This window comes from Chenopodium quinoa, unplaced genomic scaffold, assembly GCF_001683475.1.
Source record: "Chenopodium quinoa cultivar QQ74 unplaced genomic scaffold, ASM168347v1, whole genome shotgun sequence".
Classification (NCBI taxonomy): Eukaryota; Viridiplantae; Streptophyta; class Magnoliopsida; order Caryophyllales; family Amaranthaceae; genus Chenopodium; species Chenopodium quinoa.
The window spans coordinates 107,427-179,515 of NW_018745684.1; the positions used below are offsets into that span (position 1 = coordinate 107,427).

The 72,089-nt window shown below is 36.8% G+C and overlaps 5 protein-coding genes across 7 annotated transcripts; 1 reads left to right on the forward strand and 4 right to left on the reverse strand.

The window, feature by feature from the left end:
* Nucleotides 1-1,345: 1,345 nt before the first annotated feature.
* On the reverse strand, nt 1,346-8,591 carry LOC110717806 (OTU domain-containing protein 3-like). 3 transcript variants are annotated; one of them, XM_021896583.1, is made up of 12 exons: nt 8,377-8,590; nt 6,662-6,768; nt 6,380-6,455; nt 5,860-6,009; nt 5,432-5,493; nt 4,395-4,479; nt 4,101-4,250; nt 3,615-3,729; nt 3,050-3,171; nt 2,747-2,844; nt 2,033-2,165; nt 1,346-1,802 (listed from the first exon to the last, which is right to left on the reverse strand). In XM_021896583.1, exons 1-11 carry the CDS (start codon nt 8,422-8,424, stop codon nt 2,039-2,041), a joined length of 1,140 nt encoding a protein of 379 aa, XP_021752275.1. In that variant the 5' UTR covers nt 8,425-8,590; the 3' UTR covers nt 1,346-1,802; nt 2,033-2,038. The 3 variants fall into 3 exon arrangements, with proteins under 3 accessions (XP_021752275.1, XP_021752276.1, XP_021752277.1); XM_021896584.1 differs by lacking the exon at nt 8,377-8,590 and having other exon boundaries at nt 6,380-6,462; XM_021896585.1 differs by lacking the exon at nt 1,346-1,802 and having other exon boundaries at nt 2,078-2,165; nt 2,755-2,844; nt 8,377-8,591.
* A 16,502-nt stretch (nt 8,592-25,093) lies between these two features.
* Nucleotides 25,094-31,291, forward strand: LOC110718217 (filament-like plant protein 7). The gene is made up of 6 exons (XM_021897026.1): nt 25,094-25,250; nt 27,485-27,607; nt 27,977-28,121; nt 28,250-30,191; nt 30,322-30,379; nt 30,560-31,291. Exons 2-6 carry the CDS (start codon nt 27,509-27,511, stop codon nt 31,028-31,030), a joined length of 2,715 nt encoding a protein of 904 aa, XP_021752718.1. The 5' UTR covers nt 25,094-25,250; nt 27,485-27,508; the 3' UTR covers nt 31,031-31,291.
* An 8,396-nt stretch (nt 31,292-39,687) lies between these two features.
* On the reverse strand, nt 39,688-40,364 carry LOC110718292 (zinc finger protein 6-like). Its single transcript, XM_021897130.1, has one exon. It carries the CDS (start codon nt 40,310-40,312, stop codon nt 39,791-39,793), a length of 522 nt encoding a protein of 173 aa, XP_021752822.1. The 5' UTR covers nt 40,313-40,364; the 3' UTR covers nt 39,688-39,790.
* A 3,759-nt stretch (nt 40,365-44,123) lies between these two features.
* LOC110718085 lies at nt 44,124-47,475 on the reverse strand. Its single transcript, XM_021896886.1, has 11 exons — nt 47,193-47,475; nt 46,341-46,424; nt 46,135-46,209; nt 46,005-46,047; nt 45,857-45,914; nt 45,570-45,734; nt 45,435-45,497; nt 45,236-45,330; nt 45,056-45,137; nt 44,866-44,976; nt 44,124-44,770 (listed from the first exon to the last, which is right to left on the reverse strand). Exons 1-11 carry the CDS (start codon nt 47,293-47,295, stop codon nt 44,630-44,632), a joined length of 1,020 nt encoding a protein of 339 aa, XP_021752578.1. The 5' UTR covers nt 47,296-47,475; the 3' UTR covers nt 44,124-44,629.
* Nucleotides 47,476-65,079: 17,604 nt separating this feature from the next.
* On the reverse strand, nt 65,080-65,616 carry LOC110717409 (zinc finger protein 7-like). Its single transcript, XM_021896094.1, has one exon. The coding sequence runs from the start codon at nt 65,596-65,598 to the stop codon at nt 65,104-65,106; it is 495 nt and encodes a 164-aa protein (XP_021751786.1). The 5' UTR covers nt 65,599-65,616; the 3' UTR covers nt 65,080-65,103.
* Between the last annotated feature and the right edge of the window lie 6,473 nt (nt 65,617-72,089).

Below are 72,089 nucleotides of genomic sequence, written 5' to 3' on the forward strand. Positions count from 1 at the left end.
TTCAAACGGTTTTTTTTCGGTTTAAACGGTTTCGGTTTATAAACGGTTCGGGTCATTAACGGGTTTATAAACCATTCGGTTCGGTTTCGTTTCGGTTCGGATTTGCACAGTTTGGTTTGTTATCGGTTTACGGTCCGTAACGGGTTGACATTGAGCGGTTCAATTCGGTTTCGGTTTGATATTGAACGGTTCAGTTCGGTTTTCGGTTTATATTTATCGGTTTATAAACGGATCGATCCGTGATGGTTCGGTTCGGTAACGGGCGGTTTCACGGTTCGGTTTGAAACGTCCCACCCCTAGTTATTGATGTCTAACAATTCACCATTTATATGACAAATAAAGTCTATAAAAGCATAACTGTGATGGGTCATGACTCATGATACTGTTTTCATTGGTATGTAAGTACAAATTATGGTATCATATAGCCGTTATAGGGCCTATAGTTTTGGAAGTGGCCCTAAACAATTTTAGCCAGATTAAGTAATTGACCTTTTATTTAAAGGTCATAGACCTTAAACCAATAGAAATTGAAAAAATAAATTATAGACTGGCACCAACTACTGAAAAATAAGTCCACTGTGCTACTGTCCCACCACAGTTGTTAGTCACTGTTAATCACTTTAGCATCTTTTCAGTGCCCTCTAAAAATGGGAAGGTAAAATTAAGGTTTTTCTCACCTGGATAAAAAGGAAATACTACGTAGATTTTGATTTTCTTTTTCCTACCGTATGTTCTTTCTTGGAAACTGTACCTTTAAATATTACAGTACTCGTAGACTACATAAACGCACTTCTTCCATTTTTTTAGATACATCATTTGCAAAAACATGAACTCTTAAATATTTTTTTGGAGATGAGAAAGATAGAGAGAAAAGCATAGGTTAAAAAATTAGTCCACGGCGGGATATAAATTTCATCCCTATATTACTCTGTTTGAGTTACTTTCAACATTTAATGCAAAAAATGAAGATGATACCTTCAGTAATTTTTTTTGATATTTGAGAGAGTTTCTATTTTACTCATTGATCTTTAACAAAGGAAAAAAAAATCCAAATAACTTGTCAAATTGCATCAACCACACTAATACCAGAAATTCATGAAGTTGTTTAAGTCAAAAATCTTCAACACTTTCCACGGAGTTTATTTCAACCAATTAAACTTTCAAGGGTATTCCACACTCCTTGAGTGTGAGGATTAAGCACAAGCACTGCAAATCAGTAATTACGTACCTATTGATCTCTACACACGACGATTCATTATAATTTTAACACCGAAGAATACTCGTGTTTAATTTACTTCAAGAAGTGCCAATGCATGAATCAAAGTTCAAAGATTTACACCAAGCATATCCATAATACTCGTGTGTCTAATTTAATCAAACAACTCATTGGCAAAAATCCTGAATTCAGAGGCTAATGTACAACTTTAGTTATTCACAAGCAAGCAACAATCTTCACGAGGAGGTAAAAAGGATGTAACGAAACAAGTAGAAGAGGAAGTATTGAAATCCAAATCCTTTTGAGTTAATGCTATCAGCCAGAAGCCAAACATCATAACCTCGTATCACAAGTCACCGACTCACTGCAATCTTAGTGTCATTTCGTTCTACTCGTTTTAAATACAAAGATAATCACGAACATCCCAGAGATGCCAATATCTTGTCAAAACCGTCAAGCGCTGTTGTAATAATGTAATAGGGAAACATTCTATGCTACGACAATCACAAGTCACAACATTGCCTTTTTCACAGATTTCATGGGTAATCGGCGTGTTTATAATACGGAGTGAGTATGGTTTACCACACTGCATATAATTAGGCACACATGAGATATGAGAACTGAAATTTCATATTCTAAGCAGGTATTACTTAGATATGATAAGCGTTGTCAAAAAGGATTTCTGATTGAAGAGAAGAATAATTTTCAAGCAGATGATAACACCATATTCGGGAAACGCAAATGATCTTTTCTCAAATAGAAGATACACGAGAATGATGTTGAAGCTATATACAAAGATAAAATATGTAATAATACCTTTAATCAGATACACAATGCACCCATATCAGGCAAATTACTGTTTGACCCACAGGAACCTGCTTTGGTAATTGGTATGACCTTCTTCCTTTGCTTCATCCTTTTACCCCTTCTAGCATGAACTTCGTTGTCACTGATGACACCATTGAAATAATTAGGATTAAAAATAAGAGGCATCAGCTGGATAAATTTCTTCATTAAAATAGATGCTACAGCGGCTGCACCTCAAAAGCATGCAGCAAAAATTTAAGAAGAAAGTGTTCTCATTTGAAACAAGAACCTCAAGGTCATCATAAAGTTCTGCAACCAACCATCCCACTACCCTAGGTAAGATTACCTACATAAATTCCTGATGCGCGAATAGCTTTGAAGTTTATAAAATAAAGTTTTGAATTAAATTGTACTTCCCCAGCTCTTAGCAACGTCTATAGAATATACTTAACTTCCCTGGGTCTTAGCAACTTGAAACATGCTAACTCCCCTTACCCTAACTAAGAGCTGGGGAAGATTATTCTATGTCTATAGAATAAAAAGAAAAAACTCCATCAGCTCTTAGCAACTCAAAAATGCTACCTTCCTGTTAAGAATAGGACACTAGACTAAGGCAATATACTTGAATTTCTGACAGCTAGGAAAGATTAACACATGGCAAAACCAGCATAAAGCAGATTGAATTAAATAGCACAATGCACAGGATTTTTGAAAAGAGCATACACTACAACTTTAGAACAGGTTTTTCCAGAAGCTGCTCCACAACACGCCTTATGTTTTTTCTTTGATCCACAAGGGCAAACCTTATTATTAGGAATTTTCTGCAATTGTCAAAGAAAACTGTCAACAAACTGAAAACACATCCTAAGAGAATCATATAGTATAAGAAACAGAACGTGTTCTAACTGCAATTTGAGATAGGGAAGTAAGCATGATTTGACCAACCCACCCCACTTTTCGGAAAAAGGAGGGACTAGGGAAGGGGAAGGGGAAATAGAGTAGAATAGAAGAGAATAGATAGAGCACCTTGTCAACCTTGCTAGATGTTTTGGAACTATCAACAGCTTCAATGTCAGTTGAATGTTCTTGTATCTCTAAAGGAACTATGTTTTCCACATGGTTATTAGATTTTGTCTTTGCATCTTCGTCTGGATGTATAGGGAAGATGGAAACAAAATTAGAAAAGTAGAATATGGAAGCAAAAAGATACTTAGAATAAATTGAATCCACAATGACAAAAATCTTTGTGGCAGCAAAATATACACTAATATACTATGGCTAAGTCGTTCCTAGTATCCCCTGGACAGGATGTTTTGGTGCCCTTCACAAGGTTCAGATATATTTGCTGCAATTCTGTTCGTAAATCTAACAGACTCCTACAGAAGGCCGAGTCCTAGATTATTAGTAGTGGAAATTCTTGCCTAGGAATCCCCAGTGATAACACTCTGAGAGCTTTGTGGTCTATGTAACTGTCATATGCTCAGCTACCCAACACTCTACCAGAACATAAGACCAAGTGTTTAAAGACACAAATTATCAGGTTGTGGCATTGCTTTGATATCTGTTATATCCTACAAGTATCAACCATTACCAATTTTATCTTTTTCATGACAAACACCATTTTCCTTTAATGTTTCTCCAGCTTCTTGTTCTGCTATCAAGAACTCAGTTGCAGCATCAACATCACCATCCACTTGCAATAAAACCTGCAGGATTTTGAATTAAAAAAGTGCATGTTACTTGAAGTCCCATTACAATATAATCCCCAAGTAATGTGACATTCAAGATTTGCAGGCTCAATGATTGCAACATAGGTAATCATCACTAAGCCAGAAAATTGGTTTATGAAAGTTCCACTACAGAAATGAATAGAGGAATCTAATCCCCATACCACTTAATCATGTTCAAATTCAAAACATCAGACCCAATTTCAACCTTGTCATTAATGCTCCTAGGTTTTTAGAATTTTAAATGCACTACCATATATTCTTACAAAAATGTTAGCTAAAATGATGAGAAGAAAATCATAATGTCAGCTGAACAAAAAAAATAAAATGCATTTTAAAATGTGTATTACCTGCTCAACCTTTTCAGCATCATCACAACCACTGCCTGCCATGACCATTTTAAGGGCCCCTTCGTAAACAACATATTTTAAATGTTTTGCTTTTGATTGACTGCCTGCAGATTTTGGTTGTTGTGCACTTGCTGTAAGATTATCATCAGCCTATTTAAGTAACAAAAAAAAAAAGAAAACACATTTTGTCCTCAGCAGAGCGCTAAATTATAAAATTTCAAAACATTTAAAGGGCCAACAGACTTTGAAATTTTTTTTTTTTTTTTTTTGGGGGGGGGGGGGGGCGGGGGGGACCTTAATCACGATAGGTTTAGCAGGTCCGCAGCTCTGATCTTCCTTTAATCTTAAGCTGTTGTAGTGCTCTCCGTCGTGATAAGACCTACATAATTAATGTAGGCCATGTTGGTGAATATCATCAAAAGGTCATCAAGTCTGTTTACAATTATACTGCAAGTGAAACAAGACGACACCACTATTTCAAAATACTTTACTAACAAAGTGAATTGTAAGGAAATGAAAGTGGCTGGTACATAAAATCAACAAGTACCCCATGTTTTCTTCTCTAATAATTCATTTTAGGAGGAGAGTGTGTCAAGGGAAGACTGTACAAAGTAGATTGGACAGAATAAAACCCACATGTCCTCTATTGAACCTGGCTTTTGAGAAACAAGTTGAAATATTAGTTTGTGTGCGTGTGTGTGTGCTATAAGGGAAAATAGGGCTTCTCTCCCATCCTGTAAATCTGCACATGAGTTGGGATTGGTCTGACGAGATCATCCCAGTTCGTAATAATAAGAATCTAATGGAGTTTGGTCGATTCCGAAGCTTTCACAGATATTGGTATTTCTCTGCAAAATAGATGAAATTCGATTGAAGGGTTAAGTCCTCTTACTCATCTATGCATCTTGGAACCCTTGGAGGTAGGTTGGATGGTGGAGTAACTACTTTTATGTTTTCTAATGGTGGAACAGGACAGGTATTAGTTTTCTCCAAAGACAGCCATGTACTGCTTATGTGCCTAAGTCACAGATGCAGTGTTAAAGATTTCACTTCAATCCAATTATTTTCTAAAAACAGGAGCCTTCATGTCTATGATTTATCCAGAGGGTGTAAATGTTAGAGTGGTGTGGTGTACTATCCAATGCATAAATTTGTGTCCCAAATTTGGAGCAGCGCAAGGAACATATTGAAGGTTTTAATAATATTCCAATTATAGCAGTAGATAATCAACTACACAAAGTACCAGACCACAAGATGACAATTCCCAGGGGGAAAAAAAATTGGGTCCATACCTATAAACATGGAGTGTAAAATTAGATAAAATCACTTACAGATGAATCATGCGTGCCCCCTGGTCATCAAAATTTCGTATGTACCATCGAGGTGACATATGCTGAAATATGATCGCAGTGGAAATGTAATATTCAGTATGGTTGCAGAAATGCAGAGGTAATCTAGAAATGCCATGCAAAACTCCTGCTAATGTACGTATTAAAAATAAACCACAATGTATGTGTGTTAAAAGATTCACCATCACTTTTTGAAGTAAGAGAATGAGAATAAAAGGTTTTCATGGATCAGGAGTTGACAAACAAATATTGTATAATACAGATGAGCATTACCATCGAAGCAGAAAATCAGTCAAAGAAAGCCCACAAATATTTCAATAAGCTAGGAAAAGAATATTCCTGGATACATAGGAAGGCATAGGAAAAAATTCATCTGATTTTAGGGGACTGGGGAAGAAGGAAGGCCTTACACGATGAATACAGATGTTAGTATGAGTCACAAGGGTAGCTGCTTGCAATTCCATATGTCCAGCCCATGTGCCATCCTTTCCCATGGACTGGCAGTATTCATCAAAAGGGACATCATCCTCGATAAATGGCTCAAATAGTTCACGATTTTTCTGTATAAAATTGAACAAAAAGTAAGTACGTCTGATTTGCTCCCAAATGATTATAATGACCATAAACACTCGTCCAGAAAATTTGCTGATTTGGAACTTTTCCAGTCTACAACAAAGTTTCATTGTAGATGATAACAATGGGCTGTATTGGGGAAAGATAACTCTGATTACGCACATGTAACTATATATGCTAGACAACAGCAACACAAAGGAACAATTACAAGCTTTCATCTTTAAGGTCTTCTATAATGCGTCTCAGCAGCATGGCACTGGTGGCTGGTATATGTGATAAAAACAAAATTTGAATTCTCAAATTAATGATGTTATGAATGGAGGGAAAACTACCTACTACAGTTATGTACTTGCATACCTCGATATACTGCACAACCATACGACGATACTTTTCATGTTCCTCTTCATTGCCCTCCAACTGATCAGCCAAAGCCCTGCAAGCTAGATAGGATCATCAACTAGCTTGTTTAGCGAGTGAATTGAAGGGGCTATACATACCAAACAATTATCCCATGCAAATGCCACCCATGAAAATTCAAGAAACTAAGTGACAAATCAACACCAAGAAGCACACCCCCACACAATTACACAAACAATGCATGTTGCAGTTAGAAACAGGGAACCTCCGGTAAACACTGACCTGAAGAAACAATTGCCATCAGCTGTCACTTGGATAATCTTCAAATCCAACAAATCAAGCTGAGCACGGAAGTTAGAGATGTCACCCTGCTTTCCATGCTTTTTGGCCTGGCCACATTACAGATATGAGAATGAGATTTACAAAAATCATGACAATCATAAACAAGTCATTAAATCACCATCAAGGAACACTAACACCCAAATGAACATAAAAACCACTATTTTTTGTAAGCATGACACACAAGTGAAAATGATACTCGTAAAGTATAAATCATGGCCCGTTTGGTTAGCGGTCATAAATCATGGAAATGGTAATGAATTTGTAGGTAAAACAAAAAACAAAAAAAACACGTTCACTACCTTCGTAATAGAACCCATCCCTATACAAGTGAATTTCTTCATGAATTTCCATTACCACTCAATACCACCTTGTGAATGGTAATGGATGGTAATGAAATTTTATGAAGAAAATGAGGTTTTATAAATGACCTCACATTGTAATGACATACAAGTTTTTTTTTTTCACAAACCTAAACACAAATTAATTACCATTCTCAGGATGTATAATTGTCTACCAAATGTTCCGTTAGTTCTTAGGTAAATCACTACAATTCTCCATTTAACTCTAAAAATTTATAAATTAAAGCTCATAGGTAAACAATTTTTTATCATCAATTCAACAAACAAATCCAAAAATACCAATATCCAAGGAGATTTCAGGTGAGAAAAACACAATGCACATCAATATATGTTATCCTCACTCTTCATTACTCCAAAAGTCCAAAACCTAAGGAAATGACACATATATTAGCAACGCCCGACTTTTAGACATACAAACATGTCAAACATAAATATTAGTCTACAATATGGCTAATTAATGGGCTTGTTTGGTTGACATTAAAAAAATACATGGAAAATGAGTTCGTGGGTGTAATTTTTGGTTGACAAAAACACGGGTAAGTGGAAGGTCTCATTTACTTCCCATTATCAAACCAAACACGTTTTTACACTTCCTAGTTCTTGAGAGATCCGATATTTTCTATGTTCAACAAAACGATCACTATGTGTTTCAAAGTACAGTATAAGCTTCCAAGATTGGGGCAACTATACCATAGATCATTACCCCCGATGGATCAATCCTATTCTTCTATATAACACCAGACTAATAGCATAACAAAATTACACAAAATCAAATTAGTTGCAAGCCTTGCAACTATAAATCAGAATATTGGTTCACTAAAATAATAATAATAATAATAATAATAATAATAATAATAATAATAATAATAATAATAATAATAATAATAATAATAATAATAATAATAATAATAATAATAATAATAATAATAATAATAATAATAATAATAATAATAATAATAATAATAATAATAATAATAATAATAATAATAATAATAATAATAAAATAAAAAAATAAAAATAAAAATAAAAACACCCTCAATTTCAGCGGGAAGTGACGGATGATAATTAATTCGAGTACTTGTAAATTTACTAGATTCACTAAAATTGTAAGTACTCGTAATAATAAAGCGAAAAAAGAAACTACGAAGTACTTAACAAACATGAATTTCATTAAATTTGAAAAAAAAAAAATGTTCCATAATAATAAGGGCAAAAAAAATAAAAAAAATAAAATTGCAGCAAAATAAAAAAGGCACGAAATCAGAGCAAGAATTAAAGAAGTAAGCAAGAAATTACTTGTGATAGTTTCTTAGGTTTGGATTTTTTATGCTTGGCTTGAACCATCCTCTCACCGTACGATTTAGCTTAAACTCAATTAGTTTGATTAATTTCCGACGCTTTTTGCAAAGCAACTGAATATCCGACGCTTTTTGCAAAGCAAATTAGCAACTGAGCTCTCTGCTTTCTGCTCTGTTGAATTGAACTAAATTACCAGGGAAGAAGAAAGAGGTAGACGAAGGAGCTATTCAACCTGTTTCAACTAAATTGTTTGGGCTGCTAAGTTAGGGTATAGTGATCTGGGCCTTTTTACTAGTCAGCCCAATACGTTTCTGATTAGGGCTTTGAGAATTATCTTATACGAAGTAATTAATTTGGTTTATGTGAATACTTGGCCCAACATCTCTTGTTATGCTAAGTTTATGGCCTTGTTTGGTTTGGAGAGCTTTTACTTTATTGACCTATTTGTTAGAGGTTTGACCAATATGCCCATGTGGTGTTGGATAACCTTTTAAAATATTTCTTAATATAGTATTAATTTGAAAATGCATCTCAAAATTACGCGTCGATCGGTGTAATTAATGTTTATTTTATATTTCTACTTTTAATTATCTTATCCAACGTCCCCGGGGAGTTCATTAGCTTTTGCCATATAAAAATGTTAATTTGGATATTTGGTAAATAGCTTATTGAAAAAGATTTTATTACAAAAAACAAAAAAAATTTAATTTTTTTTTAATCAAACCTTTTTGTGAAAAAAATAAACTCAAAATAAGAGTTTTTTTTTTATTATTTTGATTAGCTTATTGAATTTTTAAAAGGCAAAAGTTAACGAACGCCCCGGGGGTTGGATAAGATAATTAAAAGTAGAAATATTAACTTAAAATGTACATTAATTACACTGATTTACGCGTGATTTTAGCATGCATTCCCAAATTAATACCTGATTAGGGGATTTTGCTCCCACCAATTGGAATGCGCCACGTGGGTCAATCAGGTCCTACCAAGTGTCCCCCAGTTGGAACTGTCAGGGTTTGCCACGTGGCACACGCCTATTTGTCCACCCTGGACCTATTATGTCATGACACGTGGCTTCCTCCATGCCTAATGGAGAAACCGGCCACCTAGGCCCAACTTCCAAGGGAAGCCCAATCAGCCCTAGGTTAACCTAAACCTAGGATTGACACGTTTCCCAAGGTTATAAATACCTCCCTTAATCCTCATTAAGGGGGATTACGCACATTTAGCACTCTCACCTAGAGAGACCCAATCACTTTTATTTCCGCGTTAATTACTCCTTAATCAAGTACTAACTTGACCGTCGGAGGCGGATCTCCAATCATCCGGAGCATCCGTTTGTTTTGCAGGTACAGGCGTCCGGTTCCAGTCTCGGAATTGTAACTCTCCCGCAGGACATCAGAAAACCCCGAAACATTTTGGCGCCGTCTGTGGGGAGAGTACTTTTGAGATGACATCCACGTCTGTACCGACTCCTGAAGAGAGGCGTCCCCTAGAAGACCCTCAAGTTCAGTCGGACCATGATATTGAGGAAGAATTCGAAGTTGAAGCTCACACTGCTTCAGACGGGACCCTAAGGGCCCGACGCACCCGTCATACCGAAATGAGGGAACGGGAACATCTTCAAACTGGACTCAGTGATCCAGCCGGCGCACCGCCTGTTCAGCAGCAGCCGGCTGATGGGTCTAAACAGCCAGCCCAGAAGAAGAAAAAAGAATTCAAACCATACTCCCTAAAGTATGCGTTTAACAAGGATAGCCAAGCTATCCTAAAGGAAATCAAGGGACGGATCTCAATTGAGAAGTCAGTCCCCATGAAGGGTTCTGCAAGCAACCGGAACCAAGAAAAATTCTGTGATTATCATGAAGATGTTGGTCATCACACCAACGAATGCATCAGTCTCATGCGGTATCTAGACCGCCTGGCTGAGCAAGGCGATCTTGACTCTTATGTCAAGAAATCTACTGGGAACACTTCCTCGAAAAAGCATTCAGCCAAAAAGAGTCAACCGGCCGACAACTCTGATACAGATGATGCAGTCGTCTACACCATTGCAGGCGGCGTTGCAGGAGGCGGTCCCACTATTAGGGGCAACAAAGACAATATCAGGCGGCTAGATGTAAATTCTGTTCACCAAGAACGGCCCCCCAAATATTCATTTCCAGAGATTGTCATCACTGAAGAAGATCTAGGAGGGGTAAGGGGGCCGCATGACGACCCTATCGTTATTGAATGTAAAGTGGCCAACCAGAGAGTTGGCCGAATCCTTATAGATACTGGAAGCTCCTCAAATCTTATCAGTAGCAAATGTCTGTTAAAACTAAAATATCAGACTGATTGCATACATCCGGCATCCCACCCTTTAGTAGGGTTTGGGGGAAGATTCGTCCACCCAGTGGGACGAGTGGATTTACCCATCCGCCTGGGTGAAAAAGGGGAAGGACGACACATGGTAGTCCGGTTCCTGGTAGTAGAAGAACTCTCGGCCTACAACATGATTCTGGGACGACCAACCCTGAATAATTCCAAGGCTGTTATAATCCCATCTCTTATGTTGCTCAAGTTTGAGAGGGATAATGGAACAGTCGGGTCCCTAAGGGGAGATCAGAGGATGGCCCGAGAGTGCTATCTCTCGGATATCAAGCCCACTGTTATGGTCGCTGGGTCAAGTGGTGGAAAAACAGACCTTGACAATGTCAAGAAGAGTGCGCCTGATAAGGAAGCAGGCGACAAGAAGAGAAAGGCAGCCCAGACGGGGGCCGCAAGAAAAGACAGAAAATAGCAATCATTGGCAGAGGAGCGGTCAGATGAATTCCGCCCTCAGCCGGCTGGTGAGCATACGGACTTGATCTTAGAAGACTCACGTCCTGAGAGAACGATCAAAGTTGGGACGACTGCTCTGAGAGTCTTGGGTGACGATTTTCACAAACTACTGAAAGAATACAAGGACATCTTTGCATTCGAAGTCCACGAAATGCCAGGCATTATTCCTGACCTGGCGGTACATAAACTAGCTGTGGATCCGAAAAAGAAGCCGGTAAGGCAGAAGAAACGGAACCATGGCGAAGAAAGAAGTCAGGCGGCAGCCGTCGAAGTTAAAAAACTACTTGATGCAGGGTTCATTCGGCAATGTTACTTCCCAGACTGGGTTGCAAATGTGGTGCTTGTTAAAAAGCCGAATGGCACCTGGCGAATGTGTGTAGACTACACAGACTTAAACAAGGCATGCCCCAAAGACAGTTACCCTCTGCCTAAAATTGATAACCTGGTCGACTCAACAGCCGGCCATGCTTTGATGAGCTTTATGGACGCCTACTCTGGTTTCCATCAAATTCCTTTATGGAAGAAAGATCAGGAGAAGACGTCCTTCGTCACTGATCAAGGGTTATACTGTTACACGGTCATGCCGTTCGGTCTTAAGAATAGCCCGGCCACCTTCCAGCGAATGATAAACACTGTGTTCTTTGATCAGATTGGGAGAAACGTCGAGGCATACATTGATGATATGATTGTCAAGTCTAAGCTTCAGATAGATCATCCGTCGGACCTCCGAGAAACTTTCGCCACACTCAGGCGGCACCATGTCATGCTCAATCCCAAGAAATGTGTATTTGGAGTTGAGTCTGGGAAATTTCTCGGATTCCTTATCGATCAGAGAGGAATAGAGGCGAACCCTGAGAAGGTGCAGACGGTCATCGACATGCAGTCGCCTCGTACCGTCCGAGAGGTTTAGAAGTTAACAGGTTGTCTGGCGGCCTTGGGAAGATTTCTAAGCCGATCAAGCGACAAATGCTTATATTTCTTCCAAGCCATTAAGAAGAAGGCAAGGTTTGAATGGGGGCCGGATGCTGAGGCGGCCTTCCAGAAATTGAAAGTTCACTTGCATTCCTTACCGAGGCTGGTCAGCCCTTTGCCCAAAGAAGTACTCTATATGTACCTGGCCGTCTCTGATCATGCGTTAAGCGCTGTTCTTCTTGCTGAAAGAGACGGTTGTCAGCTACCGGTCTACTTTGTCAGTCATGTACTAAAAAATGCCGAGTTGAGGTATCCTTTAGTGGAGAAATTTGGTCTTGCGCTCTTCATGGCTGTTAAAAAATTGAAGCCCTACTTTTTGGCACATGCAGTCGTCGTGTTACAGATCAACCTATCAAGCGGCCACTGACCACCATGGAGTCGTCAGGCCGGATGATCAAATGGGCCATAGAAATGCAGAGCCTCGAAGTTACTTTCGAGCCTAGAAAAGCAGTGAAGGGGCAAGCCTTTGCTGACTTTATTGTTGAGATGACTCGTCCCCCTAATTCTCGAGATCCAGACCAAGTCTGGAAGGTATATGTGGATGGAAGCTCTACTTCAAATGGTTGTGGAGCAGTCGTCATATGTCAGTCGCCAGAGGGCGACAGGTACAAGTATGCTCTACGCTTCAGTTTTCAGGCCTCAAACAATGAGGCAGAATATGAAGCTTTACTAGCCGGAATCCGCATGTGCAAGGCGGCAGGGGCACGAAAGATAGACGTCTGTTCCGATTCACAATTGATAGTGAGTCAGTATAATGGCGAATACGAAGCAACCCATCCGGCCATGATCAAGTATTTACAGGCGGTACGACAGGCAGTCGGATCCCTTGAAGATTTTCATCTGACTCAAGTGCTGAGATCAGAAAACAACCAGGCGGATGCACTTTCAAAATTAGCATCATCCGCCTCTTGTGATACTCCTCGAACTGTTTTTTGGGAAGTAATGGAGAAGAGAAGCATCGAGGAAGACCCTATTGGAATCCTAGACAGAAGCTCAACCTGGATGGATCCAATCAGGGCATATCTGACAGACGGTACCCTGCCGGATGATCATCACCAGGCGGCAGCGCTGAAAAAACGGGCAGCCAGTTTTGAAATGTTAAAGAGAGAACTTCACAAAAGAGGGTACCTTCAACCCTACTTAAAGTGTGTTACTCCAGAAAAGGGACGAGAGATACTAGACGATCTTCTCTCTGGTTATTGCGCTTCCCATATAGGCGTTAGGTCGCTTGCTAAACGGACAAGGCGGCAGGGCTACTTTTGGCCTACTTTAGAAGCAGATGCAATGAAGATGGTGAAAAAATGTGACAAGTGCCAAAGGTTTGGCAAACTAATTCAACGTCCGGCTACTGACCTCACTACCATTCATAGCCCACTACCATTCATAGCCCACTACTGTTTGCTAAGTGGGGCATGGATATTCTGGGTCCCTATACGCTTGCTACAGGCGGAAGGAGGTACATACTTGTTGCAGTCGACTACTTCACTAAATGGGTGGAGACGAAGGCTGTAAAGGGAATCAAGACGAAGGATGTAATTTCATTCATCTGGAAAAATGTCATCACTCGGTTCGGGGTTCCCATGTCTATGGTTTTTGATAATGGTCCCCAATTTGAGACGACTGTTCTCAAAAGCTGGTTGGGTGACCAAGGAATTGCACACCACTTTGCATCAGTCGGTCGTCCACAAGCAAACGGCCAGGTAGAAGCTTTTAATAAAATCATCTCAGACGGTCTCAAGAAAAAGATTGAACGAGAAGGCGGCCTATGGGCGGATGAATTACCACATGTTCTCTGGGCCATTAGGACGACTGAAAAAGGGGCTACTGGAGAAACTCCATTCCTTCTAACTTATGGTGCGGAAGTTGTTCTTCCAATTGAACACTACGAGCCGACTCTTCGAGTAATGTTATATGACGAAGAGGCAAACTGGGAAGCCATGCGCCTGACATTAGACTCACTCCTAGAAAGGAGGGGCAATGCTGTCTTGCGCCATGAAATTTACCGCCTGAGAATGACTAGATCATACAACAAAAAAGTACACAGGCGTCCACTCAAAGTGGGGGACTTTGTACTTAGAAAAATGGAAGCAGTTGGTAGGGCTAATGAGTCTGGAAAATTAACTCCCAACTGGGAAGGACCCTACCGAATCTATGAAGAGGTCAGGGACGGTACCTACCGTCTGGAAACACCAGACGGTCAACCATTGCCCCGAACCTGGAATGTAGATAATCTTAAGAAATATTTCTTTTGAATAATGTAAATAGTCGAGGGCTACTTAATAAAAGTTTGATGTTTCATTCAATTTTGTACTAAGAGGGGCATGCCTACTGACAAACAGTCGGCTACTCTCCATGTTTAATTTTTATTCTTACCTAAGAGGGGCATGCCAACTGACAAACAGTCGGCAACTCTCCATGTTTATTTTTCATTCTTACTTAAGAGGGGCACGCCGCTTGTCTCATACAACCGGCTACTCTCCCATAACACAGTTCACCAAGAACTATCAAAGGCTCATAGCTAAAATGATCAGACCAGGCGCCAAGCCAACTGATCCAAATATAAGTTCAATTCGACCTGTCCCAACATTATAGCAGGCGTCCGACGGCATCCATCCGGATGAAATTCGTCGCAGAGAGCAGCTCCCTTTTGGGTGGAACATTGTTCTATAAAATCATTACACGACACCTATACGACTGTCTAACCAAGACAACCACGTAGCCGTTTTCCGGACAAGGCTACCCCTCACTTAACTGACTAATCAGGTCAAATAAGTGTTCGCAGTAACCATCCGTGTCAACCAACCGACTGAACTACTTGGGATAAGAACAGTCGGTATCTTATGAGTTAATAGCCAACAAACATTGGCAAATAAAGGGGAGCAACCGGTACCCACCGCTTGAAACCTCTACTACTCAGTTACCCGGCGACTAGGTAACAATCATGTTTACTTGGTCACTCCTTAAAAAATTAGTATGAGACTAAAAAGGTTTTCATACAGCGCCTGTTCACACTAGGTTAAATGTGGCGGGAAATAGTCGGCCTGGACCGACTAGAGTCTCTAGCTTAAAAAAAAAAAAAGCAAGGCAGGTAGGAAACCACCTTCCTACTTGGATAAAGGGGATCCAGTCTTTAAAGTGGCCGACTGATCGCTTAGCCTGGAAACAGACAACCAGTCGTCCAGGGGCATAGGTGGTGTGATTAACTACCTTGTACCTGTCCACAACTATCGGCCATGCAAAACAGTCGGTATAAGTATGCAATTGGATATCAAAGTTTCGATACTTAACAAATTTTAACAAATTCAAAACGAAACAAATTCGAAGGACTGGCATAAACATTCATGCCCCCGGCCCCTTGGCCGGGTAAAAGATACAAAAGAAAGCCGGTCATGAAGACCAACAAAATATTCAGAACCCCGGCCCCCTGGCCGGGTAAATAAAAACAAACGGCACGCAGGCCGTGAAAAGAAGACATAAAGCTTAAGAAGGGGGCAGATCTTCAATAATAGCAGTTGTTGCCTGGTCAGCACTCTTTTTGCTGGACTCGGCTTCAGCTGCATCCTTCTTCGATGCATCACCCCCAAGCGGCACAAGCACCACTACCGGCTCCTCCTCCTCCAACGCTTCGTCCTCAGCAGCCGCCAGGATCTCTTGATTATATCTATCAGAACACTGGCGGTACGTTTTTTCCCAGGAGGAAAAGTCGGCATTGGGGAAGAGGCGGCCCCAGGTCAGGCGCTGGATTTGAGCAGAGTCTTTCATCATCTCCCGGACCAGCTCCTTCTTTTCTTGCTCGGCCTTTGCCGAGAGCTCCTGAGTAAGACTCTTCTCCTGGGTCACCAGGCGTTCCTTAACGTGTGCCAAGGATTTCTCCAAGGTGTCGTATGAGGACATTTTTTAGCGAAGATGTCTCAGCTCGGCCTTGAGATTGTTGATGGTCGCCTCCAGCTCATTATTTTTCTTCTGGGCCGCTTCTAACTGAGCCCGGACAGCAGAAGTAGCCTGCGCCTGATAATAAAGAATATCAATTGTCAAAACCTCATTTTGGGCAATTTAAAACATTGCCTTATCACAGTCAGAGGTGGCCATAGCTTTTGCAGCCTTTACCTCTTTGTTCTTCCTGTCAAGCGGCTTGCGAAGGCCGTTCACTCGGAGCAGGGCCTAAGTAAAAGGGAACAGGCGTCAGTTTCCAAACAAAAAACAGGCGTCCTGGAATTTAAATAACCAACAATATGCTAAGTATACCTCAGCAAGGACCCTTGCAATCCCGTCTAGGTCAAGGGTGCCGACACCCCTGACCGCCTCCCTTTCAGCTGGAGGAACGACTTTGATCATAGACTTGGACACCTCGACCAAGTCCGGCTCCTGAGGGCCGGCTGCATCAATCATAAACAAACGAGTTAGACCTAGTAAAGAAGGGAGCAAGTCTAAATTCACAAGGACAACTTCATACTTCTAGGCGGCCCGATTGGAGTTTTAGAAGGAGTGGACGGCTGTTTCTCAGCCGCCGCATGTTTCCTGGCAGAACCAGGAGAGCTCGCAACAGTCGTCCTCCGGGTCTTGGAGTCCGGCTGTTGGGAAGAAGAGGCTCTTGGAGTGCCCGACTAAAAAAAAAAAACACTCGGTCAGTATATTCATAAACCCAACTTCAAAAAGAGAGTGAAAGGTTCGAAGCTCACCAAGGGCGCCCCCTTGTTGGGGGAGTCGGTTGAGGATTGTTGCATGATGGAGGCTCGCAACATGGCCGCCGCAGTCTTAGAGGCGGTAATTTTGCTCATGGCGTCCGCTGCAAAAACAAATAGCAAAGTTAATAAAAAGTCATAACAGTAATGCATGGAAAAACAGAGTATTCGACAGGCCGGCTACCTCTTGAACACCGACTGCTAAGGCCACAGGCGGCCAGAAAGTACTCGTCATAGAGCCATTTGAAGCTCGGGACGCAGTACAGGGGTACTTGCTCTCGTACCCCTGTAGTAGAGTCGACCCTCGACTCTACTTTAAAGAGTCCTTTATCCAGGATCTCTTTCTTGGCTTTGGGGGGAACAGGCGGCATGCTGCGGCCGCCTGCAAGAAGAGGCGGATTCCTGTTCCACTTGTTGAAGCGCTTGTTCAGCTCTATGTCTGAACTTTCAATGATAAGGAAGATGTTTCGCCAATCCTTCCACTTGTTTGCTTTACCTCTTGTCATGAGGTAGCCTCTGTGGCTCGTCAATTGATACCAGCCGGTATCGCCTGCCTTAGGGGTCCGGCTGAGGTAGTTCATGTGGGCGAAAGCCTCGAAGTTTGGCTCCACCCCGTGCAGTTCGCACCCGGCCACATAGCCGAGTACGTTGACCCAGGAGTTTGGGGCTAACTGCCATAACCCCAACTCATACCCATCCAAGATCCGCTGAACAGCCGGATGTAATGGGAAGCGCAGCCCAGCCCTGATGGCCGCCTCGTAGCAGCCAAAGCAGGCTCCATCATAACTAGTACCAGCCGGCCAGACGACTGTGTCTTCTGGATCCGGCACGAAAACTAAAAAGCCGGGGCCCATTGTGTGGTTCGCAATAAAGTTCCCCACTTTCTCTTGCATGGCCGTGATCCGGCCCCGTGGGACAGTGCAGTAGTAGGGGGTATTCTGCTCTCGGTAAGAGGCGGATGGCTCCGCCCAATTGTCCCCCTTCTCAACTGCGTGAGAAAGTCTCGCCTCTTGTAGGCGGCTGTTTTTCTCTTCTGTGTCCAGAGAAGCATGACCAGAAGAGTTAGACTCGGATTCATCCTCTGACGAGTCCGAAGAGGACGACTCCTCCCCTCTCCCAGAGGGGCCCGCCTCCTCTCCTTCAAAAGAAGCAGGAGAGAATGTAGACTTGTCAACTGTAAAATTGGAAGGGGTCACTTTGACTCCTCCCTCAGAACTGTCGGCTTTCAAGCCCCTTTGGTTCACTTCCACATCTGGCGCCTGGTCAGATGTTTCACTAATCGGCACCCTGTGGGAGGAGCCGTCTGAGTTCGAAATCCTAGCAGTTCTTTTTGTTCTGGTCATCATGTTCTGCATAGACACAGAAACAGTCGGACTTTGTATAAAGGGCAAAGATGGGTCCGGAAAAGGGCAGGCGGCACTCCTAGTCCTAGATTCAGCCGTCCCCGGTGACCGGCTGATCACTAACCTAGGTCGTGTCGTGTGCTTCCGTGGTGCCATTTCAAAAAAATAAAATAAAGAAAAAATTAAGAGTAAGAGAACCGACGGTTACCTGAACGAGTGAAGTTGACGGAGTTTTGGAAATCTTGTGTAGTCGGTTTGTCAGAGCAGGCGGTAGGCAGAAAGGGTCCGAAATGTCAGAGCAAGTTCAGGGGTCCGAATGTTCTCTCTAAAAAAAATGTGAAAATGACTGAAGTCAACACCCCCCTTATATAGGCGAAGTGAGAAGTCGAAGGGTCACTTCCAAAATTCAAAAATTGGGCGGGAGAATCTCTCGGCCTTTCGCCGGGTGATACCTGTAGCAGGCCGTCGCCTGTCACGTGCCACCTGTGAGGGGCAAATGATTAGGGGATTTCGCTCCCACCAATTGGAATGCGCCACGTGGGCCAATCAGGTCCTACCAAGTGTCCCCCAGTTGGAACTGTCAGGGTTTGCCACGTGGCACACGCCTATTTGTCCACCCTGGACCTATTATGTCATGACACGTGGCTTCCTCCATGCCTAATGGAGAAACCGGCCACCTAGGCCCAACTTCCAAGGGAATCCCAATCAGCCCTAGGTTAACCTAAACCTAGGATTGTCACGTTTCCCAAGGTTATAAATACCTCCCTTAATCCTCATTAAGGGGGATTACGCACATTTAACACTCTCACCTAGAGAGACCCAATCACTTTTATTTCCGCGTTAATTACTCCTTAATCAAGTACTAACTTGACCGTCGGAGGCGGATCTCCAATCATCCGGAGCATCCTTTTGTTTTGCAGGTACAGGCGTCCGGTTCCAGTCTCGGAATTGTAACTCTCCCGCAGGACATCAGAAAACCCCGAAACAATACCATTTAGGAAATTAATTTAAAATAAGCTTATTGAACATTTAGCTTTTTAGTAATTTCATACACTAAAACAGCTAAAAATTAACAATTATTAACTAAACACTTTTACACAACCATCAACTTACAACCACTAGTCAAAACAACTAATATAACCACCTATAACAATCAGCTACCAAACAAGGCCTATATACTTCCTTCGTTTTATAGTTGATACATAATCTTTTTTGAAAATTTATTTACGTTGACGCGAATATCTAGTCTTGTTATTATGTTAAAAATGTTTTATGCTAAAGTCATGAGAAATTTTACATGTATCCGGGTGTGCTTAGAGTTAAATGTATTCAAGGATATCAAATGAACAAAAAATTATATTTTAGAACAGTTTAGGCTATATCTCAACATAATAATAAAATAAAATTGGGGAAAAAACTTTAGAAATTATGACATACGAAGCACAAAGTACCATGCAGAAGATTGGAAAGCAACCTAGAAAAGATTGTAAAGCAAATTCCCATCTATGTCTTTTACATTTTACTTGCTACATGAGTGCATTCCCTACATCGCGTAGATAAAATTTTATGTACATTCTTTCAAGTTTTAACCATTTATTAAGTTAAAACAAACTAATATAATATCTTCAAAATTATAAATTTACAATAGATATAAAGGCCTATTGGACTATCAATAGATAACTAGCTCACTCGATGAATTGTATCACTTTATTTGTTTTATATATTTTGGAAACAGTTTTAACTAGTACACTGGTCGATATCATTAATACCCACTCTGATCCATATTGATAAAAATTATGGAGGAGTTACTTTATGCTTGCGTATAATTAGTATAAAAGTCAAAATATTATGATTAATTTAAATTAAATCATGGAGTATATAATTGTATTAAGAAATGAAAGATCAAACTAAGATGTCGATCACATCATCGCCAGTAGGTAGAAACTATAAAAGACAAATGCATAATTCCGAGCTACTTTGCGAAATGAAAGTGTAAGAATTTTTGTCGAATAGCGATACATTGTTTACACTTTACACATACTAATAATCGTTATTAAGCAAATTTATGTTGAAGATAAACAAATTAAAGAATAAGCAAACATAGAGTGCATCTTAAGAAAGCATTTTGAAAAGACTGATATAATTTTGATACCAACCAAATTAATCAATTAATTATGGGCTAATCAAAGTGGAAAGTCGCAGGACCTCCAATAAGCTAGCTAGCTAATTAAAGATAAGGACACCTAACTAAATGATTGTCTCTATAATGCTTAGTTAGGATGTATAATAGGATCATAATATTCTCTATCTAATGGAACATAATCCTAATTATTATTTCCTCTGTTTCTTAATATTTGCAAAGACTTTCATTTTGTAAGTTAGTTTATACATAATATTTATAATTTAATAAATAAAAAAAATACTTTGAGATTAATCTAATAAGATCTCATATAATTATCTTATGCTAATAAAAAATAATCAAATATAGTTAAAATAGAGTGTGTTAATAATATAAAAGTCATAGTGTTGTAATTACAAAGAAGAGAGGGATATATTAAACATTCCAACAAAAAACAAATGAAGTGGACAAATTATTGCTTTGAATTAAAAATTAGCTCATCACTCCCTTAAAACAAGACAAATGGTGGGATGACTTTGCTCTAGAACAATATCTGTGGGGTTTAAGCTAGATATATTTATGTATGTTAGTCAAATTTTCATTTAAATATTGCATGAGAGATAATTTAAGCTCTTTTGCTTAAAATTTATGCTGATTTTATTTTGTTTTTTACTTGTATTATTTTAGTTAGTTGATTAAAAAATGCGAAACCTAATAACGTGAGCTGGAGAGGCAATTTTCTATAACTTTCAACAACTGTCATATACTGTTTTTGCTGCATTGTCTGTCTATATCTCGTCAAGTGTTTGATTAATTATGGACCAAGTCAAATTTTAGTTGGAAGGGCAGTGCTAGTTGTACTATTTTGGTATTGTACAAGCTACAAAGTATTAATAAATACTCCTTAAAAAAAAAACTTTAGTAACTTTTTACATATTTACCACCTACCTTGATGACATTGATAATATACTTTGTATTATCTTTAAAAATAATCACTATTGTTATTCTATGATATACAAAGTATGCGATCTTCAAAACGTATATTTGATCATTAATATTTCTAGCTTAATTAGTTCAATTTACAATTGAATATGAAAAAGCGTAATACTCTAAACATTTAAGGTATCGTCTGTGTCCAAAAACTAATTGAGTTTAGAAAATTCGATCAAACAAGAGTCAAAACCCATTCGTAACACTCCACGGCCAAAGTTATTGTGAGAAGCAACAATAGAAAACATGAGGACATGGCCATTATTACAAGATAACGCACTAGTCATGCACAAGCACAACGGCCCCTACGCACTATTGATTTTGTCACATACTATAGACTACACTACTAAAATGTATTTGTACAATTATAATCAAATCTTCTCAAAGAAAATAAAATAAATTGATATAATCAATAATTATAAAAGTCGTTAGGTAAAATAATCAGTCAGAGATATTTCAAGGTTACCATAATATTGTCACAAACAATAGGCCCCACAATCTGTAAAAAAATAAGGTAGAAATAAAAAAAGAGAAAAGCTCGAAGCATCGTTGATGCCTACGGCCATATTTCAACTCCGGGCCCGTAATTAAAGTTCAGGTATCACTTATTAGGAACATAAAGCTTCTTTTAATTAATTGCGACTTTTTTGGGGGGTTAATTTGTAAACATGATTTTGTTTTTGTCCTATTTGTACCTTTTGGTTATGTGACTCAAGTCCCTCCTACGAAATTTCATAGTCATGGACCTTGAGCCAAATCCTACCATGGTCCCTCACCGGCTCACTCCTACGTAAACTACATACACAACACATTATACGAGGTATAATGTGTAGGTATTACCGTATTAGCCTAACGTACTTGTGGAGAGATACTCGAAATAGTTATCAGACATTATTAGTTTTGAACTTAACTTAAAAATGCCTAAATTTATTAATCTTGAACTTAAATAAGTGATAATTAACTTATGATCCTAATACAATGTATGTTGTGAAAATACTTAAAATAGGGTGTGTATAAGGTTAAATTAAAATGAGTTGATCCTTGAGATTTAGGTTGAATTAATGATCGACTATAATCCATTTATCTTTTTTTCTTTTGAGGAAAAGTCTTTGGTCCATTTATCTTATATAGTTATACATCAACAATAATAAATGTCAATATATGAAATGCATGCATCTTAGTAATAGCGTATATACATGATTACACGAATTTCTTATGCATGGTACATGCAAAGTGTTTTTGCACACACAAAGACATTGTAATATTTATGGCTCAGAAAGCTAGCTAGCAAATAACAATTGAAATTTTTCAATAAATATGTATGTTGTACACCCAAAAGTTTTGAAATTGTTAACACGTAAGGATATCAACAATTCAACATATTATAATTACAAGACAAAGAAATTTAAGATGTAATTAATACTACTGTGGAGATAGATAGATCTACTAAAGGTCCAAATTAAAATAAAATACATATAATCATATTAATCGAAATTACTACGGAGTAACACTGATCAAATTGACTCAATGTTATAAATTAAGTTGTTTATACTAAAGATATTTAAAGATATCACATATCTCTTAGCTTGATTATTATGATATTTAACATATATAATCATAATGTAATATCTTTGATATTATCTTTTGGATTCATAATTATTGTTTAATTCATTTATACAGTATCTTTTAATGTATTATAAAGAGATTGTATATTTGTATTAGGTCTAACTCTTGTAACACTACACTATAAATATAATTAAGTTTTTCAACATATTAATTCTTTCTCATAATTCTATTAAATAAAATTTTACCATTGAAAATTGATTTTATACTAAATAAAACTGAACAATAAAAAGTACTCGTATGTTTTTTATGTGAAGAAAAGAAAAGGCTTATAGAGTACGGTGTAGTAAGGATCACATCTAACGCAGTACGGAGTAAATTGCGGTCATAAATCACTACCATGTCAAGTTCCATCATTTTTTCCACTTTCATTTCCTCCATTACCAACCGAACATACCCCCACCCACCCCCCTTCCTATCCTCTCTCCCTCCGTCATTTACAACTAATTTTAATTACTCTGTCGTGCTTCCTTTAATTTGTTTTTAAAACGTTTATCAATGCATAAATCTGATCATCAATACTTCGACTCATATCTATAATAATCAAATAAGCAAAAGTTAAAAAAATAAATAGATAATATTTTGAAATTATATATTAAAACGAACACTAACTTTACGGGTAATTATAAGGTTATTCGATTAGTGTTATAGACAGGCTATTTTGTTAGGGCTATAACTTATAAGGTTACTTAGTAATATAAGGCCACTTTGCCTTTATATATAAAGGCTACTTTGTTATTTGAAGGTTACTCAATATAAAGAGTACTAGAGATTAAAGTTACACTGTCAGTATTACAGGGGTTACTCAATTAGTATTATAAAGGTAACTCTGTTTTTTTACAAGTGATCATAATCAGCCGCACAAAAAACACAATAAATATAACAAGCTTTTAAAACTCTATGATATAAATTTATTACCTATAAATCACAAAAAAAGGTAATACGACGGTATGAATATTGTGTCACTCACATTAAAATCTCCAAGGGGCACCTAGCGTTTTGCACAGTTGAAGTAAGCTAAAAATACACATCATCCACCTTTCCACCTTTTATTAATAACATTAAGGAAAATTTGCCAAGAATAATACCACCTTTCATCGGTATTCCAATAATAGAACCACCTTTAGATTATCTCAAAATAATACGACCTTTGACACACATCTTCTATAAATAGAACGTGACCTGTTGGTAACCTGTTTAATAGGTTACTTGTGACATGTGTCACAATGTGATTAGTTTTTTTTTATATCAATTTTCCATTTTTTAAAATAGCCCCCCTAATCGGAAACCACCAGCGTGGGGCCCCCTCTTTTCCCCCGTCTCGTCCTCATCCGCGTTTCCGGCCCCCTCCCCTCTCCATCCTCGATTCCGATCTCCCTACCCCGTCCCCGATTTCGGTCCCCCTTCCCTACCCTGTTCCCGATTCTGAACCCCCTCCCTTCCCTACCCAGATTTCGACACCCCCCTCCCCTTCACGCAAGCTTTCTCTTTCTATTTCGGTTGGTAGGGGATAAGGTTTCGATCTCTCTTTCTTTTCCGGCAAGTGGTTGAAAAGGTTTTAATCTCTCTCAATTTTCCAGTAAGTGAGGGAAATGGTTTGGGAGGCGATTTCGAGGGCAGAGTGGTGGTTTTAAGGCGGTTTCAAGGGCAGGGCGATGATTTTGAGATAGTTTTAAGGGCGAGGCGGTGGCTTTGAGGCGATTTCGAGGGTGTGGGTGGGGATACGTGGCTGTTCGAGTGTGGGGGTGGGATGGAGGGCAGTTTCGAGGGTGAGGCTGTGGAGGGGGGGTTGTTCTCGGTGAGTGGTAGGCTAATAGGGGAGGATCTGAACAGGGAGGCCGGGGGAGGGGGAAAGGGGAGTGGAGGTGGAGGTGGAGGGGGCTACTAAACAGGAAGATGGTTTTTTATTTATTTAAATTTAAGATTTTTCTATTAAAAAAATTAACAAATTACAACGCGACACGTGTCCAATGTAACCTATTAAATAGGTTACCGGTTTTTTGTTCTATTTATAGAAGATGTATGTCAAAGGTCGTGTTATTTTGAGATAATCCAAAGGTGGTTCTATTATTGGAAGAAGACCGGTGAAAGGTGGTATTATTCTTGACAAATTTTCCATAATTAATTAATAAATAATAAACCTTGTTTTTACTGCTCTTCCCACGCCTGTTTTTCCTTTCTTTTATTGTGTCGGCGCTACTCTCTTTACATAACTCCGTCCTCTCTCTCTCCTCTTCTCTCTGTATTCTCAGTCTCCATTTTCTCTCTCCACTTTCTTTAGGGAATTTCACTGTCATTTTTCTGCTATTCATCGAGTTACAGGTATTTATATTCATAACTATTTTTTGTTAATTTTTCATTCCATGCAAATTTTTTAACTTGGTTTTCCAAATTTGGAATTGTTGTTTTTCATTGTAATGCCTTATTTTGGTTGCATGATTTTGGAATTTCTGAATTACTCGGTTATTATTAATTTTTTTTGGTTATCAATATTGAATTTTGATGTCTTTTTATTGGGATTATTACCATACATTATGAACTGTTGTTAGCCAAGTGTAAGACAGCTGATTTCAGTGTTTGTACAGCATAAATTTTGTTGTTAAATTAATTTAGTGTAGGAATGTCGTTTGACTTGCACTGTGTTTCAGACTAGCAGAGTTTTTGAGATGTTTTCTCTCAAATTTTGCATTTTGAGTTATTATGATATGCATGAATTTCATAAATCATCTCAATATTAATATTAATTTTGTGGGTATTCCAGAGCCTAGAAATTAGCTCCAAGAAATTAATTTATGAGGAAGAGAAAGTTGTCATTTTTAGGTATTCGTCAAAAGCAGTGTCAAATGTCAATCATCTTTTTCATTTGCAAGCTTTGATGGTTATGTCAACTGAGGGACAATGATGGGTTTTGATGGAAAGGTTGGGCCGGCCGACCATGCTATATTTTGGGGGGTTTTGTCCGTTTTTGTTATGGTTTTTTCTATAATATTAACTATTAAGTTCGATTATATCCAATACACGATGTTAAGTTCTATAAGAGATAACAGGTTAATCTCGAGAATCAGATAAAAAGAAATAAAAAATAAAAATATAAATCCATTTTCACAGGCAAATTGGTCAATATTAGGTAGAAAAAATGGGTAAAAGTTGGTGAACGCGTAAGGGTAAAATTGTCATTGAAAAATGAGGTTTTAGCTTTCGTCGGTCATTAGGACTTCTAAGGGTTTTGTGAATTGTAAGGATATATTTGCTCAATAATGTAAGGAGACATGCATTTGGCTAATTGGAGACCGTTTGAGATGCGGTGGCCGAGTCCCGGGTTCAAGCCTCACCAATAATCATTTACCTTTCCCCATTATTGGCCTTATTTAAGGGTTTAGAAGGTCTGTGTATACTTTAACCCCCCTCCCAAATAAACAAAATAAAATGGAGTTCTTTTGGAAAAGGGAATAATTAAGCAACAAGAAGTGGGTATCCAATGCTTGTCATATAATGGGGAGAAATCAAACAAAGCCAAAATGAGTACAAGATATAAATAAACAAGTGGACATGGATGTCAACATCATTTTTCAATCCACTATATATGCTATATCTATTAACTAATACTAAAACAAAATATTCTGACATCATCTTTCTCTAAATTTGTACACATATCGCTTTCTCATAAAACAATTTCCCGCCTAAATGCTTTAATGACATCATCTTTATTTTTTATTTTTTTAAAAGTTCAACTACTCTATTTTTATTAATTTGAAAACTATTTATGAATTTTGACTAAAAAGTCAAATAGATGCTTCCACAAATTACTATACAAATTGTAATTGCCGGAAGCAAAAATAATAATTTTGATGACATTGGTGCTAATTATATTTTTTGAAGCATTGGTGCTAATTATATACTATGTATTTTTTTCTTCAGATTTCATTAATATGCATTCCTTAGATAATTTTCTTTTGACTATTTCAATTATTAATTGTAAATAATTTGGTTATATATATCCTTAAATGTAAATTATTTTTATATCTAATTATAATCTTTATATACAATATAATACAATAGAACATAAATTACAAGAAAGATTAATTCTAACCGTGCATCGCACGAGGATAACCTAGTTAAAAAGATATATTAGGTGAGATTTATTCACAAGAAATGTGTATTAACATCAACATTACTCTAATATACTTTGTATGAAAATACTGCGTATGCTACAAATTATTACCTAGATGACACTTTTTTTTTTTTTTTTTTTTTTTTTGTGTGTGTGTGTGTGTGTTTGTGGGGGGGGGGGGGGGGTTATGTTCACGGTGATATATCCTTTGTAATGAACAGTCTAAGTGAATCATTGACTTCATTGAAATTGCATTATTGAACCAACATCATTTTTTGTAAATGTGAAATGATTGAGACTGTCAGCTGGTTAGAATATTTATAGTCAAATTTTAGTATGTAACTGAAGATTGTGTCATTATACTGTTATATATCCTTGTAATTATAAGTTGATTCAGTTAAATTGTCTTTTTTTTTTTTTTTTTTTTTTTTTTTTTTTAAATCAGAAATCAGAAGAGCTTGCTAGTCAGATGACAGATCACAAATCATGGCTATGGAGGAAAAAGCCCTTGGAGAAAACCATCTCGGTGGCCGAGTTGGAAATTGCTTCAAAAGAAAATGAGGAAAAGGTATAACCCAGTGAATTTGCATTTTTGATGGGTGTGAAATCAGGAACGAAGAGTATATACTAAAATCTTTGTGGACTAAGGCTCTAGAGTTAAGTACCCCAACTGATGAACAGCCTTATTCTTCTGTGGAATACTGAAGTTGGCGTATTTTCGTGTCAAAAAGGGCCTTATGATCACATTGCAAACTATGTTTTCCTTTTTCATCTTAATTATGTGTATATTCTCTATTTGTAAACCTTGCAAGGAAAGGTACCAGTTATATTTATCAGTCTATATTGCTTTCATTGAGACGGCTTTAATTTTGTGGTACCAAATATCTGCATAATCATCTATTTGTTTTCCATGAATTTCTGACATTCTTTTGCACAGATGCATGTGCTTCTTGCTGAAAAGGCAGAACTGGAAAGAGACTTTAAAGACTTGGGAGACAAACTTTCTTCTACCCTTGCCGAGTGTAGTGCTAAAGACGATCTTGTGAAGAAACACTCAACAACAGCAAAAGACGCCCTTGCAGGTTCTCTGCATGTCATCTTTTAAAGCAATTTATGTATTTTTGATGGTCATTCATTCCCTTACATTTGACTAATATTTTTTTTTTTTCCTCTCTTTTTTTTTATTATTTTTTCCCCTTGATTCATATAGGATGGGAGAAAGCAGAAGCAAAAGTATTGTCGCTGAAGGAAGAATTGGATGAAACTTTGAAAGAGAGAGACATCAGTGAAGAAAGGACGAGACATTTGGATGCTGCGCTGAAGGAGTGTATGCAGCAGCTACGTTTTGTTAGAGAAGATAAGGAGCAGAGGATTCATGATGTTATGCTGAAGGCATCAGAGGAACTTGAGGAGACCAAAATGATTCTAGAAGAGAAGTTAGAAGAATCGAACCAAATGATAGCAAAATTGAATGCAGAAAATTCTCAGCTTTGCAAGGCGGTTTTGCTGAAGGATCACCTAATTGAGGAACTAAATCAAGAAAAAGCCAAGGTAGAAGGTGATGTTAATAACCTGTTGGCGAGACTGGAACACTTGGAGAAAGACAACAACTCGTTGATATATGAAGTACGAGTACTTGAGAAGGAAGTTGATATTCGGAATGAAGAGAGAGAATTTAATCGTCGAACAGCAGATGCAAGTCACAAGCAGCATCTGGAAAATGTTAAGAAAATCGCTAAGCTAGAATCTGAGTGTCAGAGACTTCGTGTTCTGGTAAGAAAGAGGTTGCCCGGTCCTGCAGCCTTGGCAAAGATGAAGAGTGAAGTAGACATGCTGGGAAGAGATTCACCGGACAACAGGAAGAAAAAGTCCAACTTAAGTACTGGAAGTAGCATGCAGTTGGACTATGGAGTAGACAACAATTCTGAATCCCCTGTCAAAAAGATCAATCAGTTGACTGAGAAACTTTATGTTTTGGAGGAAGAAAACAACACTCTGAGGGAAAACCTTCAAAAGAAGATGAACGAGGTTCAAGTGTCTAGAAACATGTATATCCAGACAGCCTCAAAGTTGTCACGATTAGAGGCACAGCTTGATGAATCACATAAAAATCAATTGATTAGGGATGCAAGGAGTGCCATGAAATCATCACATGATTTATCATTGGCTTCAATGTCAGATGTTGGCAGTGATGATAAAGTTAGCTGCGCTGGTTCTTGGGCATCTAAATCTGTTGGAATGTCGGACATCAATCATCTCATGGATGACTTCGCCGAGATGGAAAAGTATGCTTTAGTTTGTGTTGACAAGCCCATTACTGAAATTTCGTCTATCACGAATACTGAGAGCATAGGAAAAGAGTTGGTACCTATAGCTTCAGAAAGTGAAGGTAAAGAATTGAACAGATCGATTTCCAAGCTGGTTGAGATTATTCATGGGATTAAATTCCAATCTGAAAACCCTGATGCCTTACAAACACCAAGCAGAAGGAATGAGTGTCACTACACAGTTCGTGTTTTCCAGTGGAAAACTTCTGAGCTGGCTTCTATTATGCAGAACTTCCTTCGCATTTGTGATGATTTGCTGAATGGAAAGGCCGAAATTGAAACATTCACTCAAGAGATTACACATGCCTTGGAATGGATTGTAAACCATTGTTTCTCTCTTCAAGATGTCTCCAGCATGAAGGATGAGATAAGGAAGCAATTGAATTGGGATGAAACCAGAAGTGAAAGTGAAACAGAAGTGGGAGTTTCTGCCCAGTTTTCTGAAGCAGGAAACAAAAGTGAATCTTCTTGTGATATGAGAGCTGAAGGCAGAAAAGTGCAAAATGTGCCAAGAGATATAGATTCTGCAAAGCATGCATTAGATTACGAATCCTTGAGAAATCTACTACAGGATTCTGAATGTACTGTTGCAAGTTTGCGATCAGAAATAGAGGCCTTGAAGCACTCTAAGGAAATGATCGAGGAACAATTCGAAATTTACAAGATGGGAAATGAAGATCTTAATTTGAAGCTTTTGGCAGTCAATTCTAGAATGGATGAAGCCCACAAAAAGTTTGCATCCTTACAGGAAGAAAAGAAGAATAAGGAGAATCATTGTGAAGAGTTGGAGGCAAAATGCCACGATTTGCAGGTCCAACTAGAGAGGTATACTTTACTGTCTTTGTCACATTTGCACTTGGCAGAACTCTGGTAGACTTTTGCAATCATGTTGATTAATTTGGATTATCTTGAGCTTTTAAAACTGCTGTTTGAATTACTTATTTGTTGATATCAGGGTGCAAAAGGCGGATACCATGGAACATCTCAATCAAGGCGAAAAGCAACTTAGAAATGTAAGTTATATTCCTTTCATCTGCATATTTATACAAAAATGAAATAAAAGGTGTTAGCAAAAATAAATGCCCCTAACTTCATACAGGGAAATACATGTTCGGATATGTTTATAGAATAGTATATATGAATGGCTCCATTATTCCTTATTGAATTTTGAGGAAATATGAAATGGTCTGTAGGAATGGGAAATATCAGGAGCTTCAGAGAAGCTAGCAGAGTGCCAAGAAACCATTTTACATTTAGGGAAGCAGTTGCAAGCAATGGCCTCGTCACGGGATGCTGTAGTTTCCGACAAATTCATCTCCACTCCAACTAGGAGTGCTCCTGGTGTTACCTCAACCCCAGAATCTGAGAAGAAGCTAGCTAGCCAAAGGTCCTCTCTGCTGGACCAGATGCAAGCAGAGGATACTGATGAACCTGATCAACTAGAATCACCAAAAACCAAGGAAATTATATGTACCAACAATAATTCCGGTTCACAAAATACTGGTAACATTGTTGCGAAGATGAACGATGACATTGCTTTGGGTCCTTTGGCTATTGTACCATACCAGAAACCACAGCCTACATCAGGTGGACTTTTTAAGAGGCTCTTGAGGAGGAAAAAGAAAGGTATAAGTAAAAAGATGCAACTTCCATTTGAGGCCTGAAACATATGAAGGCAATAACTGAAATCATAGAATTCAGTAATCATGTTTGTCATTAGAAGCAGAAACCATTGCACGTGTACGCATGAAGATGATCCATCTCGATCTGTCATTGTAGATATATCCGGAAGTAGAGTTTTTGTATTTAAGGTTAATCTCAAGAGTTTGAACTATATCAGCAGATTTACTATTTGCTTTTGTGTGATGAATGCAATAATTTTGTTACTCTTATGTATCACCAAATAATGACCATTTTAAAACCAACCTGAGCTTCTGCTGACAATAACTGTTAAAGTATTACTAGTAATTTGTTTATCGTATCAGAAATCACCTCCTAACGCCCAATAATATTTGCCAAAAGCCTAAAAGGATGATATTAATGGTTAAAGTTATGACTTAACAAGCGTGAAAATAGAAACATAGAAATGGTGCAGACATTTCTAAACGAAGTATTAGTGAAACAGTCTTATAAAATCAGATCCTCCCGGTTCCAGGAGATCCCGGGATCGATTCTCACTTCGTTCTTGTGGCTCTCTAAACACCAAAAAAAATAAAACCAGATCCTACAAGTTAAAATGTCCTCGTGACACCACTTTGATCCAATGAACCCTCAAATCCCGAACACTAACTAGACAAGACTAACCAAAGCTGGTTTGGAGAAATACTATGGTAAGCTATCGATTAGAAATAGAGGCTTTGAACTTTTGAAGCGTTCTAAGGAATGATCAAGGAATAGTTCGAATCCATAAGATGACAGTTTAAGATCTTAAATTTATTGAAATACATTATAAATGACTTTCCACACACAAATTATAAAAGTAACATATACAAATAAATAAATAAAAACCAAAGTGAAGAGCAATCTTTATTAATGTACAGAGCTAGGCAACATAACATAGGTCCAGCGCAATGCAGATGAAAATGCAACAAAAATGAAAAAACTTGCTGGTACGCCCTATACCTTAAAAGAGATCCTGTTTAGTACCACTTATCTAAACTTAATTAGACAAAATAAATACATACAACGTACCAGTTATATTAAATTAATAAGACAAAAAATAATTAGATAAAATAAATAATGCTATGCTCTGATACAAAGAAATTAGTTCACACACTCACAGATAAGTTCAACTGCCATGAAAATGAGCTATGATAAAATAAGATTAGCACAAATAACCTTCGGAAAAAGGGATTAAAAAAAAAAAAAAGAGTCGAATAGAATTGAACCTTAATTATAACAAGGCGGATCCAAGTTGAGGTCAGGGAGCTCCAACTCTAGTCCACTTTGATAATCACTTGATGCACTTCCTTTCTCAACCTTCTGCTCTGCATCATCATCATCAACAGCATGTTGAAGTTGGTTTGTGATCTCTACTGCAGCACCATGAGAATTTAATGATCCATCATCTAGGCGATAACTCCCTGGCCAATGATTACTTACAGGGTACTGACTGCTGCTGGTGACGCTGTTTGTAGGAATTAAAGGTGCAGAGGATAATAAGCAAGGAAATGTGAAAATGAGAGAAAGAAGGAAACATCAGAAAAAAAAAATGAGAAGAGAAATAAAAGGATAAGAAGAGAGGAAATGTAGGCATGATTATTTATGCTTCATTGTTTTAATAGAAATGTTTCCATAATTAACATTCTAGGATTATTATAAATACGTTGTTTTAGATGTAGCTTTTTGATCAATCAAATTTTGTAATTCACATCGGAAGTTAAATATAATTAAGAGAGGTTAATTTCTTAAGTTATATTTTGTTACTTCATATTGGTTATTTTGTCTCATTCCTTTATTGCATTTTTGTGAGAGGTGTTACATTTCATATTATTTTATATCTCTTAGAAGGCCAAATTCCGCTGCAGTTCTAACAATTGGTATCAGAGCCAACGTCTAAATTTTGAGTGGTAAAATTCAATTTAGTGTAAAATGGCTTATACTAGTGGAAATGTCAAAGTAGGCAAATATGAAATTGAAAAATTTAATGGGAAAAATGATTTTTCCTATTGGAGGATGCAAATGAAAAATTTGCTTATTTCACAAAAATTGCATAGGGCATTATTAGGGAAAGAGAAAATGCCGGCTGATATGAAGGATGAGGATTGGGAAGAATTAGATCTCGAGGCGCGGGCTGCTATAATCTTATGCCTTGAGAGGGATGTTGCTTTCTTGGTAAATGACGAAGCAACAGCAGCAGGCGTTTGGGCAAAGTTAGAGAGTAATTTCATGACGAAGACTCTAACTAACAGGATCTATTTAAAATCCAAATTGTATACATGCAAGATGGAGGAAGGCACCTCAATCTGGGATTATGTCAATAAGTTTGATAGGATCATATCAAACTTAAAGGACATAGATGTGAAGATTGATGATGAGGACCAGGCATTAATCTTATTACTTTCATTACCAAAGTCCTACGAGAACCTAGTACAAACATTGATGCTGGTGGGTGATACTCTAACCATAGATGAGACGAGGGCATCACTTTTAGCGGATGATCTACGTAAGGTTGCTACAAGTGTAATGTCATCTTCAAGTGGAAGAGATTACAAGGATCAAGCACAAGGATTGTTTGCAACTAGAGGAAGGACAAATGAAAGAGGAAAAGGTAAGCGTGGAAAATCTAGGCCAAAATCTAGACCTCACGCGGAAAAGACATGCTTTAAATGTGGTGAGCCTGGACACTTTAAAGCATATTGCCCAAATAAGAGGGTAGTATTCAAGAATCAGAATAATGACAACCCAAAAGAAAAACAAGAAGCAAGTTATGTCTCAAATGGCGAGGAAGATTGTTACTCTGTAACTGAAGAATCTCATGAGATCTCTAGTAAGTGGATGCTTGACTCAGGAGCCTCTCACCATATGTGCCTAAATAGGAAGTGGTTTACTACTTATGAAAGCACAAATGGGGGCACAGTTTTAATGGGCAATGATCATGCTTGTAAAACTGTGGGGTACAATTAGAATCAAGATGCATGATGGAGTTGTGAGAACCTTGAAAGATGTGAGACATATTCCAGATTTGCGAAAAAACCTAATCTCTATAGGTTTGTTAGAGAAAAATGGTTGCAAAATAGTTGCGGAGAACGGGGTTATGAAAGTTGTTCGTGGTTCCTTGGTTGTGATGAAGGCAGTTCGTAACGGTAATCTTTATCCGCTTTTGGGAAATACTGTTACAGGTGATTTAGCAATTGGAATCAGTGGAAGTAAAGACCACACAGAATGCACGAGAATATGGCACATGCGGCTAGGGCATATGTCGGAAAAAGGTCTATCATTTCTTAGTGGACAAGGTTTGCTGAAGAATATGAAGAAACCACAAATGGAATTTTGTGAACATTGTGTGTACGGAAAGGCGCATAGCGTGAAGTTCTGCACAAGCAAGCATAAAAGCAAAGGGTTGTTAGACTATGTGCATACAGATGTATGGGGTCCGGCTAAAGTAACTTCCAAGGGTGGTTCTAGGTATTTTGTTACGTTTGTCGATGATTATTCAAGGTATGCTTGGATTTACTTTCTCAAGCATAAGAATGAGATATTCAACACTTTCAAGCGGTGGAGAGCAATGGTTGAAAACAGAACAGGGAAGAAGCTGAAAACTCTGCGATCTGATAATGGCACAGAGTACACAGATGGTGCTTTCAAGGAGTTTTGTGATCAATAGGGCATTGTAAGACACTGGACAGTGCGAGACACACCACAACAGAATGGAGTCGCAGAAAGACTGATTCGTACACTACTTGAGAAGGCAAGGTGTATGCGCTCTAATTCTGGGTTAGGCAGAGAATGGTGGGCAGAGTCGGTTGCTACTGCTTGTTACATAGTGAATCGATCCCCACACTCTTCTCTAGATGGAGACACACCTTATAAAGTGTGGTCAGGGGAACATGCAGATTACGGGAAACTTAGAGTTTTTGGATGCACGGCTTATTATCACGTCAAAGATAATAAACTTGATGACAGAGATAAAAAAGCAATCTTTTTAGGGTATCCAAAAGGAGTTCAAGGCTATCGTCTTTGGAGTGTAGAAGATTCTAAATTTGTAATCAGCAGGGATGTGACCTTTGATGAACGATCTATGATAGCTTTATCCAAAGCTATGACGCCAAGTGATGGTGATGTTGGAAAAACTTCAAATACTCAAGTGGTGGAGATAGAGTCTAAAGACCAACAAATAGACTCTAGTCATGTTCAGGTGGAGCATCCTAGTGCAACTCGATATGAGGAAGAGGATGAACTTGAACATGAAGAGATTCAGCATAAAAATGCACATGTTTTACAACAACAGCAGCAGGATTCTTTGGCATCAACAAAGCCAAAGAGAAATTATAAACTAGTTCAGAAGTTTGGGTCAAACAAACCTCTGAGGCATTATGGGCAGTTAAATTTGGTAGAGTATGCACTCTCGGTGGAGGATGATGAACCTGTCACCTTCAAACAAGCTATCAGGGATAAGGATAGTGAGAATTGGTTGGTTGCCATGGAAGAAGAGATGCAATCTCTTCATAAGAACAAGACATGGGAGGTGGTCCCATTGCATGTAGGGAAGACTGCTATAGGTTGTAAATGGGTCTATAAAAGAAAAGAAGACCCTACCGAGATAAGTGGTACAAGGTTTAAAGCCAGGTTAGTGGCTAAGGGTTATTCTCAAAAGGAAGGTGTAGATTATAATGAAATATTTTCTCCAGTGGTAAAGCACACATCCATACGGGTGCTTTTAAGTCTTGTCGCTCATGGTGATCTTGAGTTGGAACAATTAGATGTGAAGACTGCGTTCTTGCATGGAGACTTGGAGGAGGAAATCTACATGTATCAACCTGAGGGATTCAAGGTTGAGGGAAAAGAAAGTCAGGTTTGTCGCTTGAGGAAATCACTTTATGGATTGAAACAATCTCCTCGACAGTGGTACAGACGAATTGACTTCTTTATGTTAAAGCAAGGTTTTTCCAGAAGTAATTATGATTGTTGTGTATACATTCGTAAGCTTCATGGAGGTGATTATATCTATCTTTTATTGTATGTGGATGACATGCTTATTGCTTCGAAGAGCAAGGTGGAGATAGACAGATTAAAATTTCAACTTGGTAAAGAGTTTGAAACAAAAGACTTGGGTGCTGCAAAGAAAATATTGGGTATGGAGATTAGAAGAGATAGGTCAAGCCGAAAATTGTTCTTAAGCCAGAAAGGATACATTGAGCGAGTTATTGAAAAGTTTGGTATGAAAAGTGCCAAGTCGGTTGTAACTCCATTGGCTCCGCATTCTAGGCTTTCTAGTAAACAATCTCCCACAACAGCAAAAGACAAGGCTTACATGGACAATGTACCTTATGCTAGTGCAGTAGGCAGCTTAATGTATGCAATGGTTTGCACACGCCCAGATATTTCACAAGCAGTAGGTGTTGTTAGTAGGTTCATGGCGAATCTTGGAAAGATACACTGGGAAGCTGTGAAGTGGATTCTTAGGTACTTAAAAGGTACCATTGATACCGGATTATGCTTTGGTGGAGATAACTGTCAGATTAGCGGATCTGTTGATTCTGATTATGCTGGTGATCTAGATAGACGACGATCTACTACTGGTTATGCATTCATGATATTTGGTGCTCCAGTTAGTTGGCGATCAATGTTACAAGCTACAGTGGCTCTATCTACTACAGAGGCTGAGTATATGGCCATGACAGAAGGGGTAAAGGAATCATTGTGGCTGAGGGGTCTTCTAGATGATTTGGGCTTTCGACAAGAAGGTGTACAGTTGAGTTGTGATATCCAAAGTGCTATTCATCTAGAAAAGAATCAAGTGTATCATGCTCGGACAAAACATATAGATGTAAGATATCATTTTATTCGAGATGTTGTAGAGAAAGGTGATATTTCTCTTATGAAAGTGCACACAGATAAGAACCCTGCAGACATGTTAACCAAAGTGGTGTCAGGAAGCAAGTTCCAACATTGCTTGGAATTGCTAAAGGTCATCCCATATTAGATATTACATGGATAAATAATCGAACTACGATTGGTTTGATCCCGGCCAGGGGTACGTAGGCAGCCATTTTATAAATGGTGCAACCGGATACACTAAACCACAATAAAAAAATTGTTCGTTCAAAATTTTGAATTACATCAAATTATGAACGAGGTGGAGAATTGTAGGAATTAAAGGTGCAGAGGATAATAAGCAAGGAAATGTGAAAATGAGAGAAAGAAGGAAACATCAGAAAAACAAATGAGAAGAGAAATAAAAGGATAAGAAGAGAGGAAATGTAGGCATGATTATTTATGCTTCATTGTTTTAATGGAAATGTTTCCATAATTAACATTCTAGGATTATTATAAATACGTTGTTTTAGATGTAGCTTTTTGATCAATCAAATTTTGTAATTCACATCGGAAGTTAAATATAATTAAGAGAGGTTAATTTCTTAAGTTATATTTTGTTACTTATTGGTTATTTTGTCTCATTCCTAGAATTGCATGTTGTGAGAGGTGTTAAATTTCATATTATTTTATATCTATTAGAAGGCCAAAATTCCGCTGCAGCTCTAACACTGTTAGTCCAGGAACAGAAGGGTTCGTCTACTGTGATCAGGCATGGCGATACACCATGGGGCTGAATGAAGTTGCAGGGCGCCAATGGCACCCCAAAACTCGCATTTGCTGTTGATTTCATTTCATTGTTATGAAAATTTGCTTCGCGTCTCTCCTTTTTATGAGCATTTTGATGACCACCTAATGCTTGCGAGTTTAGGAATTTCCTTCCACAATATTTGCATACAAAATCTTAAAAGGAAGAGATTTTGGCCTAGAAGATTTGTTATTATGATCCTTGAAACCTTGCATTTCCATTAACACTACTAATAATCTAGCTAAAAATATATAATATGGACTAAACGAATTATGAGAAGAACTACACGTCACCTTGCTATAAGGTGTTGTTACATGCACTACTTATGGAGTAGTAGTTATCATTTTATCATATCAAAAATATATGGCCTTGTACATCCATTATTTATGTGATGAAAGGTTTCCTATCAAAAAAAAAAAAAGTAATGAATTGAATAAGGCTAAAATGTTAGCTGTACTTTATTATTATTATTATTATTATTATTATTATTATTATTATTATTATTATTATTATTATTATTATTATTATTTTTCCAATTCTACAGTCATAAAAAAAAACAAATTCTTAGATGAAATCCCATTTGAATTATACCTATGACCTTTTAAAGATTTTATCCATCAACATCTTAAAACTTTACTGATCAATAAAGTTAGTAGCATCCACATACAATAAAATTTATTGTTATTTTACAAACTTATGTAAGCTCGTGAGGAGATTGAGAGAGAGATAAATTCGAGTAAATGCATGCGGAGAGAGAGAGCACTAAAGAATTTTCATTTTCGTAACAACCTGACCATATTTGTTTTAGATCGTCTTAAAATAATTACATCACTTCAATTTCTAAAACGGATTAGTTAAACTACAATATATCACACATTCACACGTTACTTAATACCTTTAAAAGTACCCCTGATCATGTGTATCATATAAACTTATGAAGTACCCCTAGTTTAGACAATTAGTTTAGATGAGTTCAATTCACAACTACGGAGTAAAAATTTAGATAAAGATAAAAATACCATAAAAAACTATTTCCTTAAAGGGTAATGCTTGAGATTTCCTAGACAATACTACTATTGGCAAGATTCTTGGCAGTATTATTGCTGGTTTGCTATCGAAAGAAAGGTTAAAAAAAATTAAAGAGATATTACATAATCTGTGCAGTATATCCAACTTTCCAATATGGTAAAGTTTGGGTTGCAATTTGGTAGAATAGTGTTGTGGTTGAGGACTTGAGGTGGGGCCATCGACCCATGAGTTTTACCAATGGCAACAATAATGAATCTGCAAAGGTTGCAAGTAATTCGTAAACTAGTTACATTCGAAATGTTTAAGAAAGACTTAAAAAAAATTGTGACCAAGACAGTCAAGAAGAGAGTGTTCTAGGTTTAATGATCACTCAATTTTTTCTAAATTTGAAACTCTGTACTCCCTCGGAAAAAAGGAATCATGACGATTACTGTTGAATTTTTTTTAAGGTTGTACATTTTCATAATTCTATGAAGTACGGATATACTTGAAAATCTAAGTATTTTTTGTATCATTCTATCTAATTATAAATTTTTAATATCTTTATATGTGATCAATCATCTATTTTATAAGAGCTGAAGAGAGTAAACTATATACATATGGTGTACTACGGAACAATATGTTAATTTCCGTTATATCTTTCTCGTGACACGATGTTATCACGGAAATAGGTTTAATAGTTGGATACTGGTTAGTTTTTGATGACCTGGTTAGGCAAGAAATTACAGTGTTATCTTTATACTTCTGTCTCGATGCTTTCAATGCTATCATATATAGTAAATGTTTTCCATTACTAACAGATATGGTATATAGAAAACCGTACAAAAGACAACTATTAAGATGAAATTCGATTTCAGACCTCTAGTACCACGTACGCCAATTTTTTTTTATTAATCACGATAGTTGATAGCCACTGTCAAACTTAATTGTTATCATCAACCTTCATTGATAACTTCGACAACGCCTAAAGCTCATCAGTACGTAACAAATCAATATGGAAACGAACATCATTACAGAGTACTATATAAGCAAATGAAGTCACGCACAATTACACACACATGTACATAATTAACATACAATTATTTCCTTATACTACTTTGTCTATATGGTATCAAAGAGGCGGATCTAAATTCAGGTCAGGCAGCTTTAACTCTAATGCGCGTTGATGATCATCAGACGCGCATCCCCTCTCAAACTGCTGCTCTGCACCATCAGTAGCACCCTGAAGTTGGCTGGTGATCATTGCAGCAGGTACATGAGAATTGAGTGTTCCCTCATCGAGACGATAACTCCCCGGCCAGAAGTTGATTACAGGGTGAAAGCTGCTGATGTTACTGCTAGAACTGGAAAAGCCGGGTTGCTGGCCTCCTGTGATCAAGTGCTGCGCAAAACCATGAGGCTGAACAAAGGAGCTGAGCATCAAGGGCATCCCGAAACTCGACATCACCATTGAAGTCGTCATCTCTTGTTTGTAATCTTTTGCTTCTTGTCTCTCCTTCTTATGAGCATTTTGATGGCCGCCTAATGCTTGTGCATTTAGAAATCTTCGGCCACAATATTTGCATAAACATATCTTAAAAGGGATAGAATTTGGCTTAAGAGAGGAGTTTTTATGGCCTTTGAAATCTCCCATTTTAAGTACACTAGCTAAATGCCGAATCCAAATGTCCTTGGAGGAAAACTCTCGCCGGTATATATAAATTATATATTCCCTCAATTTAGCTGGGTCATGATTCTCATGAACCCCAGTCATATTATGCTGAATATGCCTATGTACTGTATAATTTTATGTGTGTGGTCTTTTCAACTCATCGTGCACCACGGGATCTCATATAAGTCATACTCTATCCGTCCCACAATATAGTTATCAGTTCATTTAAATTTTGAGCCATGCTTCTCATTGACATATATGCAAAGAATAGGGTCATATGAAATATTGTTAAATTCGTCTTAATATGTAATTTTATAACATCATTTTTTTTTTAATAATTTTTGTTAATATGCAATTAAAGATATAGATGGTTAAAGGTACATCTTAAACATAGTGCATATAGAATTGAGAACTATATTATGAGACATAATGAGTATATCATATTTTTACAAGGAAAATCATCAAATAGCTTATTGCGAGATCATAAAGATGCAACTCAATTTTATTACAACCTCTATTACATATTAGTTGCAAATTTTGCCAAAAAAGGTTGCTACACATTAGTTGCAACTTTCAATTTTTTTTTTCCTTTTCAGTAAGTTTTTTAAAATGAAAGTACAAAAATACCCTTACTAAATATTTCACAAACACAATTAGTTACCCAAATCAGATTTCATTAAATTATCTGACTTAATTAACATAGCATTGTCACCCAATTAAATCAACAATCAATTCAAAAAATCATTCAGATCCATGACATTCATCATCATCTCCCACAAAATAATCAGACCACCACTTCGTCGTTACCTCAAACCACCACCTTCAACGCCGCTGCTCATCACCACCTTCAAAGTCGCTGCCTCTTCCCCTGGTGTTCTTTTCTTTCTCTCTCTTAGCTTCTTCTTCTTCTTCTTTTTTTTCTTTACAAAAAAATTAAAATTACTTAGATCTGATGCTTTGAGAGATGGGTGGGCTAGTTTGGGATGGTTTTGGAGTGCCTCGAGGTGGTTTGGACACCACCTTCTCAACGTCATCGCCGCATCTAACCACCACCGTCAACATCGTTGCCGCATCTAACCACCGCCGTCAACGTCGTCGCTGCTCATCACCATATTCAAAGTCGCCGCCTCCTTCTCTAGTGTTCCTTTCTCACTTTCTTTTTATTTTACTTTTTATAGAAAAAATTGTTTAGATCTGATTTTAGTGGTGCTCAAGGTCGTTTAAATCTGATTTTTAATTTTTTTTAAAATCAAGTTGAGAGGGGTGGTTTACGTGTGGTTTGGGTTGAGAGGTGCTGATTTTAGGGTTGAGAGGGGTGCTTGTGGGTGGTTTCTGGGTGGTCGGCCTGAGAGGTTGTGGTTTCGGGCTGAGAGGTGGTGGTTTTAGGGTTGAGAGGGGCTCTTGTGGGTGGTTGCTGGGTGGTCGGTTTGAGTGGTGGTGGTTTTGGGCTGAGAGGTTGTGGTTTTAGGGTTGTTCGGTGTGTGTGTGGGTGGTTCCTGGGTGGTTCAGGCTGTGAGGTGGGTGGTTTCGGAGTGGCTGCTGTTAGGCGATGGTTACGGTGTGGCTGCTGTTGGGCGATGATTGCGGTGTAGCTGTTGTTGGTGGTGGTGTTCAATTTATTAATTACCTTCTCTTTCTCTCTCCTACCCTTAATTTACTATTATTTAATTCATTGATAAGCCATTATGAAATTTTGTATTAAAATTCGCGTCGAGCTTAAAGTTGCAACTAACTTGAAATGGAGGTAATATTAAGAATGGCACATTAATTTTCGCGATTATTTTCAAAATGTTTCTCCTATAAGCATGAGTTAGACAATCACGACTAAGATTTGCTCAATCATTAATGTTTGAAATCAAACAATTAGCAAAACTGTGAAAAAAATTGTCTTTTTCCCTTAACTTCCTTTTCTCCATTTTCTCTCAGCCTCACACTATCCTCCGCACAGAAAGATATGACTAAAAGGGATACTTACTTTCTTCATGTGGCAATGTTTGACATTTTTTAGGCAAACTACTATTGGAAAGATTTTGTTTTGGCACTAACAATTTTGGTGGGGATGTGCAGACTGCAGAATATAATGATAATTGATTAAGAAAGCTACTGTGTGCAGAAAACGCCAAAACTCTAAAACTTCGTATAAACGATAATTAGTAAGGACTTCAACGTTTATTTCCACAGAGTTTCACAAATATTACAACATATAGTATTTATTTTACAAAACATATACAATATCTTACTTTCAGCTTTCACAATGCAAATACTGAATACTCCCTCCGTTTTTAAATATCTACTCCATTTCTCCATACGCAGAGTTTAGGAAAAATTGGAGAAAGTAATAAAATATGGACTTAGTGGAGTTAGTGGAAAGTAAATAGAAGGAGAGAGAATCTAAAGGTAATAAAATATAATTTTCTAGGTCCCATTAGTTGAGAAAAATAAATTAAATATTATAAAACCTTTTCAAATAAGAAAATGTAACAAGTATTTAAAAATCACCAAAAATGAAAAGTGGAGCAAATATTTATAAACAGATGAAGTACTTTTTACAAGTGTACTCTTATTTTTTACGAGTAATACTTGTTGCTTTAGTTAATGCTTGTTATTACATAGACGAATCTTTATTTTTACTTCTCTCTTCTTTTTTCCTCTACCTAATGTTGAACTCTTCCCCCCATGTTGAAAATTAAAGGAGTACTACAATTAAGGAGTAACATTCTAATACGAAGTACGAAAGACTTTATCATTATGAAATGATGTTTGGAATAATAATGAAGTACTCCTACTATGAAACATAAAAAGACTAAGATGTAGGTTATGCACTAGCCAAGGTCTAACACATGCAACTTGTCAACTTGTGTTATATGTAGTTGAATTATTTCATATTGATTATCAAAGGAGCAACACTTAACCTTAGGCTCCGTTCTTTTAAACTTCTATGTAGTTTAGTTAAGTTCAGCTCAAATCAGTTCAAAAAAAGGGGTCTTAATGTGCAATACAACAATTGAATTAAAGGAAACATAATTGCTCACAACTCGCAAGTATTACATAACCATGATTTGATAAGGAAAGACAATCGAGAGAGATAACATTTTAAATCTAAATACACTCTATTAGTCTACTACCTTCCTTTCTCAATTTACGCACCATGTATTAGTTTCAAATAAAAATGATATGCTTTTATTAACCTTTAGCTACGCAGTAGTCAAGGTAAACGCAACAATGGTTTTGGAAGGAGACTTTCACTTGTGCTAAGCCGCAAAGTGGTTCCAATTCATATTACATGTCTGGGTAAGTTGTTGCTTTCCTACTTCTTAGTCATATGTAGTCGTGGATGTCAACTAGCTTAGTTGTTCAAGTCTTGGAGGGTGGTACCCGAGACCTAGGATCGACTCCATTCTACATCATTGGCCTTGTGGTTCTCGTTACACCAACAAAAGTCATACGTAGCCCAGCCCTTTACTAGTTAATAATACCTCGACAAATTCATGTCCCATCTTGGATGCCTTTATATGGATGTTGATACTTGAAAGCGGCATTTTTAGAGTCTGATTTAACAACCCAACTTTAGGTAAAGACACAAGTATGTTACAGTACAACTAATTGATCAAGTAGCCGCAGTGATTGGCATAAAAAAGCACTTCAACTTATAAGCATCTATGATTTCAAGAAGAATAAGCTAAACTAAGACAACTATCAGGAATTTCAACATTAACACCATCATGCCCAAATATGACTTGTATGCAGTACCAATATTTGAGCTAGTGATAATTTCAATTTTGGATCTAGGCTGTTAAAAAAATTGAAATGCCGTGTGAAATCACTGCTTTGAAGCAAAATGTTTTGTCCGAGTATTTATCACCAAAGCCAACAACTGAACAACATAAAATATTTTCCATTACAATTCTACATGAATGAGACAACCACTTCCACGAGTTCTATGTTCTATTATTGCAGTTGCAGACAAAGCTACACCCTATGTTATTAGGATTTAGGACACGGGTACTCTTGCCCGACACGGATACATCTCCAATTGTCACACATCTATTTTGTGAAAAAATCAATGATTTTAACCCCAAATGAAGGGTTGAAGTGTCCTATATATGTCCGAGCGTCAAGGATCCATCACATAGATCGAGGTAAAATGAAGAGTCTGAATAACATAGGTTACACCATGTCAAACTAAGTTGAAGAATGATGATGCAAAATTGTTGATACCAAGTGGATTTACACTGTTCTGAGCCTACAAGCTTCTCAGATGATTCTGATCAGGGAGGCGAAGACATTTGCACTTCAAATTTAGCCTTTAAAGGATATAAATCTCGCCAATTCGTGGAGACCAGCCTCTTTGTAGCATTCACTAATGCGATCCACAAAGTCATCCCAACAACCCTCGACAGAAGCCAAATCTAGCAAAAATGCAGCTTGATCCAATGCAATCTGCAGATTTAATATTCAAACAGCACAATTTCAACACATATCACATGCACATAAATTCCCCTGAGCAAACAAGAGAGCAGAAGGCTATACAAAACCTGAGCAAGCTCCTTTCCCCTGTTCAGATCCTGTCGCTTTCCTTCTTCTGTCAACTTTTTCTTAACATAACAAATTTGCTCGTCCTTCCATTTTGCTATTTCAGCAACTTCCTGTTACAGCAGCCTTGTAAATCAGATTATGTCCTTTAGAAAAAGAAACAGATCATGCAAAGAAGAACATATTGTATACCTGGTATTTGTATCCCAAAGTCCACCAGGGTGATTTTAGCGCACTCCTTGCAGCATCTTTAGCTTCTGAATCACGTCCAACCCTGTAACAATAAGGATATAATTTTTGAACAAAATAACAAGGCATGTTCTTAACATAAAATACTATATTTAATAGTATTTAGGGACATATGAAACAAACTTGAGCAAAATTTGTGCATTAAATGCAACAGGCCGTCCAAAGCCAGGAAAGTGCTGCTTCTTTGCATAAAACTCCCCTGTTACTAAAGCTGAAACCTTGCACAAGAATATGTGAAGATATATATTAAAGAATATAGGAAATAATTCTACCCAAGAAAAATTTTAACATTGTAAAGCCAAGTCCAGTATGAGGATCTTACATGGTTCCCTTTCTCAAGTTCATGGTCAATTTTGCGTTCTAAAACATCAGGAAACACACCAACCTGAGAAAAAAATGCTTCAACCAGGAAGTTGAATATGCCATAATGTACATAGAACTATGATCGTTACATTACCTTCCTTAAAAGATAGGTATCTAAGTCTGGCAATTGTGTATCTATGAAGCTCCTCTCTGTGTACAGTTCTCCAGCATTAGCCGAAACATTTAATAGCTCTCTGTTTCTATCCTTAAGGCTAGTGGAATCTTGTTCAACCAACATTCTATGAAGATACTGGTCAACCTGAATCATCAAAGGAGCAGCAATTTAAAGAGGTATAAACAATATAGTTTTACAAGCAGATTGGTTGTGGCTCTAAAAGTCCAATTATGTCATTGAACCAAAATCATGCTTTCTCCACTTACGTTCTTGGCTAATGGAAACACACCATGCTTATGGACTTGCACAACCGGCATATCTATCCTAGAAGCACAGAAATATATAAGGATGCATAACCATGGGAAATGCCAAAGGGCAGATAAAAAGAAAGACAGAGCCCTAAAAGAAATTTACCCCGATGGTGCTGTTGGCCACCGTAACAGAGAAATCATAACACCTGCCAACCAAAAATCATGTATGGAGGTAATCCGTAGTCAGTTTAAGTTCCCTAATAAATGGCAAAATCTGGATACATTGCCTATACCTGAGCTGTTTTTCGACAAAGGTATTGCAAGGGGGAAAATACCATGCTTGTCTCCGGGTGAAATAATGGAATCCCCTATAAAAAAGCAGAAAGATTAATATTATTCATAAATGGACAGCAACGTGACTATTTGGAGATATGTTAAATGGCTAAGATTATGATACATATCTAAAATATTCAAGAATCAAATCACAGAACATGGCTACCTCTTGTCTGAAGCATATTCAGTAAATTGGGCAAGTGCTCAGGAATGCAAGTTGCGGCTACATCTTTGATAAATGATATGTGTTCTGTACATCAAAGGGTATATCAAGATAAATGAGAGACATTCACATCACTAGCATCCAGCGACAAGGATTTCAAATGGCTCATGGCTAAACAGACCCAGGAGATCTGGCTTAGTTTAACTCAATGGCATGCTAATATAAGCCGCCAATTAAGCAAAGGAGTGATCCTATTCATTTCTAAATTGTGGATGTCCAAAAATAACTTTCCACTTTCTTCTAAAGTTATACAAAATATGCTCATGCCTTAACAGTAGGCCTGGACGAGTTCCTAGCATCAAAGATACAGGACCGGCCCTTAGATGTAACATTCATAATTATGTTCTACAACCTTCATTTAAAATACAGTAGTATTTGTCACATTGGACTCAAGCCTCTCACATTAATTAAGCTCATTATTTCATTGAGATTCCCGTATAATAGTTGTACCATAAGAATAATCCTCCCAGAACTCTATTTCAGTTTGGTTATCAATGGAAACTCTTTCGAACATCCTAAAATAGTACTCGTATACCCGCCGCATAGGTGATTATAGTTTCAAGAGCTCAATTGATTATCCACAACAATGCAAACATGTTAACCCTAAAACTTCTCCAAATATTAATTTTGAAGATATTTCATCCAAATTTACAATAAGTAACCAAATCTAACCATCAAGCATACTTATTGAACTAATCAAACTTTGCATTATTTAAAATTGAAATAAAAGTGATGAGACAAATTTACAGAACAAGCAGCATTTTCCAAATAAAATGTAGAAAAGAGGAAGGTTACCGGAGGATGAAGAAGAAAAGTGCCGGAAATAATTTGAAGTTGAAGAGACGGCGGTGGAAATGAGTCGCCGTCGGCAGTTGAGCGCTGCGGTAACGATTCTCATTTTTTAGCCGGAAAAGTTTCGCCGGTTACTTCAGCCCAGAGAGTGAAAATTGTAAAAGCCAAGAAAAGAAAAAAAAAAACGTACTTAAAAAAATTTGGGCAAAGTTTGTCAAAAAGAGTATAAGAAAAATCATAGGCCCAATTCTATTGTAATATTTGGACTGAGATAAGCCGGATAGGCCCAGTATGATTTATATCAGGTTTACCTTTTTGTTAAAGGATTTTCACCGTACTACCAAAGGAGGGAGTTTAGTCGATGTGACAATGTGCTCATAAGATACAGATACATGGACAAAGGGTACCGATACACGTACTATGCACATACATAACTTTGACCGATATTAGTGTTTTATACGGAGTACCTATAAATAATAAAATCAAACATAGTTATTAATGTTTCATTTTTTTTTTTTTTTTTTGGGTGCACACGAGGGGCTAGGCCTCGGAAAAACAATAAGAAAAAGAAAACTAATGCGGCACTAAGTGTGGCACCGCCACACCAACCACATCATTGTGCAAAATACGACCAAGAGCAAAAGACGGGACCTGAATCAACTCAAACTTGTTGTTTTGTAAAACTCCTTGATTGGCGAGCCAATCTGCAGCTTGGTTTGCTTCACGATAAATATGTATGACTTTAACTTCACATTTCATCTTCACTATTAGGCTTTTGCAGTGAAGAATGTCATGAATACACTCTCCATTATAGTCATCCAAGCTTTTGAGAATGTGAGATAAAGCTTGATTATCGACTTGGACCTGCAAATTCTTAATCCCCATTCGATGTGCTAGTTCCAACCCGTACTCCACAGCAAGAACTTCAGCTTTAAAGGCCATACAGTGACCAAGCTTTAAAGAGTAAGCATACTGCATTCTGCCAATGTTGTCACGTATGATCCCCCCCTCCCCCTGCAGGACCAGGAGACCCTTTAACAACCCCATCCGAGTTTAATGACATCCATCCAGAAGGAGGTGCCATCTATTTAATGAATCTTTCTCTTCTAACTGATATTTTCCCTGCAATTCCAGTCTCACCATCCCCCACAAAACCAGATTTCAGGAGATAGATCATTGCGCCTTTGTACCTTGATGTTTCGAATCGCCCATTGTTAGAGAGAGCCATTTCGGAAATCAGGAGCGTTTGCACGTCCTCCCACTTGACGCCACACTTCTCTCGCTGCTTTACAATCTTTTAAGGATATGGATTGTATTTTCTTCGACATTCAGGCACAGCTTACAGCAAGGGTCTTCTGTCAGTGACTGTTTGTACCTATTGGCGTTGCACAGTACTCTGTTATGGAGAACCAGCGATAAGAATACTCGAATGCGTTGTTGGACCCTCAATTTCCATACTAGGTTCCATGAACCATCTTCAAGCTCTTCATTATCCTGTCTAATTATTTGCAAGGCTAATTCGATAGAAAATTTGCCTTTGCCTCCATTATTCCAGTATATAAGATCACCCCTCTCTGGGTTAATAATGAGGGGATGAGCCTCAATTTCTCTTAACATATTCTGCGGTAATAAGTCCGCAAAAGCAGCCCATTTCCATCCTAATTCTTCATCCCACATTTCAGCCACAGTCGCACCTTTAATGTCTAAAGGAATGTTTGCAACAGCCATCTCCCTAAGAGTATTCGAACAAGCCCATCTATGATCCCAGAATAAGGTTGTAGTACCATCACTGATTACAATCCTAGCCCCCCGCGAACTAATATTTGCACTATCTGTAATTCTCTTCCATACATTGGACATGTTTGTCTTTGGTTCAAACATATCCACATCACATCTCCCTTTGCAGTACTTACTCCTAAGAACTCTGGCCCATAATGCATTTGGTTCCGTAAGAATTCTCCACCCAGGTTTAGTTAGGAAAGCTATATTGGCCTGTCTAGGTGAACGTAAGCTAAGCCCTCCCAACTCCTTCGGTTTTTCCAGATTTTCCCATAAAATTAAGTGAATCTTGCGTTTTTCCTCGTCTCCTCCCCAAATGAATCTTCTTGTTCTCTTATCAATATCATCACATATTGTTCTTGGTATTCTGGCAGTTTGCATAGCATAGGAAGCCATAGTGGTAATTGTTGATTTTGCTAGAGTGATTCTCCCCGCAAGTGACAAGTATTTTGTTTTCCACCCCGATAACCTACGATCTATCTTCTCACACAGATAGCCAAAGGTATCACGAGTTACCCTACTCGTCATAGTAGGCATGCCCAAATACGTTCCTAAGTCTGCAGTTTCTTCAATCCCCAAGAAGTTAGTAACTTCCTGCCTTTGAGTTTCACTCGTATTCCCAGAAAAATAAATTCTGGACTTTTGATAGCTGATCTTTTGCCCTGAAGCTGCACAAAATTTTTCCAGACAGTGCTTCACCCAATTAGCTTGCTCATAAGTTGCTTCAGCAAATAATATTATATCGTCTGCAAAAGCCAAGTTAGTAAGCTTTGGACCATCCCTACTGGCTCTTATAGGTTTCCACATATTAAGTATGACCGACTCTTCAACCAGTTGGTTAAGGCGTTCCATACATAATACAAAGATGTTCGGTGATAGAGGATCGCTTTGCCGAATGCCACACTTAGGGGAAAAGGCCTGGGTTGGTTCACCATTCCACAATACACGCATAGAAGAAGTTGTAATGCACTCCATTTTAACATCAACTAGCAAAATAGGGAAACGTATCTCCATTAAAGTATCCCGTATAAAATCCCATCGAAGTCGATCATACGCTTTCTCAAAATCAATTTTGATAGCCATGAACCCCGTATTGCCTTTCTTGTTTCTCATAGTATGAATTACTTCTTGAATAATAACAATGTTATCGGTTATTTGTCTTCCCGGAACAAAGCTAGTTTGTGTACAAGAAGTAAGGTGAGGCATCATAGGCTTAATTCTATTCACAATAGATTTCATGATTATTTTATAAATCACATTGCATAAGCTAATAGGACGAAACTGGGAGGCTAACTCCGGCTTATCAACTTTTGGGATTAGGACTAGAAAAGTATCCTTTAGATTATGCGGCAGTCCCTTACCATTCAGAGCATCAAAAGCTAGAGCATATACATTGCTTGCCACAGGATCCCAATGTTTTTGATAGAATAAGGGTTGGAAGCCAACTGGACCCGAGGCCTTAAGAGAGCCCATTTCCTGCATAGCTTTGTCAATCTCACACTTGAGAAAAGGTCTGGTCAAATTGTTCCAGGCATGAGTTGTGAACTCAGGGAAGATGTCACGAGGCAGGTCTTCATGGGGCTGCTCCTCCTCACTATCAAATAATTTTTCAAAATATTCGACTATAGTGTTTTGAACCACCTGCTTATCCGTGATCCATTCACCATCATCCTCTTTCTTTATTCCTGCAATTTTGTTATGCCATCTCCGAGCAATAGTACTTAGGTGAAAATATGTGGTATTTCGATCCCCATCACGAATCCAGTCCACCCTTGACTTTTGGTACCAAAGTAATTCCTCTTGTGCAAGGACTCCATCAAGCTCCACCCTTAATTTTGAATCAAGTTATTAATGTTTGATAAAATCTCACATGTTATGATATAAAAAATTAAAAAACAGATGAAGTTTTGAGATAAGTGATCTACCTCATATATCATACACGCATACTCCATATGTCAATAACATGACTTTTTAATTGTTTAAAAAATTAAGTAAAAATATTTCTCATAAATAACTGAAAACAATTACAGCTGATACATGAAATTTACGAATCAAAATGTAAAATCATTGAACAGTAACAATTGATACTTGTTAGAAAAAAAATGAGTGACGTCCTTTCTAAAGAGGGGGTTCCAGGTTTAGATCAGGCAACAATTGAACACCATCATATTGAATAACTTGACCATTGTTACTTGACCCTGCTGCAGGTACATGACAATTCAGTGCACCCTCATCCAAGCGATAGACTCCCGGCCAATACTCACTCATAGGCAAACTATAACCATTAATCATTTGGTGCTGCGCAAGACCATGGGGCTGGACTAAAAGGTATGGCATTACCGGCATTTCGAAACTCCTCCCCATCATCATCATCGTCACCATCTCTTGTTTCCGATGCTTGGCATCTCGTCTGTCCCTTTATGAGCATTTTGATGGCCGCCTAAGGCTTTTGACTTCAGAAACCTTCTACCACAATATTTGCAAAAATATATCTTAAAACTATGTGATTTAGTCCTAGTAGAATTATTGTTACATTTTTTAGCTTCATCTTTTGAGCCTTGCATTTTACCAAACAAAAAAAAATGAAATTAATAGCTAGCAATTAAGCTAGGTCTTGTACATTTTATAAAGCGCAACTGTGGTTGGCCATTGTAGGGTTCCGTAGTGACCCGACACTACGCGGAAGGAAACCCACCAAGACCCGCCCCTTAATTAAAGCAATTAAACAAGCATAATAAACTTAATCAAACAAGATTAAGAATAAGAATTATACCTTTGACGCGTGCTTCGCTCCTAAAGAGCTCTTACTTCAAAATCCCGAAAATACGAGATCTCCGACGGATCGTACCCTCGACCCGACCCGAGCGTCCCAAGTCTTGAAGGTTAGTCAAGACCCGGACAAAATTAACTATGAGTTTTACGAATCAAAGGTTTACTCTTTTCTAGAGTTGCCTTTTTAATTCCACTCAAGGTTGTCTCCAATCCCAATACCAAGCTTGGTATTTATAGGGAAGTGATCCCTTGATTCTCATTCCTCATCCAATGTGGGAGAATGGATTTTTGCTAATTAATTTATTTCTAAAATAAATTAATAAACAAAACTAATCACAATGCAACAAGTGTCAAATGGAGAGAGAAGGTTAGGTGAGGAACATGAACCTTGGGGGGACCATTACCTTGCTCCCCAAGGCTTGCTCCAAGCTCTTTGGTCCCCACTCCCTCAAACCGCATCAAGCATGCTGTGCTGGCAGCTTGCCTTGCTGGCCACCCAGCCTAGTCTGCCCAGCATCTCTATCGTACGCACAACATGCATCGCCCAGCTAGTGCTTGTTGGGCATCGCTGGCGCTGGTGCTGTGTGCTGACGCCTAGTGCTGCTAGCACATTGTGCTGGCGCTGGCCTCGCATCCCACGCACTGGCTGGCGCACATGCTTCGCATAGCATACAAGCCTTGCACCTCGCATCACGCACCAGCCATGCGCCACGCACCACGCACACACTCGTATCCCTCGCTGCACCTCTCCCATAGGCATCACACGCATTGCTAGCCCAGCCTACGTACGCAAGGGCCTAGCATGCGTGTTGGGCGATGTTTCCAGCCATCCTCGCACTAGCACACGCCAGTGCCTAGCACTGCTATGGTTGTGCTTGATGCGAGGCACGCACATGCGCTAGTGTCTAGCACTGCGATGGATGTGCTTGGTGTGTGTGTGTGTGGTCCTGCCATGTGCTGATCAGCGATGGTGCCCAGGCATTATGCTAGGGCTGCGACAGCGCCTAGGCATGATGCCTGGGCCTGCGATAGAGCGCCTAGGCTGCGATAGTGCCCAGCCATCCTAGGGCACGCATGGTGCGCCTAGAGATGTTGCTTGGGCTGCGATGGGTTGCGATTGACCTTCCATGCGCGCCTAGACATGGTGCTAGGGCTGCGATGGCCCCTAGGCAGTCATGCCTTGCCTAGCACATTATGGTGCGCCTAGCACACACATGGTGTGCCTAGGCTTGAGATGAGTTAGCCTAACCTAGCTACGGCTACGCTCATACTTGTTGCTTGTGATTTTGCGACGTTCGGTCTCGACGCCCTAGGCTTGATTTCCGACGTCTGTATTCGAAAAACTCAGTCGACTCATTAAATCCTTTCGGATTAATTCGTTGTCTCGGATCGGTGATTCGATTGGGTTCGACCCGAAGGGTTCAGTTAAAATTAAGCTGTAATATCAATTGTACCCTGATATTACAGATCGGAAGCGGCCTCCACCTAGGCATTCCGATCACTTGACCTTACTGAAGAATTAGCTCTGTAATAATTCTGAACCCTTTATCGGAAGAATACACTTGTTGGAAGGACACCATTCCTTTCAGCCATTACATTTATAAAGCTAAAGATTGCTTGAATCCGACAAAAATGCATGAAGATTATTGAGGAAAGATGTAGAGAAATAACATTGTGCTGACTAGAGTTACTTTGTCTAGAATCGATCATATTATATTGTATGTTATTTGATATTTATAGCTTGAATGAAAGGCTGAGGGAAACTTTCAATTTGCTGTTGCTTGAGATTTCCTATTAAAGGTGGGCACCGTGCCGGGCCGTGCCTGGTGGGCCACGTGCTCCGGCGGGCTGTGCCTGGCGGGCCACCGTGCCTGAGAAGACGTGCCGCCCAAAGTCACAGGCCAGCCCACGGCACAGCCCACGTGCCATTCGGGCTCGTGCTGTGCTGGCCTGCGTGCTGGCCTGGTGGGCTGGCCTGCTGCCTTCCTCCCTTTTTTTAAAAAAAATTTATTTATTTATTAATAGTTTATAAATTATAATCTTATATTATTATTTTTCTAAATTAAATTAAGTTTAATATTTATGTTTTGTTATTTTGTATATTTAATATTTAAATTTATATATTTTGTTTATACTATTACTTTATAGTTTAATATTTATAATTTATTACATTTATTTTTGTATTATTAATTATTAATTATTATAATTTTATTTTTGTTATATTAAATTACAAATTATAACTTAACGAAAAAAAGGGCAAATTGGACTTTGGATGTGAATAATGTATACTTCATATTATTATTACTTGAAAAATTTTTACAATGATAATAATGATAAAAATCGTACAAGGGTATTAAACAAAAATTGGATAATGATAAAAATCGTAAAATGATAATATTGATAATGATAAAAATCGTACAATATACAAAAATTATCTATTCTTCTTCTTCTTCTTCTTCTTCTTCTTCTTCTTCTTCTTCTTTTGCGTCTTCGTCTTCGTCTTCGTTTTCAAGGTCATCGGCTAGTTGCATAGATTGGGAACTAGCCGAACCCGAACGGTCGGAAGCGGAGGTTCCTTCATCGTTGTCGTTGTCGTCGTAAGAACGGTCTTGTGACCGATTTTCCGCATCCAACCAATCTTTGAAACACACGCACATTTCAAGTGTTTCGGGTTTTAGACTTGTTCTTCTATCGTCTAAAACCCTCCCAAATGCGCTGAAAGCTCGTTCGGAGGCAACGGAGGAGACTTGGATAGCAAGAATGTCTCGTGCCATTGCTGCCAAAGTTGGATGCTTCGTGCTTTTTTGTTTCCACCATGCAAGGAGGTCGAGGCTGTTTATCTCATCGTCGTCCATGCCCTTGGTGAAGTCGTAACTCAGGTACATCTGCAACTCCGAGACGTCGCTTTGCGTTCTCCAGATTGATGAATCACCTGAAAACCTTGAAATCAAGTTAGTAGCTTGTGAAAATAAATGTTTGGCCTTCTTACTTACGTTTTTGGATGGTTGGGAAGGCCCTGAGCGAGGAACGGTGCCATATTTGACTTCATAGACTCTATATAAAGCAAAAAACTGATCCTTCACTTTAGTCTTATAGTTTTCTACATCATCGTCAAGAAGCATGCATTGAAAGTAAATGTCAACTAACATAAATGTGTTTTCATACTTTTGCCTAGGATCTAATATGGAAGCAAAAATATAAATCAAAGGAATTTCACTATAATATTTACGCCACTTTGTTTCCATTGCTGGAAGATACTGATCATAACCACTTTGGTTGCGATGATCAGCGAAAAGTTGGGCGAGTAAACATGCATTTGAAAGAAAGTTTTGAGCACAAGGATTATAAACAGAAGAAAAACAATACGACATGTTATATAATAACTGTAAAAATTGCATATATAGTTCACATTTAGCCCAATCATCCTCATATATAGCATTGTTTGGAAATTTTTGGTTGTAAAACAATGTCAACGGATTCTTGTACTCAATTGCGTTGGTTAACATGTCATAGGTAGGATTCCACCTAGTTGGGAAATCGGTTTTGATTTTTATTGCCCTTATATTTTGTTGTCTTAGAAAACTCTTCCATTCTTGGTATCTCATGTTTGAGTTATTAATAGACATAATAGCTTCTCTAATTTTGTTATAGTATGGACCCATTGCTCTAAGTCCATCCTGTACACACAAGTTAAGAACATGGCAAACACATCTAGTATGAAGTGCATCACCATCGAATATTACATCGGTCAAGTTTTGTTTGACATAATTAGCAGTATATGTCATTGCGGTTGCATTGTCAAATGTCATAGACATCATTTTATCTCGAAGGTTGTATTCATTTATTGCTTGCATTAAATGGTGAGAATTGTTAATACTGGTGTGGGGGTATTCCAGCATTTTGAAATGGATTATTCGTTTTTGTAACAACCATTGATCATCTACCCAATGGCAAATCACACATAAATAGTGATATTTATAACCACTATCCTAAGAATCGGCAGTCAAAGACACTCTACAGTTAAGGTTACTCAATTCGGCTTGTAACCGCATTTTGTACTCTAGGAAGTTTTTCATGGCGGCGGAACGAACGGTTTTCCTAGAGATTCTTTTATGTTGGGGTTGTAATGCTTTGTTAATGTAAGTGTTAAATGGGCCACTTTCGGAGAAAAGAAAAAGTTGTTCGGCGTGTACTATCATTTTCCCTAGTTCATCCCTATCCCTCTCATAGTTGTAGGTAAAGCCGTGTGGATGGAATTGGGAAATTTTTGGCTGGGTTGGATCACTAGCTGGTTTTGCACAACTTTTCACGTGTCTACCTAAGTGTCCCGTCCCCTATGTGGATTTTGAGAATGAATGACCACAAGGTTTACATTTTGCTCTTGTGTGGTCTCTACTAAGGAGGAAATAACGTCATACCTCACTTTTGCGGCTTTTGACAGGTACCATCTCACTCTTGGTTAACCATTCCTCATGTGTGTTTGGGAATTGGGTGTTTGTAGAATCGGGGGTTGGTTGGTTAGTAGTAGAACCGGAGACATTTAGGGTTTGTTGGCTACCTTAGCTAGAATAAAAATTTTGTTGGTCAAAGTAATTTGGTGGGAATTGACCGAATTGTGGAAATTGGTTTGGTGGTGGAAATTGTGGAAATCCAGGCATATTGTAGGGTTAAAAAATGGAAGTACCATCGTGCCTAAATTGTTCAAAGCCTAGGGGGACGTTACCGGGGTCATTGGTTGGAATGGCCAGATTTGGAATTTGGGGGCTCGTTGGATTAGGTGATTCCCTAGAACTACTACCACGGGTAAGTCGGTCTTTCCCCTTCCCCCTAGATGATGGGTTGTTCGATGTCATAATTAACAATAATAATTATCAATAATAATAATAATAATTAATAATAATTAATAACAACAATTATAACAATAACAATAACAACAATAATAATTAATAACAATAATTGTAATAATAAAAATAACAACAATAATAATTAATAACAACAATTTAACAATAATAATAATTAATAACAACAATTCAACAAATATAACAATAACAATAACAACAATAATAATTACTAACAATAATTGTAATAATAACAATAACAACAATAATAAATTGAAGATTAGTTTAGATCTTACAACCGTGCTTCAACGCTTTCCACTAATTACGATTACGAACTTTTAATCTTTTCCGAAAGAAATAATATTTTGAGAATTTAAGAGAATTATTAGAGAATATAAGAGATTAAGGATTATTAGGGAATATAAGAGATCAAGTGATGTGAATTTGTGATTTGGGAAGTGAATGGAATTGGGTATTTATAGGGAATTTGGGAAAGAAATAGGGGAAATAGAGCCATTTATGGCCGTTGCTCCAACCGAAAAATTGCAAAAATAGCCGTTTATGGCTGTTTTTGACCGTTTGCACGACGGGTCGTGCTGAGCCGGCACGCGGGCCATGCCTGGCGTGCCGTGCCACGGGACGGCACGACGGGCTTGCAACGGGCTCGTGCCAGAAAATCACAAAGTTGTCCGTGGCACGCCCAAGGCCCACGGCTGGGCCACCGTGCCGGACCGTGCCTGTAGCGGGTCGTGCCCATGCCGCCCGCAGGCCAACCCGGACCGTGCCCACCTTTATTCCTATACTAACTAATACTTGTATATCGGACTTTTGCTATATTATTCATATACTAATTTAATTACATTATTAATTAAGATTTATTATTATTATTTTGTATAAAGAAGAAACTGGAGTGTAAAATGATGAGTTGAGATCATAATTAAGGAACAACAAAGTTGAGTTAGTATAAACAATATTTTTGTTAGGATTCTATGTTAAAAATATCAAAAAATATATCAAACTTTAATTAATTATATTGTCGTTTAATACAACAATTATCATGACACAACTATATCATGTTTGTCATCAAACATCTTTTTCAATAGCCGCCCTTATGCACAACTACTCAGCTAGTGGTAAAATATGATGAGTTATGAAAAAATTGTATACTTCTATAGCAGTTTGTGAACGATATGTCGACTGTAAGTCTATAATAAACTTATTATATAGAGTCATAGAGAATGTAATCTATTGTTTTAGGGTTCTGATATTGCCAAGGCAAAAAAGCCACTTCTAAGACAAATTATCTACCCGCTGTCCGTAATCTTTAAGAATCTAAATATGTCAAACTTATTAATTCAATATAATGCATTGTAATATTTGGTTGCCTATAATATTATTAGTAGCTAAATATTCCAATTAAAATCTTATGAATTCAACTCCAATTAAATATGTTTGATACATCTTCAAGGAGTTCTTAATTCACGAGTTTGATACTGTGTACTAAACACAACTAACATGCACATCTTCTTCCATCAATATAACTATCAATAATCTGCCAAAGAAATAGGTAAATAATTAAGATGCGATATTTAAAAACCTTTGTCTACTTTAAAAAAATTTGAAACCAATTCTTAAGAATGTCCAACAACTAGATTTTAAGAGCTTGAGAATTGAAGTATCCCACGTATACAGACATAGTGATTTTTTTTTTATTTTTTTTTTTGTCTACTTTCATTAATGTTAATTTTCTTACACCTAAAAAGTAAATATGAAATTTGTGGCAATAGCAAATTTAATAATAAAAGTAGAATATCAATACGTTTTAAGTTGGACATGAAAACACCTTTACAAACTAATTAAGGGCTTGATAAATAAATGAAATTTATTAATAAACAAATTTAGAGGTAGCTAATACTTGTAAAGCTTTGATAATGATGTCTCTTCCAATAAAATGTCAAATTTAGAGATTGTAAGAGGATTATACAGATGAGTCTATTATGGTGAATAATTTAAATTAATTACATATTTTGACAAGAATAATTAGTAGTTGGAGTTGGAAAGATTTTAATTAAAATATTTAGCTATTAATATTATAGGCAACAAAATATTACAAAGTATTTTTATTAAATTAATAAGTTTGATATAATAGATACTCAAACATTACGAATAGAGGGTAGATAATTTGCCTTGGCAATGACTTTTTTGCCTTGGCAATATCAGCGCCCTTGTTTTTTATCTTCTACTTGGTATGAATGTATGATTCTTTATCTAAAACAGTTATGTTATTCTTTTTCTATAATTAGCTAATTGCCTAATTCATATGAAGGCATTTCTATTTTTATTTAACAAATAAAATACAGAATACTCCGTAAAAAATAAGGCATTTCTATTGATTCCAACCCACTTGCGTAACACAATGCAAGTTGTGTTTTTTGTGGACGAGCATCGATGATGCTTTAGTTCGTTTTTGAATCAGACTTTATTTGTTGTTCTTTTATGGATTATAAGTGTGGGGTCACACGTTATAACATAATTATGTGATTGGTCAGGAACTCGCGTAACAAGTTTAACGTACGCGGAATATGCGACGCTGACTAGTAGATATGAAATTTGCCTATTTGGGTTATGCTTATGCACATAACACTTTTTTTTTTCTTCATTTTTTTTTACGGGAAATGATTACACCAATTTATCAACCAAAAGAAGAGGCTAAGGCCTTGTTTAGTTTACCGTATTTTTACTTATTTCAGAAAAAATAAGTTCAGATCAGATCAGATCAGAAAAAATAAGTTCAAATCAGATCAAATACAAATTATTATTATTATTATTATAAAAATTATTATTATTATTATTATTATTATTATTATGATGGTTATTATTATTATTATTATTATTATTATTATTATTATTATTATTATTATTATTATTAGAAAATAGCACAATCGATAAACGATAATAATTAAAATTTCATTATAAACTCCAAATCATAAACGTTTACAAATATAATTTTCATTACAAGAAGTTCCAAATTTCCTTCGCTATATTAAGTTGTACTTCGTTCATTACAGCTTTACGATTCTCGTTAAACAAATCATAATCTGCTCTTAGTTCGATTTCTAAACCACTATCAATGGGTATATCCAACTCATGTAATCGAATAAAATTGTGAAGTGTGAATGTAGCAACCATAATTGTCAATTGATGTTTAGTGTCCATATTTGGCATCATTGTCAATATTTTCCATCGAGATTTTAATTGTCCAAAACATCTCTCGATCGTTGTTCGAAGTGAAGAGTGAAGATAATTAAAAAGTTCAAGTATGCCTTGAGGTGGTGGACCATTTCGAAATTCGGGCATATGGGTTCTAATATCTTTATCTTTTATTGGACTCAAATATCCAGCGGTATTCGGATATCCAGAATCTACTAAATAATATTTTCCTGTTACAAAATAAAGTTATACGGCATATCCATTACGTTTACCAATTTCTCCGAAAGCTCCCCGAAGAAGGTATTTAAAATCGAAGGGAGTATACGTACAAGGTTTTCTATAATAATAGCTGCGCATTACTACAATTAAAATTAGTACAAAGTAACATAGAAAATGTTGCTAGTTCAAACAAACGATTAAATCAAATCCGGTACATCATAAATCCATATTATTATTTAAGAGTTAAGGTATTTAAAAACAAGTCAAATATCCTTTTTTCTATGTAGAAAAAAGCTATGATAAATTTAATCTGTAATTTAGTTTTTTTAGGATCCCCATTTTAATTCTTTCTTATAAAAAAATTTCATTTATGAAGTGGGATACTGTAAATAATAAAATTATCAAATATTCCAACTCTATTACCTTATACTATCTAGTAATTTTAATACTTATAGGTTTCTTTAAAATATTTGTAATAATAATAATAATAATAATAATAATAATAATAATAATAATAATAAAAATAATAATAATAATAGTAATAATAATAATAATAATAGTAATACTAATCATAACAATAATAATTAAACATTAATATTGATTAATATAAAAAGTAGAATATTGAAATAATTAAAATGAGTTCAAATTAGATAAAATAAGTTCAGATTAGATCAGATCAGAAAAAATAAGTTCGGATAAAAAAAAATAAGTTCAGATCAGATCAAATCAGAAAATATAAGTTCAGATCAGAAAAAATAAGTTTAGATCAGATCAGATTAGAAAATATAAGTTCAGATCAGATCAGAAAATATCAGTTCAAATCAGATCAGCTTAAATCAGGTGAACTAAACAAGGCCTAAATCAACCATTAAAAAACTAGAAATTCCACTAGGAACCTCCTCCATCCAAATTCCAAACTCTCAGATCAACAAAAGAAGAGCTAAGTTTTGCCAGTTTATGAGCTACACAATTACCACTACGCTTCACAAAGGAAAAAGAGCATGAGTGGCAGCCACGGGCAAGATGAATGATATCGTTGATAACTATACCAAAGACTATAGGGGGGCATTACCTTTCGACAAACCGAGTTATTAGATTTTTCAAGTTTGAAATTTTCTTAAGTATATTTTATTAGTGGATCGGATATAAAAGTTTGGGTTATGCATTGAATTTATCTGCGTTAGATATGAATTGAGTTAAGCTTGATACACATGTCATGTTTTAAACATTTGTATGTAGATATTTAATTATGCAAAGTGTTATTCTAAGATAAATAAAATATTAAAATCCCTTCTTTTATATATTTTTTTTGGGGTGCTTCTCAGAGCCACAAAGGCGGGTGATAAGAATTGATCCCAAAATCTCCTGAAATCGGAAGGGAAACTCTAACCACTTGAGTTATATCTCACTCTCATCTTCATATTTATTTATACTTAATAAATTTGCCGAGACTAAAGGATAGCTCAAATGGTTAAAGTTTTCTTCCCTATTCTAGGTAATCCTAATATTGATTGTTATCACTTGTCCTTATTCTTGTGGCTCTCTAAAAAAACTAATTTTGTTTTTTTTTAAAAAGCCTTAATAAGAAATTTGCTTTTTCAAATTTTGAGTATTATAATTATTACTAGTACTCCGTATTAATTTTTTATAGCCAGGAAGTAGTCCAATTTTGATGGCCCCTTAGCTTTTTCAATACCAAAACCATCAAATCAATTAATAAACTCCTAACTGTTTTCATTCACAAAATAGAGGCCTTCCAAAGGGAGGTTAGTTATGTATGATTAAATGCATAACGAGGGGCATGAGTGTCATTTCACGTAAATGCATTTATGAATTTAGAGTAGTACCATTGGGTGATCAATTGTATCACTAGATGATTAAATGGTATCATTGAACATTTCAGTGGTACTATTTATGTATGTAGTGGTACTATATATTCATTCAGTGGTACTCACTACGTGTAGAAATAATATCACTACGGTAAAAATAGTATCACTACATAGTCAATGGTACTATTTAAGCTTTTAACGATACATTTAAAAAGTGACCCCACTTACCCATCTCTCTCCTCCTTTCTCTCACCCCCATGTACTTTTTAATATTTTAATATTTATTATGCATTTGCAAATGTATAACTAACCTCCCTCACTACTTCCTTCACAAAATATAGGTAGCAACTGCTATAAGTCATTAAGCATTTGCCAAGTGTCAACTGCTATTAACGCAATTTTGACTCCGATTCCGTATCTTTTTTATGGCGGTAGACAACCCGTTTTTGTTTTGGCAACGAAAGCTGAATTCAAGAGTCCAAGGACATCTTATGATCTTTAATGGTGTACTTATTTCATAGTTTTGTTTCGCCAAAATTACTCGTTAAGTTAAAAAAATGTCTACATAAATCATCATACCAAATAAGTTTGATTTACTTGATAAGGTAAGACTTTTATTAAATAAAGATACTTGAAGATAGGGATCCTTTTATCAAAATTTTTCCTACCATAAGGATATTGCTCACTTTAAATTTTATAAAGCTATCAATAAAATATATAAAGTTGGTCATTCCTTTTATTTAGCTATACATACCTATTATTTAGCTGTATATAATGTATAATTTAATTTATTTTGTTAAATTCATCTCAGCGTGAGTTCAAATTATCATAATAACTTTTTACAATTTATCTTATTGAAATATACACTTTCTAATCAACACATGTAAATGTTTCATATCGATGAAAGATAGGAGTAGGCTAAGGGGCTACTCTGCTTAGTGGTAAATGGTTTTGGAGCAGAATTTTTTTAAACTTGTGAAGTAAACTCTCTCTTAATAACGGGTGCTGTATAGGCCCAATAAGATTTGACACTTTTGTGCTTTAAAGAGTAAGTGAGAGTGCCATTGTTGAGTGCCCTAGTGATCGCAAGTGGCCATAGATAGATAGATACATTGTTTAGGAACAAATTCATGTTTATAACAATTTCTCAAGTGGCAATTTGTGTAAATAAGTTGCCTTGGAAAACGAAAAAAACAATTTAAAAATTGCTATTGGACACCTGGCTAGTAACTTGGGTTAACCATGGTTAAGAGCTAAACCAAGTCTGTTGAAGGCTCTGTATCATGTATCATGTTTTCATCTGTTGAAGCCTTGAAGGCTCTGCGCTGCTGCTATTATCGCCGGTTGGAGCTATTGTTATTCGGCGATCGGAGCCTTAACGGTGGTTTAAAATCTTTAATTTTATCGTCGAACAAGTAAGCGTCGAGCACCGTCCTCTATGGTGAACTCGCAACTCAATTTCAGATTACGAAACTCCAAAAAAGCAACTATGAAATCCGACCACCACACCATTATTATGACCATTGTTGAGCAGTTTAGTTTTAATGGAGGACATGGTCACCCTTACCCTTTGGGGTTGACCATGCCCTTAATTTCACCCTTTATTCTAGGGTTTTGGATGGGGTCGTCTTTAGTGGTCTTCAATGGTGTTGCCTTCGATATGAGCTTCAATGGAGGAGGAAGGAGGAGCAAGGAGCAAGGAGGAGGAAGAAGAAGATTGATACGGTGTGACCGTGTGAGTGATTGAAGTTAACTAGAGTTCATAAAGTTAACTCAAGTAAAAAAGCAAGTTACATATTTATCCTTCAATAACTAGTTGAGATTACTTAATTACCCTATTGTTTCTCAATGTAAGCAATTGGAGCTCCCTCATTGTTTAGTACTCCCTTCGTTTCATAATTAGAAGTTTATCTTCTATTTTTCACGGGAATTAAGGAAGTTGGTTGAGAGTACAAATATGCATGTGGTTAGAGAGAGATAGAAAGAAAGAAAAAGTGGTTGAGAATTATTGGAGAGATAGAAAGAAAAAGTGTTGAGAATTAATGCCAAAAGTACAAAAAAGAAAAGAAAAAGGATGACAAATTATTAAAAAAGAGGGTATTATTGTCAAAAAGTACTTTCTATAAATAGAATTAGGCTTCTAATTTTAAATACCCAAAAAGAAAAATAGGCTTTTAATTATAAAACGGAGATAGTATTATAATTGAACTAGCAAGCCTAAAGTAAAGTACAGAGTACATTATTAGTAGAAAATAAATGACCCCACTAATGCAGGCAAGCATTGGATTTAGTAGATAAACTGTTTGGCCTGTTCCGTAGCCTGTCATATAGTGGCAAATAAAAGATCTTGTGATTATTCTCTTGATTTGCCTGTGTTTGAGTGTATCATTTGTCCCCTTGTAGACTTTATTAAAACCATGGCCAGTCCCCATATTAGCCTATATCCCTCTATGGCCCTATCCAAAAAAGGCATATTGGGCAGTATTTTATTTAATTCTAAGGGCTGGTTTGATTAAATGTAAGAATTTTAAATTCCTTAAAAATTTAATTTCTTATGTAGTTGGATTTTTTAGGAAATTATAAAAATTGTTTAATTAATTATAGGTAGTGGAAATTTCCATAGAAAGTTCTACTTACTAAAATCTCTCTAGATAATTAGGTTCCTCTATTTTGTGGAAAGTGGAAATTCTTAGAAATTTTGAATTGGTCGACCAAACACCACAAAATTAAAATTTTTCAATTTCTAAGAATTTCAACTTCCCATGTTTTTCTCCATGATAACCATCAACCAAATGACTCGTAAATAGAGTAAAAGAAAGAGAAATAGTAAGCCAAAGTAGAATAGAATTAACAATCTAAATTGGAATAAAGATATTCCTAACAAGGTTTTGTGTTTAAGCATTTAGATAATACGTAGTAAGGAATAATGTTAAGTCCTTTAGAGAAGACTATTCTAACAACCAAAAGTTTTGAGCATGTGGCCAATTTTGGGCGCCATTGATCAGTCCTTAATGTCAAAACTTTTAAAGGTAAAACTTAAAGAGGTAGGATTATACCATTGTTCTAAGTGCAAAATTTTTTAGGAGATTATTGCAAATCAAACTAACTGAAGAGAGATTATATTTAATTATGTCAATTAGTCCATGATATTACAACAAGATTGTTACAACTTACAATCAACTTACAAATTAACCAATCATATAGAAATACAAATCAATATTTAGAAATTTTACCGATCAATAATAAAATTTTGATGGTTATTAATCATCAAAGAGAGAGATCTAAATTGAGATCAGGCAGCTCTAAAACTTCCTGCTGATCATCAACCTGCTGCTTGTCGTCTGCACCATCTTCAGCCTCAACTTGGTTGTTAATTATCTCTTGCGCAGAAACATAAGTGTACTGTGCTCCCTCGTCTAGACAATAACTTCCGGGCCAATATTCATAACTCAAAGGATGACTGTTAGAAAAGGCGGTACCGGAAAATACAGGTTGACCACCAATGATCTGCTGCTGCACCTGCAACACAAGACCATGGGGCCGAACAAAGGAGTACGGCATCAACGGCGGCATCGCGAGACTTGTCATCATCATCGTCTCTTGTTTCCGATGCTTGGCGTCTCGTCTCTCCTTTTTATGAGCATTTTGATGGCCGCCTAAGGCTTGTGAGTTCAGAAATCTTCTACCACAATATTTGCAAAAACATATCTTAAAATTACGTGATTTTGGCCTAGGAGAGTTGTTACATTTTTCTCCTTCCATTTTTATTTCTCACTTTAATATAACTATATAAATAAGCTAAGCTATTATATAATATGCAATGCATCAAATATTATCATGCACTGCGTACGTATAAATAAGCTGAAAATATTCCTGTAGCTGAAATAACTATGTATACGTCATGAAACTCAACCAATCATGCACTTGTAAATTGTGATTGTGATATAATCGATCTACGGATTATATACTCAGTAACTATATGAATGGAATTTATATTAATTAATTACGAGTAAAAATATGTGGCTTGCCTTAAAGACATTAGCCGTACTAATAGTTATACTTGTAAGTAAGGATGAATTGAATAAGACAAATGAAAGTTGCATATATGAGAGTTATTGAGAGATAGGAAAAAAAAACATAGTGCTAAATTTTAAATGTTGTTTGGTATTTGTATGATTGTATCCAACATATGTATGTAAACACTAAATTTGTTATAAATGCTCTAGTTAAAGTTTTAGGGAACTTTTCCATGTGATCGAGATTTCATAAACAAAATACTTTTATATTGATACGATGTGTATGATGTATGTTTTGTCCCTTAAAGTTTGATATATACATTTGCCATATATTTGAATGTCTTTTGAACTTTTAAGGAACCAAATGCATATTTGTTTTCAAGTGTTTTCGATCTCTTCATCTTACTATATAATAATGCTGGATAGGTGGCTCAGATCTTGTACACATTGCATGAACACATACACCAATTTAAGTGAAGATGTGAAGTGCAATGACAAGGGGAAAAGGAAAAGTACTGCGTTGGAAAATTTAAAAAGGATTGGTAGATTTTGATAGCTTTATTTATTAGGAGTGAAGAGTGATAGCTTGTGTTTGGAACATCTGCAAATTGATTTATCTAAAATAGGACTTTGCCTTTTTGGTGTGTGCGGGGTTTGGGGGCTTAAATCCGCTGAATTGAAACCAGCAAGCTGAAATAATTCCTTAACTAAGACGACTAAGACCTATGTTTAAGCTTAGGGCATAATTAAAGTTGTATGAGAGTAATTAAGAAATAGACAGGAAAAAGGAACATTGTGCTAAATTTAAATGTTGTTTGGTATTTCCATATTTGTGTCTAACATATATTCATAAACACTAAATTTGTTATAAATGTTTGAATTAAAGTTGAGATCTTTTACTCAAAAGAAGAAGAAAAAAAAAATAAAAAATAAAAAAAGGTTTTAGGGATCTTTTTCATGTGATCGAGATTTCTATAAGAAAATACTTTACATTGACACGACGTGTATGATGTATGTTTTGTCCTTTAATATTTATGCATACATTTGCTATTTGCATTTAATGTCTTTTAAACTTAAAATTCGTACATTTATTTTCAAGTGTGTGTTTCTCTTTATTTTTCATTTGATCTTATATTGTTGGATGGATGGCTCAAGGCTCGTACACATTGCATGAACAAATCCAGCTATTTATGTTAAGATGTGAAGTGCAATGACAAGGGGAAAAGGAAAAGTGTTAGGATTGGTAGATTTTGATAGCTTTAATTTATGTGCTTGGAACATCTGCAAATTAAACCTTGCTCTGATTCATCTAATTATTCTAACGTAGTAATTTTCCTTTAAGGTCGTTTAAAAAAAATAAAAAAATAAAAAAAATTAGGCGTGTCTTTTTCGGATGATCTACGAACTTACGAAGGCCCTACCACCTAAGGTTCATACCCAACAAGGCCACAAGGAGTACATATAATCTTGAGTCTTAATTAAATGCTAATTGTGGGCCACTGGGCCCTACAGCCAAAGCTAGGCCCAACGGTAAAGCAGACGCTGCATACCCAACAAAAACAGAAACAAACAAACCAGTGCCAACTTGGCACACACACTCTACTTACTCCCCCTCCCACACTTTTTTTTTTATTTTTATTTTTTTTAAAAAAATAATTTGGGGACCTCTCGACTCTCGAGAGTACGGGCCCTATGGGATCACAAACCTTCATATGGTACCCGTCTTTAATTAAAAGTCTCATTTCACTTAAATGTTTAATCACAAAATAAAATTTATTTTTGATGAATTTATTATTTGCTCACTTTTAATTAATTAAAATCCACATTTTTCGTCTTATGTTTACTTGTTATTTTATAAAGTTCAATAAAGCGCTACGGATTATTTTTGAAAATGAAAAGGTGTTGGGTGCGGAGTGCCACACGAAAATTTGCGTGCAGCAGGCTTGACTGATATATTTCACTTGTTGGCTGATATGTTTCATTTGTTGACTGATATGGTTTTTGTGTTGGCTAATATATTCCTTTTGTTGGTTGATATGTATATATATATATATATATATATATATATATATATATATATATATATATATATATATTTTAATATTTGATATGTTCCTTTTGTTGGCTGATATGTTTCTTTAGTTGGCTAATATCTTTATTTTGTTGGCTGATATGTATATTTTAATTGTTGGCTTATATGTTTCATTTTATTGGCTGATATGTTTACTTTGTTGGCTTACCTGTTGCTTTTGTTTGCTGATTTCATCTTTTTGTTGGCTGATATGTTCCTTCTGTTGGTTGATATGTATCTTTTGTTGAATGATATATATGTTCCTTTTGTTGGCTGATATGTTTCATTTGTTGCTAATATGTTCCTTGTGTTGATTGATACGTTTTTATTAATGTTTGATATGTCCTTAATGTTAACTAATATCAGACATCAATTGGCTGATATGTTCATTTTAATGGCCAATATGTGTCATTAGTTTTATTTTACTTCATTTTCTCCTCACCACTCACGTAGGACTCCCCTGTTCCCCCATTTCACCAACACCAACCCAACAATAACAACAACCGCACAAACCACCGGCTACTCCTCAAATGCCCAACCAACAACAGCACCACCACTACTCAGCCACGCAGCCAACAGGGCAGCAGCTAGGACGTGTAACGTTTGCACCTTCCAGCCACCACCTCTCCCCTAAATACCATACTTGCTACGAGCACCCTGCCCAGCCACACCGCAACTCTTGTTGGAGCCCAGTTGCAGCCACGGCCAACTGCGCAGCCAGGCGGAGTGCCCAACCATGCAAACTAGCAGCGAACTCCACCGTACCAGCCGCTGCTTCACATCTAGGGTTTCAATCGCAAATCGCCGCACCTTTCTAACCACCACCAGCACCGATGTCCACCGCACCAGCCGCTGCTTCACATCTAGGGTTTCAATCGCAAATCCACCATTATTGCCTCCATTTTTAGATCGTTGTCATTATTGTTGTCATCCACCATTGCTGTCTTCATCCACCATTGTTGTCGTCGTTGTCATCTTCATCGTCGTCTTCGTCATCCCTTCACCGCACGAAACATATTGGGTGCAGAACGCACTCAATAGTTTGTGTTTTGAAAATATACTATTCACTATTTGCTAAAAATACCAAACTCTATTGTCTTAACGGTTTTGAAGCTCAAAACATTGTTTAATAGAGAATATAATACTAAAAAATTCAAAAGTTTGTAGATGAATGTCGATTACAATGATAAGTAGTTAAGTCTTGGGAGTCAACAGGTGTGATCAAATATCTACAAAGTATAATTTATCTATATATATTTTATTGTTAAATTGTTAATATTGGTGAATATTTCTAAATTTAATTATGACATTGTAAGAAAAGTTTAAGATAAGATGATGTTGAGCAAGTCCTCTCATGCAAATATTAATTACTCCTATATTTTACTCTATATGTTTATTACTTTACCGGTCCATTTGGTTACTATTTAAACAATGATAATGAGAATGAATTTACATGTAAATTTGAAAAGGAAACCAATATTTGTTTCCATGATCACTCAAGAGGACTCTCAAATTGTCTATTTTCCTTTATAAATTTTCATTATCACCAAATGCTACCTCCCAAGTGGATAATTGATGGACATATGGTAATAGAAAAATATAGGGGAAAAAAAAAACTCAAGCTTAGGGGATGAGAATGTGTTTTAATTCATGAGGATTATAAGTTGTTTTTCGTAGTACATTACACTTAAAATTCATTTTCATCACTGCAATATACTCCCTCTGTTAATTTTTATTTGCAACTTTTGCCATTTTAGTCCGCTAACTATTATGTGCAACTTTCTATTTTCTTTCTATTTTTAGTAAACAAAAACCCTGAAAATTACAAATTTACCCTTACTTAAAAATTCAGATTTTCTTAATTTTACCCTTTATCTTATTTTAATCACAATAACTTTTTAATCTAATCTAAAATTATTAATCTAATTCTACCCCATTTAATCATCTCCTAGTCTACCCACCACCCATTCATCTCTTTCTTCAACCTCTCTTCATCTCCTTCACCCTGTTCATCTCTTTCACCTTCAGCCTCTTCATCCCTCCTCCCTCACGAGTCACGACCACCGCCCCTCACACCACCATTCTTTCTCCTATTACAGTAAGCTAGTCTCCCCTCACACCACCGCCCCTCACACCGCCATTAACCCACTCTCTTTCCTCTCAAATTTCTCTGTAAAACTAACCCATAAAAATAGGGTGTACAGCTTCAAAGCTCGACAACGAAGCTATTGTATTTCTATTGTTAATTTTCCGTTTTATTGTTAATTTTTATTGTTGATTATTGTAGATCTACAATTTTGTATTTTTATTTCGATTTTTTTGGGTGATTTATCTTCGAATTTCTGGGTTTTTTTTGGATTTTGTTCGATTTTTTTGGGTAAGGGTTAGTGTGGTGAGTTGGTTACGGTGGGGTGAGTGGGTGGGTGGAGCTGCCGAATTTTTGGGTGGTCTGGGTTAGAGGTGGGTCTAGGGCGTGGGTTTTGGGTTTTATTGAAGGTGGTTGCTGTGATGGTTTCGTGGGGGTTGGTTGCGGACTGGTTTCGTGGACTGCAAGTTCGGACTGGTTTCGTGGGGTTGGTTGCGGTGGTGGTTTCGTGGGGGTGGTAGTGGTGTTGGTGGAGGCAGCGGCGGTGTTGGTGGAGGCGGCGGTGATGTTGGCTGGTCTTGGTGGTGGCAGTGGGTGGTTGATTTTCTTAAACATTCTCTTTCCACCTTAATTACATCTTTAATATATTAATCACCATTATACTTCCTCTAATATTTGCCCCTTAACTTTTGCCTCGTAAACCGTTATTTGCCCCAAAGTTGCAAATAAAAATTAACGGAGGGAGTATTACAAAATATGACCAAATGGATCATAACAGTATGTTTAAATAATTCACAAAATTTGAAACTAATAGCAATTGCAGGCTTAGTATGTTGTTTTTAATCTCTAATTACATTAATTTTGCTTTTTCATATATTTACTTTCCTTAGTTAATTCATATGAAGGCATATAATTTTTTGATTGATGTTCATCCATCACCCATGTGACAAAATGTGTCCTTACCCATATGTGAAAATAAGTTGAATAGACCTTTAGTAATTAGTATACTTTAGAGTGTCCAAATGCTTTTGAAATAATTGCGAAAATGAAAAAGAATAACCTTTAATTTTATTTGTTTATTTTTTCTTCCTTTTAATTTTTTTTTTATTTTTTTTATTTTATTATTTACTTTTTTAAGTATACCTTTTTTCTTTATGGGTGGCTACCAGAAATGTCAAAAACCATCTAATCTTGTACAAATAGAAAGTCAGAATCAGTGTATTGAATTGAGCCAACTCTTTCATTCGAACAAAAGAATATTTACAAAGACACAAAACACGACCCTACAACTCTACAAGGCTACAATGCAAAATATTAGTGATACTAGTCCCATAAATTTTTTTTTTAAAATAAAAAGCAAATATGAGCCAATAGACACTTGCCACGTGTCAGTGTTTTTTGGACATGAAATCTTGTCCGTATTTGAATTATTACATCTATATTATATGGATGAAGGATGATTATTATATTCCGGTGTATGCCATATATCTCAATTGCCAATAACTTTTTTTTTTTTTTAAATCTCCATACATTTTTCTCTCTTATTATTGCACATTTTCTACAATATCTTTTGGATACGTTTATAAGAAAGTACATATGTAGCCGCCAATGTAGGTATTATCAATTAAGAGTGAATACTCTCATACTTTATTTAGAAGAATATACTCCTCCCGAGGCCCCCGTCCTTAAATATAGTTTTTATTTTCATTTTGGATGATCTTAAATATAGTTTCCATTTTCTTTTTTATCATTTAATATTCTATGAAAATCACCCATTTTCCTCCCATTTTTTAATTCTCGTGTTATTTTCCAAACAGAAATGTTATTTAGGAACGGAGAAAATATATAAAGAGAGATAAAACTTTTAGGAGCACTATAACATCAACTACTACTTTTACCTAGAAAGTGAAAAATATTTTTTAAAAAGGATTTTTTTAACTATTACCAAAAAAAAAAAAAAAAAATCTAAAAATTGTTTTTTTACCACCTACCGTTAAAAAAAGTTAAATCTAACAGTGTTAAAAAAATTCTAAAAATTGTTTTTTACCACCTACCGCTAAAAAGCGTTAAATCTAACAGT

Coding starts and splice junctions, on each gene's coding strand:
- LOC110717806 (XM_021896583.1), bottom strand. CDS start 8,424: ATGGTTCAAGCCAAGCATAAAAAATCCAAACCTAAGAAACTATCACAA. Junction 6,010..6,379: donor TGGTTGTGCAGTATATCGAG/GTATGCAAGTAC, acceptor AATTTTATACAG/AAAAATCGTGAACTATTTGA. Junction 4,480..5,431: donor GGGGCACGCATGATTCATCT/GTAAGTGATTTT, acceptor TTAATTATGTAG/GTCTTATCACGACGGAGAGC.
- LOC110718217 (XM_021897026.1), top strand. CDS start 27,509: ATGACAGATCACAAATCATGGCTATGGAGGAAAAAGCCCTTGGAGAAA. Junction 27,608..27,976: donor CAAAAGAAAATGAGGAAAAG/GTATAACCCAGT, acceptor TCTTTTGCACAG/ATGCATGTGCTTCTTGCTGA. Junction 30,380..30,559: donor GCGAAAAGCAACTTAGAAAT/GTAAGTTATATT, acceptor AATGGTCTGTAG/GAATGGGAAATATCAGGAGC.
- LOC110718292 (XM_021897130.1), bottom strand. CDS start 40,312: ATGGGAGATTTCAAAGGCCATAAAAACTCCTCTCTTAAGCCAAATTCT.
- LOC110718085 (XM_021896886.1), bottom strand. CDS start 47,295: ATGAGAATCGTTACCGCAGCGCTCAACTGCCGACGGCGACTCATTTCC. Junction 45,735..45,856: donor TGTTTCCATTAGCCAAGAAC/GTAAGTGGAGAA, acceptor TTGATGATTCAG/GTTGACCAGTATCTTCATAG. Junction 45,138..45,235: donor AATGCACAAATTTTGCTCAA/GTTTGTTTCATA, acceptor TTATTGTTACAG/GGTTGGACGTGATTCAGAAG.
- LOC110717409 (XM_021896094.1), bottom strand. CDS start 65,598: ATGGAAGGAGAAAAATGTAACAACTCTCCTAGGCCAAAATCACGTAAT.